The 72,089-nt window shown below is 37.2% G+C and overlaps 2 protein-coding genes across 4 annotated transcripts in view; both read left to right on the top strand.

Moving 5' to 3' along the window:
- MLIP (muscular LMNA interacting protein) overlaps positions 1–17,922 on the top strand; it is a 117,492-nt gene extending 99,570 nt beyond the window's left edge. For all 3 annotated transcript variants that reach the window (XM_085324862.1, XM_085324861.1, XM_085324860.1), the window contains 3 exons: positions 7,628–7,681; positions 15,398–15,432; positions 17,580–17,922. In XM_085324862.1, the coding sequence (XP_085180988.1) occupies positions 7,628–7,681; positions 15,398–15,424 (81 nt within the window). In that variant the 3' untranslated portion in view covers positions 15,425–15,432; positions 17,580–17,922. The remainder of the gene's footprint in view (positions 1–7,627; positions 7,682–15,397; positions 15,433–17,579) is intronic.
- Positions 17,923–24,874: 6,952 nt separating this feature from the next.
- Positions 24,875–63,999, top strand: TINAG (tubulointerstitial nephritis antigen). The gene is made up of 11 exons (XM_085324863.1): positions 24,875–25,244; positions 29,040–29,103; positions 29,827–29,916; positions 31,519–31,633; positions 38,876–38,999; positions 41,199–41,349; positions 47,520–47,700; positions 48,176–48,221; positions 51,971–52,076; positions 62,761–62,806; positions 63,889–63,999. Exons 1-11 carry the CDS (start codon positions 24,875–24,877, stop codon positions 63,997–63,999), a joined length of 1,404 nt encoding a protein of 467 aa, XP_085180989.1.
- Positions 64,000–72,089: the final 8,090 nt, after the last annotated feature.

Genomic DNA, 72,089 nt, shown 5'->3' with positions numbered 1-72,089 from the left:
TGCAGGCTCATATGYATGAAGAATATTTAAAAGTAGTCTTTATTTTTTAAATGGAATCAGTGATTTTTACCTCATAATCGAATCTCCCACTCACTAGAGTTTATATTCTGATTAATAGTAGCATAGTGGGAATTAACATTCTGTGAATGCAGCAGCCTTTCAAAGTTGCCATGGAAAAGCAGTTTCCCCCCAGACATCATCCCAGCTGCTTTTATTTCTAGAAGAGTTTCTTTCTCTCTTTTGAACTTTGATATTTAAATACTGAATTTCCACATCTGTACTTGTGGACATATATTGTGATTGATCAGTCCTATATTACCYGTGATCCAGAACAATTGCTTTAGTGTTGAAAAAGCAATTGGAGGCAAACAAGGCAGTTTATTAGCTCTCTGCTACAAACTGGACCTCCTAGTTGGCAAAATATTAATTCTTCATGTCATGTCATGTCTSCTTTGTATATTAGTTTATGGCACTACTTGGCTTTAGTGAGTTATTTTGATCATATCGTGCTTACGTAACATTTCTATGACTTTGGATGTGATTTGGCAGAGCCTGCAGAAAACGTCTCTAGAGTTCTTGCTTAGCATATCTTTAAAAAAAGGTGGTTCTCCCAAAGCACTTCAGAAGGATCATAACTTGGTAATCAATGGTTTTCTTCAAGGCCACCAAATTCAGAACAGAACAACAGCATGTACCTTAATGCGGCCAGGTCTTGCACTGTTGCTCTGCTATGTGCAGAGACAGCTCTTCCAAAGGAAGAAAGGAATTGATTACTCTATTGCTTCTTTTGGCCTAGGTAGTTTGGCAATTTTGAGAGCCTCGGTGTCTTATTTTGATTAGGAGAAGCTGTTGATCATAGGAGCCAGGTATTTCTCTGGGTGTAATTCTGTTCATTTATAAAACATTCAGACAACATGTTGTTTCCTTGAACATAGTAGGAGCAAACCACAGCARGTACTTTCCAAACTTAGAAAGCTAAATATGCTTTCCAGTGAACACTGTGCCCAGAAGTCTCTAGATTTCCTCTTGGAACAATGCTTACAGCCGATTTGCTTTCTACCTACTCATTTATATGGGCTATCTCTGCTGGGACAGCTTAAACCAGTCTCAACCATCAAAAATGCCTTAAAATGTTTTTTGTCCATGCTAAAAAGTCTCCAACTAGTTTAAAACTTGGGTTCAGTGCTTGTGTCTAGTCTTGTAGGAAGACCACACATGGTAGATTTCTGGTAGGTATATTTTTAATACATAAAACAATATGAAATATAACAGAAGATCAAACCCAGTTCATGATTTATCTCTGAACTATCTTTATCTTAGCCTTCTATATCTTCATATTAATATGTAAACATACATCTTAGAAGAACAACCAAAGGAAACACAGCAGCCTGAGTAATACACCACTCCYAACACCAGCTTCCAGTGTCACTGACTGTCACTATACAGAGAGGATTGTGTGACGTGCCTGCCGCTGGTGGGAGCAGACCTGGCATAGCTTGGAAGTTGCTCCTAATGCYAGGATCCTAATCCTCAGAGATACAACTCTACTTCCATGGGAATCAGAAAGCACAGAAAATAGAAATGTTGAAATTAATCACTAATAAAAATGGATTGGCAAATGAGACCTGCAGCCTGGGGAAAGAACTGTTGTCTCTCGTAACATAGTAACAAAAATAAAAGACAAAATAGTTGAAGAAACCATTCAGATTAAAGGTTATTATTAACAGTAAAAGCAGAAATATATTAATGAGTGAAAAATGTCAGACAGGATTTGATGGAGAGAGGACCTGTGGCAGGAGAGGGGGGAGGATTTGTATGCTTTTCTATTGAAGATCTGAGAATGAAAAAAAGATGTAGATTCAAACCACAAACTACAGAGGAAAAGTTCATAATGTTAGACCTCAGTGAACACAATGTTTCCAGAAAATTTCCCACTGCTCTTTTATATTGTAAATAACTCTTCAGAGGTATCGAGGAAAAGGAAACATTGAAATGCTGTATTTCAAAGGACAAATTGGTGCAATTAGAATTCACTTAACTTTTATTGCAAGTATTGATACAATGTGTATGCTGAAATATGGCCTTAACTAACTCTACTTCCAGCTATGTTAAAAAAAAATGTATAAAATACAATTAGTTTTGGTTGAATTCCAAATATATACTTATAGCTTGATTTAAAGAAAACAGTCTTTACCTATATTACACAGATGTTCAACGCACTGAGGTGTTTTTTKGGGTGGGATGGGGTAAAATGTTTTGGACTTTGAAGAGGTCATATGTTATAAGCTATAAATTATAATACCAGCTTTCTCTTTTTGCTGTTAAAATACTGGTCCTTATTTTAGTAGTTAGGCAGAAGGYAATCTTAATACAAATGTTAAGTTATAGTAGGTAACAGCTACATATGAATATTCATGAAGAATGAGAATCATTAGAACCTTACTCAGGAAACAGGGCTCATTCCATTTTGCAGCTAAAGGAAGAAAATGTGTGGAGGAGAGTTCAGCTCTGAAAACTAAATTCATTTCACACTCCTAATTGGAATTTGAGAGTAATTAGTTTTAAAGTTCTTGGATAGTTATGAGTCAATGAGCAGGCTAGCACCTTGGGGCAGGGTGGCTTAGGTCTGTTCTGAGCACTAACTCCGTCCCTGTGAGTACATTGGTAAGTCATGCATGGTCAATACACTGAAAAAAAAAAAAAAAAAAAATTGAAATTTTTGCATCATTGCAAAACATTTATTTTCTTTCCAGTATGGATGAAAACTTGAAAACAGTTTAAAAACTCCTGAAATCAAAATGCATCATTTCAGTTATATGAAGTAACCCAAAACAGATACTTCAAATCTTTCTGATTAGAAGACACTTGCTCCTCTCCTGCCTTCCCCCATTTGTGGACGGCGTAGGATTCTCATGCCTGGAGTCTTTCTTATGGACCTGGTACCCAGGCTGGCCACCATCCCCCACAATCACCTTTGGTGGCTTAAGTGCTACAAGGGTCTGCAGAGCTCGATGAGCCCATAACAGAAAATAGGGGCTCTTACGAGGATTTCTACAAAACAGAAAACTGCTAGTGAAATTTTAATATTTTACTGGAGTCATCCAAGGTGAAACATTTTGGAGGTTAGAAAACACAATATTCTAGTTATGGGCAGAATTTCCTACAGTTAAACTTTTAATTTTAATTTTCTAAGTAACTAATTGTGGAATGTAAGAGTAGACATCAAAATATTTTGCAGATTTTTTTTTTCTTTTACCAGTAGTTTTCATTGGAAAATCATTTTGGCAGAATATCCCCAGTCAGTTCCCTCTTGGCATAGCCTTACATGAGKAGCAAAACCCAGCCCAGGGAAGGGTAGCCCAAGGAAAAATGATGTACTGCCAGGTCTGTATATCTCAGCCARCTCCCCACCAATCCCATTTACCTGTGAGATAAGGAATCCTTATCACAAACCCTTGTAACTCCTACAAACCCTAGTACGCAGAGAGAAATATTTAGTCACATCTCTTTCTGGTGGGCATTGTCTTATGAGAAAATGAGAAGGAATAATGTCTGTGTGTGGGTTATCCCTCTTGTACAGGTAATTATCAATGTCTAGAGAGAGTTTTGAAATCTTCAGGCTAAAACTACCCAGAAATAGTACTGTATAATAAGGATCTGTGAGTCAGGCAGTATATTCTATTGCTGAAGGCATAATATAAATTTCTGCTGTGAGTACCTTTTATACATTATATTTCATTTTATTGCAAGATGAAAGGTGCAAAAGACTGGTGCTTAACTGACTGAATCTTTGAAGTTGATTTTATAYTGTGTTATTTCAGAGAGACTACATATGTCATAATTATAAACTATTTCCATTTTATATTTTTTCTGTCTACTTGTAGGTAGTTCTTGTTATGCTGCTGTAGGTGTTTTACCATTTATACTCTAGCTTTCATGCACTTACATTTGGAAAAAGCAGTTATCTATAAAATGGTTTTATACAAAAAGTTTGCTTGTTATGTCTGTGTAAATGAATACTTTTTGACTAATGAAAAATTAGTATTTTTTCCTGTTATAAGAGGAATGACTCTATGTTTCACAGAAGTCTAGAGTACCTCATTTTTTCTCAAAGTGGATTAGAGACCTAATGAAGTTTGTGAAAAGAGGTATATAGGTGAATGTTCTTTTCCTACTATAGTTGAAACATTGTTATTTTTTCTGTACATTCTCTCTCACSGACTGCAAAGAGTTTTAAACCTGCGTCTTAATTAGCAAAGGTTGCAGACCCTCTAGAGAGTAACTTAGACTGGTGAAAAAGTCTTACATTGAGAACACTTCAGAAAGCTTTATATTAGTTCAGAGGCAGCTGTGTTTCACAGCACAATAAAGATAAACTGACCTTTTAAAGGCAAATATGTCTTGCTGATTACTCTACAGAGCTAAATGAASAAAGGTCTAAATAAAATGTTATATAATTGTCTCTTTTCTGAGCCTTGATTGAGCCTGTAGAGATATTTAGGCCAAGTAGATAATTACCCTTTGAACTTACATGCTGTGAATACTTATATAATGTCAGCATATTCTGCCACCCCCAGTACAAWTTTTCACAGCCACAAATATGGATTTACCTAGTTGGCTCTTTCACTGCCCTTAGAAATAGTGAAGAAAATGTTCTATTACCAGAAAACTAAGCAAGATTTGGAAAACTAAGAGCAATTAATTAACACTGCAAGAGTAATGCCAAATTTTCATAACTGGCAAAGAAACAGGAATACAAAATTACAAAAAAAATCCTTATCTTCAAAAATAAGCAGACATAGTCCTTTTAAACTTGTAGAAAAGATGTAGGGCTTCTTGCCAGCTGCTCCAGCTTAAGGGTGGAAGAGTGCCAGTGACAGTGCTTGATGAGGTCTCACTAAGAGAACACATTAGCACACAGTAGCTAGTCTAATAACTTGCATTCGCGCTTCAGGTCTTGCAGACATGAGCACATTCCTGTGCATCTCTGAGGGATGATAACCAGTCATGCAGTGTCTACTAAGGAACTGTTAATCCCACTTCATTCTTCCTATTTTACATTTCTGGTATTTTTAAGCAGATTACTCTGCAGTTGATTGCAAATCTTTGCAGAGAGACAACTTTCATACTCTGGGAATCTTTTCCCTCTATTTAGGACCGTGCATTCTGTGATTCAGGTATGAGGCTGAGTTTAATGGTTTAGGCTAAAAGCTCTGTTAACTGTCCCCTGAACACCCTGAGCTGAGCATGGTGCACAGAGGACTGCATGCAGAAGATGATGCCCTCCTTTAGTACTTGCGCAGGCAATGAGAGACCTGAATTTAATGCCCTTCCTGCATTTATTGCCTGCAGTTATTCAAACTTCTCTCCTTTTTCTAAAAACGTTGGTGTCTTACCCGCTGAACTGCAGAAGGCAAGTGCACTGAGATAGTGTTTTCCTGCTTGTAGGACTGGAGCAGTGTGCACTCAAGAACACAAAAATCATGTTTATAAGGAAAAATTAGGTAGGAAGGAATAAGATCCTATAGCTCCTATTGGTTAAGCTGTGGAAGGACAGGCATGGGGCCTCTTCCACAGCAAGAATTACTCATGTCAGAGTACTTTGTTGCTTGATTAAAATAACCCATGGAAAAGACCTTCATGTTCTCAACTGGATGCCCAGGCCGAGTCACTCAGCTCCTGCAGAGCTGCTCTGAGGCAGAGCGCTGAATTTCCAGGAAAAAAAGACAGCCTCCACTTCAGGACCTGYAGGATTAAGCATTATTTCAGCAGAAGGGATGTGGTACTGGGCTTATGTACTCTATATTCACAAAAGTACTACTTAAAGTCTTTTGTAAATCTACCAGAAATGACTTTGTTAAGCATGTCACTGAAAAATCAGGTCTCCAACTAGTAGACTGTACAGTCTTCTATGACAGTTCTTAGGGCTTTTACATGAAAAAATCCWTGTGAAAGCAGACTACAAAAGACTATATTGTTCAGTTTTTCCTCCTATCTTAAGCCTGTATTGACTTTTTCCAGTCATTAATCAGTTAAGTCCTTATTTGCCTCTCACTTGTCTTCTTTCAGTTAAGCCTCACAGAGTAATCAGTATTAAGAGTATTTGTCCAAAAAATATAGATAATTTTCCCTATCTATGAAGACTGTTATACATGATGGTATTTGTGTCTTTTTAGTATGAAAATAAGCTACTACCAAAATAAAGGAAACAAAGCAATTTTGTGGACAGAAAAAATCATGATTTTTGTCAGGTCTRGGGAAGGTCTGAGGTCTTGAGACATCATACTCAAGAAACGAGGTAAGGCAGAATCAAGACTTGGAGAGATATTTCAGGTGGATGTAGTAGACAATGAGTACCAGGAAGAAAGATCGGGACAAAATAACACAATAAAATTGCATTTTGCCTTGACTGGTTCTGTATGCAATGTGAGACAAACAGTTGTGTTCTCTGGTCTCTACCCGACCGTGAACTATTCCTTCTTACAAGCAGTGGACAATTCTTCTCAGAGAGCTTAGAAAGAAAAGAGAAAATGACTAATATATTCTCTCTTTTTGTGATTAACCTTTATTGCTCTTCCTGGAAAATGAATGTGCCATACTCTGGTGAGACAAAAAGCAATTCATTTCGAGAGTTCATTTCCATGAAATAACCCTGCCAAGATGTCCCTGGGTGTTGCTAGAATTTTGTGATTCATCGAGAATCGCCCAGCCTCAGCAGCTGCAGGCTGCTGGTTTGGGGTATGAGGCGTTTACCTCCCACAGAGGCTGTGAAACACCTCCTGTATTTGTTGTGACAGGCTGGGCTGAGGCAGCAAGGTGACGCAGGGTCCGTGGGCTCTGCTGGTGGCTGTGCTGGCTCCTTCCAGCCTTTTGTTTCCACAGCTCTAAAATACCAAAACTCCAATATTTTCAGAGACATTTACTCTAAAAGATGATGTTTCTATTTCATTTTGAATATTAAAAACTTACAACCTATAATCTTACCATTGCCTACTTAAGCTCTGGCTTGTCTATTTGCTCATGTTCTGATTAAAACCTTGTTGAAATTGGTGTTGCTCTTCRCTTGAATCACATCCATCAAACTTCATTACTCAGATGCAAATCAGATAATACTAAAAACACTGGAAAATTAACAAGATGTAAAATTCCTTTCTACACATACTAATTACTGTTATATAGCATTTTTTAGTTAAGTGGTTGTATGATTTATGTCTCTGAAATTTAAGATTTAGGAGAGCTCTTTTGGGGAGATTTAAGAAGACAGAAATTCAAAGTAGTGGAAATATGACTACAGTTTTAAATAGCTTAAATATCTTGACTTGAGCTGTTTCCTTCAAATTAGTAAATGATTTCTTCTTCCTCTACTCTTTTTATTTTCGGTATATGGTAAAGCAGAAAACAGGCCATACTGTGAAATAGATTTTCGTACAGATAAGGACTAGTAAGGATGCAAATCCCGTTGAAAACAGATAGGAAGTCACTGCCTCACTACCTTTTGCACAGCTGGGGGTATTGGTTTTTGGTATTAAACCTTGTGATATTTTATACTGCAATTGAACTGACAACTGATGTTTTTCTTGTTTTTAACCTCATGCTCTCTCCAACCTGTGACATCTTGGCTCGGCAGCCCAGTCATCCCATAGCGCCTATTCCAGAAAACGAAACGCTCAGCTCTGAGGAGGTAATCAGCTGACATTGAAAGGGCATAAGCATTTCATGCCGGCTAACTTTGTCTTTTATTTGCATAGCATCTGTAGTGTTGATGAACAGAAAGGTACTGAGCTCCCAGATCTCCTTTTGGTCTAGTGTGTGGACTAGATAAACCTTAATTATTCTTGAAGACTAATGACAATTTGAAGCCACTGGTATAGCTTCTATTTGAACTACCAGGCACAGCAATTACTAGAAGGACATAAACTAGTAAATTAGTAAGAATTTCATGAAGAACTATCAAAAAACATCAAACAACACTAATGGAGATACAATATTTGCCCAACCTCAACATTCAGTATCAGTTTTATTTGACTTTGAAGGTAGATTGAATCTTCCTGAAGTCTAGATTCAGTGGCCAGCTTTCTAAATCTTTTACATCTCTAACTTCTGGGACCAAAATAGTTACCAGCCTAGATAATTCACTTAGCAAGACCTAAAGCTATCTGCTAGATGTTGCTAATTTTCTCTTGAGACAGAGCATATAAAAATTAAAAAGGTTCTGCTAGCACAGACAAGTCTTCTTTACTATAGGATCACGAGTATGAATTTGAATTATTGTCTCAATGTTGAAATAAGCATATGTAATTCAATTAACTATTACATTCTTTATGTTAGGCTTTGAAATGTAATAGAAAATCTTTAATTAAAGTACATTTTTCAGCATTATTTTAGAAATTCACATAAAAAGGCATAACTTACTACCAATAACAGCAGTATATGTTCCGTTACAAGAGAAGAACTAATTTTTATTACTGAAACCTCCATATGCTATCAGGCACATTCTCATAATTATTTCACAAGCTTTTAGATGGGTTTAAAAATATAAACAAGAGCTTTCATGAATAATAATTGCATTTCCATGAATACAGGTTATCTTTCATTTATAATTTTAAAATGAGATTCTAGTCTAGCTAAAAGCAGTAAGATGAGTGTTTAAATAAATAAGTGCTTGCCAATAATTAATACCAAATGGATGACTTGTTGTTTTGAAAAATACTGAGTGTTTTGGGAAAAACACTTTTGCATGTTGAAGGCAGTTTGCCTGACTTGAGTTTATTGGCAGACCATATCAGTATATTCTTAAAGTTTCTCTTGGTTTCTGCTGAAAAAAGCTACCAAAAAAAAAAAAAAAAAAAAAAAAAAAAAAAAAAGAGGTAGTCATCCTTTTTCCAGTGGATTAGTGGACTTCTATTCTGCATTAGAAGCATAGGAGATAAGAACATGGCCTTTTATTTTCATGCACATCCCCAGCCTTTATGGGCAAGGAGTCAATGACTCAGAGCTACTTAACCTCTCTTTCTGTATAAATTTTCACCCCAGCCTTCTGGCCCCCTCCCTTCTCTCCTGCCTTTGACTTTTCACCTTGTTTGCAGCGGGCACAAACTGAAACACAGAAAACTCCACTTTACCACAAGAAAACACTTCTTCACTGTGAGAGTGGCTGAACACTGGAACAGGTTGTGCAGAGAGGTTGTGGTATCTCCATCCTTGGAGATATTCAAAACCCAGCAGGAGGAATCCTGAGCAACTTGCTCTAGGTGACCTTGCCTGAGTAGGGGGGTTGGACCAGATGATCTCAAGAGGCCCCTTCCAACCCCAGCTATTCTGTGGTCCTGTGATTTTGTTTCTACACTACCCTCCTTCCTCCTTCTCCTGAGAGCCACTCCTTGAAAAAATTGTTATGAAAATAAGCACCAAGGTGCCTTCACAAAATAAATTAGATAATTAACAACTTGACCTTGCTGGGCTTCTCAGATAAGCAGTTTGTTTTACCCACCTCTTCCACAAATTTCTGAAATATTATTACAATAATGATATTTCATTAGAGGGGATGAGAGAAAAAATACAAATAAAGAGTTCTGAGGATAAATTTGTTACTGAGGTGAAACAAATTTGCTCTWCATCAGGCATTCTAAAACATATATATATTTTAGCATGCTGAGATATTTAGGTGAATATCTGCAGTTTCTTCTAAATAMCTCTACACTCATGTTCCAGCTTAAAGACAAACTTTTAAAACATGCTGTGCTATAAACACACTTGTATGTCTTTCAGAAACAAAGCACAGATATAGGTAGTCTACATTATATATAGCCAAGCTTTTCTGATATATGTTTGTTGCAGCCTGAGTAGCTGCAGTCTCTGTTGCTGCAGATGTTTTTCCTATTTTTAATAACCAGAGAGAGAAAAGTAAATTCCCAYCTCTCCTTCTTCTTTACAAATAACACATTGTGAGAGAGATTTGCAGGCTCAGTGGAGAGAAAGATTTTTTTTTTCTTTAAGAGAACTCTTTTAAGCAATAAAATACATAATTTGACTGAGGAATTGTAAGATCAGTTCTCAAACTGAAGTGTCTCGTAGTGTAATAGTGAAGTCAGACTACCAGGATTGAGATGTTACTGAAAATGTGAGTTTTTGTCATGTACCAGACTGATGATCATGACAGTTAAAAGGTGAAATTCTTTTGGTCAGAGGTCAATGTCCAAGGCAGGTCAAATGTGTAGGGCTGTCTTTTAAAAGTTTCTAAGCATTTTAAACAAGCTCTTTGAACAAAATTTTTATGAATTACTTCTTTAAAAGGTTAAATATACTCTGATGGTTGTAACATTTCTACTGTCAACTCAGAAATTCTATTTCTTGCAGATAATTCTCTAGTCTGCAGAGCAAATGTCTCTGATTAAACTACAGTTAAATTTTTAAAAAGTAAAGACAATCAAGTGGAAAGAAGAGTTGGGCTGTTACCAGTTCTGTTCGTATTTCCCTAGATTAACATCTTATTGGGTGATGGCTATTCACAATTTACAATAATTCAATAATTTTAGCKAAATAGTAAACTTAAAAAAGAAAGAAATGGTCGATAGCATTTGACACAGCTAAGCAAGCTGAGTATCTGTGCTGGAATTTGTGGGCTCTGTTATTAGTACATATTCTATATCTGARTACGGCTATATATATTCATACCTGAATATGGATATTCTATATTCCAATCCATGTGTGGACACAGCAGGAAGAATTGTGTCAGGCTCAGCATAAGCTGGTCAGGAAATAGTTTAATTTCAAGAGGTGACATATATTCTGTTTCCTTYATAACAAGTCAAAGGGAGTCTTCTCCACTGAATTTCTCAAAGTATTTGAACAAGATGTGTTATCTATTTTTCCTGCAGTTTTTAATCTAATTTTTAGCAGAATGACAAGGCAGAGGGGCACCATACTGGCCATGCTGAGGCTGTAAATAACCTTCCCTGTCTAGGGGGTGGCAGAGAAGGGACAAGTACATCTTGACACCAATCCCTTTGTTCATTTTCAGTCAAAAAGGGAAAAGGTGTGGTCAAAGGCATACACTTCCTCTGAGATCTGTTGCTAGAGTCAGAAGTATATATCACAGATACCAGGAAGGAGAAATTAGTCRATTTGGATATGATGAATGGAGGCTCATTCAACCTTTATTCTGTCTTAGAGAAAAACAGGAGAACAGCATGGAGCCAGGAGCAACTCAAAACATTTKGGGCGTGCTTCTTTGCTGTCCTGATAGTGGTGGCCTCTTTGAGATGTTCTGTTRTTGAGCTGTATCTGAAGAACCGCTACATTTCCCCATTTTCCTTTTTATCTGTGTAGTTCTCCAAAATCGTGAGTTCTGCTGTTTTCCCTGTTCAGTGAAGAACACTATACCTTCAAAAAGAACCTTGACACCTTTCAGGGACCTGTGTTGTTACTTCTTAGGAACCTATCCTGACTGTAGCAATTAATTATGCTGAATTTACACTTTATGGGTATACATAACCTACAAAGCTCCACCTAGGTCAGACTAGCTTTTATTATTAAAGAAATCCTATTAGGATGCTGAACTCATTAGTAAAAATTCTGTCAAGTGGTAAGGCAAATATTGTTCTTAGTGCTGTAATGAGAACCATAGGTTTCCTTAATCTACAATCTGTGCCCTCATCAACAGGTTCTTCTTTATCTAAAATGACTTGTAAGCTTATACTTAACTCATCCTCCTCCAGTGCTCCTCTCTCAGAGCTAGACAGTGAGAGAAATTTAGTATGATTCATGATTCATGTAGTTCCAAAAAAAAAAAAAAAAAAGAATTAATTAATAGGCAGATGCTCTGTGAAAAGTATGCATCTCCTTGACCTTTTGGAAGGAGGAAGACAGGAGAAAGACGGAAAGATGTCGCTAGTTTCTATATACTAATTTGTATAGTTTTCCTCAGAGAAACATCCACTGAAAAAAGAAAAGAATTACCTCTCTATTCAGAGTAACAATTCTGTTCTTCATGCAACTTGAGCTTCATTCCATAATAGCACAAAATAAATTAGATTTGCCACTTTCCTGTGAAATCAGGGAAACAAACATACAAATTTTTCCTCCCTGTGAAATCCCCCTTTACAATGAGTGYTTTTTACTTAGCGAAGATCTAGAGGATACTCTTGTAAAAGCTAACCAAGAGATATATCAGTAATTTCTGATGCTTATTGTCTTCCTTTAAAGTAAACCTCGTGTTTGCCAAGGTTGTGGTTTGTGAATGAAATTATAATTGCTTTCAAAACTGTACTGAGTCAGGATATTTAGAGAGAACATAGGGCATGTGTCTCTGTAGAGTCATAGATAGCTTTTGTATGCAGGTACTAAGTGTATGTACTCATTACCTTTATTCATATATAACTTGCAAAGTCCCAAGTCTATTATACAATTACTTTAGGTTCACATAATCTTTTTCTGCAGCTGTTTGTTATTCCTAAAAGATMTGCAATAATTATTTGAGACCTAGCATCTTTTCATGCAAGGTAAACATTCATAAAAGACCCCATGAGAAAATGCTGATTCGTTGACTTCAGGGGAGATAGGATTTCACTGAGAATCTTTTATATAAATTTCTGAGACTTTTTTATTACAAGAAGCTCTATCTTTTTTTCATGAAGAGAAATAATTAATGTATCTTGCACTACTGTAATCATCTTTAATAGCAAAAGTTCTTCAAAGTATAAATTCTATGAAAATGTCAGTCAAGTCTAAAGTTCTGTTATACATTGCTCTTAATCTTTATTTACTTAAGGAGTGTTCCTGGTCAGAGATCAACATTATTAATCATTAATAGAGTCTACATATAGAGATAAAATGTGCCTGTAATATGAAAGAGTCCTTGTCCTAAAGAATTTATGTTAGGTGTTTTATGTTAGACCAAAGCTTCCAACCAAATGACAATTTCAGAAGCAGAGTGATGTTCTTACCAGTAAAAATAATGAGCATATGATGTACCCAGAACGRAGGTCTGCTCAACATCCTTTCCTAGTTGGGAAGGTACAAGGGCATGACACAGACTACCTTCTCCTCTCGGTTATCCTTATGGCCTTTGAAAGGCTGCTCATTACTTTCAGATATTCTGTAATAATCTAATACTCAGGTACCTCTCAATACCTTTTTAACATGTAAAGAAGATCCCTCTCAAAGAACATGGGCATGGTAGATACCTGATGAATCTAGAAGGAACTCTCTCTGCAGTAAGCTYTGACTGCAGTGTTGGCTCCTGTGTCCAGGCACCTTCTCCTTCCCTTTGACARGCCTTCCTCTACCTGTGGACATACTGGGGCTAAAGACTGAGTTGCTCCTYGTGCTTTCCTTGCAGTCACAGTTGTGAGCTCTCCATCTGTCACATCCTGCCCATACTATGTACACTTTTCTTCTTGCTTAAAACTACAGCCTTATCCTTCCATCAGTAGAGAGCTGGTATAAAATAATAAGGCAGAATATCAGTGCCAGCTCTGTAGCTAGCCAGGCTTCAGAGTGCGCGAATGTGTTACGGGATAGTCTGCTGTGATGAAGCCAGTCTCTCTTCATTTCCCGTACTCAGGACTCATGATTAAAGTGGTCTTTGCAGTACTGCTGATCTGTAGAGTTTATGAATTATCTAAGGAAGTAGCAGACGTTAGGTTATTCATAAAGAACATTGCATTGACTGAGATTTGGGTGGCATAGGGTAGCAAATAATGAGGCAAAAAGCTACCGTAATGCATAGACACAAAGCTCTGAATTATTGCAAATTGGAAAATCCTTCGATGTCACTTACCTCCAAAAGAAGAACTGTGCAGACCTGACTTCTAATTCTGCAAAGCATTTTGGAACAAAATGAACAGTCTCTCTCTAAAGCAATACTTTCAGTGCCCTTAGTTTATTTTGACCCAGACATAGACTGCAGCACTAGGCTCTCTCCATATCACCAGAACAGTTCATTTAACTGAAAATTTAATGAGCCCACAAATGAGTACTACAAGTAAGAACATCTACTGCTAAAAGAATTAAGAGTAAGAAGTGTTAGCTGTGGCGAATTCTTTAACCTCATAAATGAATAAGCCACCAAAAGGGAACAGTAACCTAAAGTCTTCAGATAAATAAATAGAAAGGTAGGTCCAAACTGTGCACACTTGTAAATTCTCAAATGAATTCTTTAAGAATCAGTGGAAATACTTTATATTTTTTCTTCATACTTTAATAATATTTTATACTTTATGCTACCTTATATTCTCTACATGATATATATTTTTTACAGCRGGTATTTGGACAATACTTTTTGCCAGCTTCAGTAGTAACTATYTATTTTAAGTTAAAAGGTTCAGTTACAGCCCACTGACACAAAAAGACTKTATTAGAACATCATGCATTAACAAGGAAAAAGCATTTTATACATTCACAGGATTTTATTTCTGATATGATTTCTATAAAAAATGTACTGTGAATCTATTCCTTATCCTTCAGAGTAAGTTTACATTAAAAAGTCTAACACGRTAATAATGCATATGCCATGCAAATGTGATGCGGTGAAAGTGTGAAGTATCAGAATGTTATTTAAATTGTCATTTTAATTTAATTCTATTTGGCTTTAAGAAACAGCTTTTGCATTTGGTTCCATTTCAATAATAGCAAAAGTAATGTATAACATAACTAGAGGGAAAGAACTTGCTCTGAGCAGGTAGTTAGAAAAAAAWTGTAGCTGGATGAAGGCCTTTCATTAGGCAAATAAACTTTGCTGGCCTAATCTTCTAGCTTGGCAAAATCTCTCTGAGCCCTACCCTCAGTACATCAACCACTCTCCCCCCTCCAAATTAGTGACCTCCACAAACTTGCTCAGCGTGCATGCTCTTCCATCACCCCAGTCACACCCAGTGTTACACTACCTGGAACTGGATGCCCATTAGACTTGGATCATCGAGTACTACCTCACCAGCCCCATGGTCCAGCCAGTTATGTATCCACTCTGCAGTCCACTAAACTGCTGTAGGAGATTGTGTCAAAAGCCTTGCCAAGGTAGGGGAAAACAAAATCCATACCATGTGAATGCTGGGTTGGGCACCTGCTCCTTCTTCCCAGGCTGTGGTACAAAAAAGAACTGGAAGCCCAACATGAGATGTCACTCCAATGTGTATTTAGCCATTTAAAATTCAAGGTAACTCTTTATCTGTTGAAATTTGTCATATGCAATATGCTTCCTCAAACATGTCAGCACATGAARAGTTATCGAGTTCAGTAAAGCAAAATTGTAAATTTTGATTCTCTTTTAAAAAAGAGAAGATGCTATATGATTTTGTCCAYTAGTAAAATGTTTGTAAAACTGTGCCTACATATCATGATGCAGTTTTCATTTTCTTCTCCRCTTTGTTTTCACCCTTTATTTCTCTTTTTTCTACAGGCTGCTAATGAAAGAGGTTCTGTTTAGCTGTAATGGTGAGTGTTATTACTTTTATGACTTGATTACAGACACATTTTGAATACGTAACTACAGCTCTAATGTCCCATAAAAATTTTTTGCATGTATTTTTGTCTAAAAAATATGATAGGATGCTTCAGCTATACAACTGAGGCTTTGAATAATCAGCTGGMTATGTCTAGTGAATGACTTTCTGCTAAAAACTACAAATATATAATAATTCTACTTTTCAGCATCATAGAATAAACTAAAAATTGAATTCATTCTAAGTGGGATGCAATCAAAGAGTAGAAGAAATTGAGGCATGATCTGAGATTAAATTRTACAGTAATGTTATTGAAATAAGATGAGTATTATTTTATATTTGAGTACATAACTGCATAGTGCCATTAAATTAATGATTTGCTGGAGTTAAACAATACTGTATAGCAAATGATGCACTATACTTGAGTGTAGATGCAAAGTGGCACTTAGCAAGGGAATTCAGCAAATAATAGGTGATATGTAAAAGGCTGAAATATTCAGCACCTTTTTTTATTCCAGTCTCCACAAAAAAGGTTAAATATGACCAAAAGTTTAATTCAGTTARTATTAAAAATTTGAGAATAGGAGCCTGGAGGAATTAAGAAAAGAAAACACCTTAAGGAATACTGAGATAAATTAGATGTATTTGGTGTGGCACAGCCTAATGAAATTTACCCTTTGATGTCTTAACCAAAGCAATTTCCCAAACAGTAGTGATTAGCAGGATGAGTAAGTTTTCAGCGAACTGGAGAAAGGCAAACGTATAATATCTAACAAAGAAAGAAAGGCAGATAACGAATTACAAAAAGTCAGCCATAACATCAATTCCAAGAAAGATACTGGAACGAAGTATTAAACAATCCATTTGTAGGCATCTAGAGAACAGGGAGGAGATAAGAGAACTCGCACAGGGACGCGCGAGAAACAAATCCTATCAGGTCAGTCTCATTTCCTTTTTTGACAGCAGAACAGATATAGGGGATGTGATTGATACAACTTATCTTCTGACACTGTCCCACATGACATTCATAAGCAAATAGAGCAGATATGGGCTAAATAAAATTCCCATCAGACAGATGTGCAGCTGACTGGGGAGCTGGGYTCTGAGAACACATATTTGCTGTCAAGATGGGAGAACGTTTCTCATAGAGCCCCGCAATGTAGGCATCTGGTATTTAGCACTATAAAACATTGTTATCAGTTATTTACTCAATGGGATAGATAGTAAATTTATCAGATTTGCAGATAATGCCTGACTGGGAGCCTTTGCCAGTAGTTTGGAAGACAGCATTGGAATTAAAAAAAAAAGTTAAATTAGAAAAATGGCTTGTAAACAATATGATAAAGTTCATGCACACAAGCAGGAGGAAAAATGTAAAGCAYGGGCAGAAACTGAATGACAGTAATACTACAGGGGAGAATCTGAGGATTACAAGGGATAACAAATTGCATCTGAGTTGAAGAGGCAATGCTCTTGCAAAAAAGAAAAGTGCYGTGCAGGGAAAAGTTGGAGGAAGTGCTTATGGTCCAAAGGAGGTAATTACTCATCTCTATTCTGTGCTGGTGAGGAATCGGCTGCAGTATTGTGTTCATTTGGACATTTTTAGAAAGAGAGACTGTGGAAAACAAATGAAAGATTTCAGAAAGATTTAACGGTTTCAACTTCTTTAGAAAGACAAACAGAAATAAAAACAGAGACACAGCAGTTTCTACCTCTTTATACTGAGCTATTATAAGGAGATGTTAGTCAGCTCTCCATCTTCCCCAAGAGCAAAAAAAAAAAAAAAAAGGAAATGAGCCTAAATTTCAGGAAGGGAAATTTAGTTTAAAGATTAGGATAGTTGTAGCTATGTAGGAATTTAAGTGCTCAAACAGGTTATCTCAGGCTGCTGCAAGGAGAGGCAAGCATCTCACAGTAGGCTTGGTTTCCTAGCTGTCATCTTGCCTCACAGCTGTAGAACAGGGGGCTCAAAATTTCTTCAGGCCTGTTTTTTCTCTGAAACTGCAAGTTATATTTATCAGACAGATCATCAGGTTGCATAAATTATGAAAACTAACTCACCCGGGTGCATGTTATTTATACAGTTTACTAATCTGTTTTTTGACTATTCACATTCATGCGAAAACTCTTCTTTTGCAGCCTTGAATTAGGATTCAGAGCTAAAACTGTAAAGGATCTTGAGGCCTGCTCCTATTCTGAGATGGAACCCACAATAAAAACATTATTTAAAACACATTTTTTTAAAAAAATTGCTTCTAATATACTAATTGCAAAACAGTAATACCTGTCAAATATTCCTTCAAGAGATAATCATATGTACTAGAGTAATTAGTGCCAGAGATACACACATGAATACAGCATATTTATATATCCTTTATTGAAGTGCTTACTGGTTTAGGAGATGCCCAGAGTAACACAGCGTATTTTCTTTAGAAATAATATAAATGTTGAAATTAAATAAAGCTGTATTTTTGTTGCAAAATGTTTGTTATTGTTGTGTGTGTGTTTTTTTTTTTTTTTTTACCTTATGTAAATCTGGCTCCACGTATTTCAAATTGTTGAGAATGAATGTCTGTGGAAACAGTATGTTCCCACACTGTTAATCTTGGTAAAGTGTTGCCATCATACAGACACTTATATTTTGTGAAGCACTCAAAGCATTATTCGCGCTGATGTCACCACCTGCAGCAACCAGTACGCCCTGTGCTTCTCCCCCACCTTGCAACAGTCACGGCTCTTTCGACCAGGCAGTGTCGATTCTAACCCAYGAGTGCAGGCAGAATTGCTAGGTGCTGCTGCTGCCGATGGGGAGGAATCACCACTTTCCTCTTCGTTTGAGGCTGTTAGCTTTTTGACCCTGTGCTGCTCCACAGACTGTCTTGCCTGAGCCCGGTTTTTAAACAGTTTGCTTTCAAAACACATGGTAAAAATGCGAGGAAGCAAATTGCCTGTGCTAGCATGAGTCAACCCTGATCCTYTGAATTTGTGAGTCACCCCACGGATCTGTGCCTGTTTGGGATCTATGTGTCACAGTCCCGTCCTGGTGTGCGGCAGCACTTGACCTCCTGACACACTGCTATRTAATAGGGGTGCAGGTTATGACTACTGTATTAATGAGAAGTGCTGCTGCCTTCATTAAAATTAATGTGATGAACTACTTTACAGAACATTATCATCAATTAAAACATTAAAATTAAAATCGGTTTAAATGTAGTACTCTTAAGAGTACTCAGCCTCTTGTACTGTTAGACCTCATGTAATGCAATCCMCTGCAGCCTGCATTTAAACTATCTAACGGTGGAACAATAAGAAAGGAATAGTTCAACTGTTAGTGAGTCTCCGTAAATAGACGATAAATATATATTCTTCTCTTTGTACAGAAGCCTGGACATCCTTTCCAGAGTCACAAACAGGCTGATAGACATGTAACAGTTGCATTTTTGAATTAATGTCTTCTTTCAAGAGAAAAATAACAGAAGTGTGCAAATATTGCAGACAGCATACCAACGAACTAGATGGCAAAAAACTCAGTGAGTTCAAGAGAGAGTTCCTGAAAGCTTGAAAAATATAAACACATCTTACAAATATATTACAGATATGTTATTAATATTGTACAAAATGCAACAGGTCAACCCACCCAAGATATATTAAAGACGTTTTTATGTGTATTACTCTTAATTATTAGTAAAGCTGAAAGGTTGCAACAAGGAAAAAGAGTTTTAAAACAAATCAATTTCCCAAGAGTATTACCGCACATTATCTTCCCGCACATAAATGGCGTTTCTTATATTCAGTTAAGCATTGAAATTGGCACGATTCTTATTTCTAGAGGCAGTGTGGTCTGTGTGATTCTCAGAAGTCTGAATCAACTTTCCTGCCATTTTCTTAAAGTACTTGCTTTGTTCTGAATTTCTTCCAAACTCAAGTTTTTTTCCCTCCCATGAATCTCGTCTTTGTAAAGCCTCAGTTCCATTTGGCATGTCTCACTGAAGGAATTACTTGAAGAGTATATTTTARCCTTAAATAAGTCCAGGTGATAAAGTCCATAGGCTGAAGGAACACAAGCAAGATAAAGAGATACCAGGATTATAGGAAAGTCAGTGGAGGAGTTGCTTTGTTGGCCTCTGCTTTGATGAGTTCTTCACTTGTATATATTTTAAACAACAGTTTCCCTATCTGTTGAAACAGCTTCTGTCCATAAAGTGAGAGTATATTAGCAATTATAATCTAGGAAATCTGTCCTTAGGAAACCRATGGAAAATGTATTAAGAGAAGAAATCCTTTAAGAAGAGATTATGAAAAGGAAATCTTGTCATAAAAATTGATTGCTTTCAGTAATACTGTAACAATAATAGACACTGCTTACTCACTGGGGTAATATATTTAGTCTAAGTTCTGATGCCCTTACCCTAATTTTATTCAYTGTTTTTCTGGTACCTACAGGTTCCTGCCAGTATCCCCATGACTGTTTATATTCAGCAAGGGTTTGTGGACACCTTTTTCTCTCATAGTCTCTCACAAGCCAACACGCAGTCTGATACACAGTAATCACTGTACCCTGTGTGTGCTTCTGGTGTTTCTGTTGTTGTTGTACTCRACAACTCTAGCTAGCAAAGAAATGAAAGATGTTGTTTTTTTGAGTCCTTCCCTTCTCCTTCATCTCCAATCTCAGGAACCAGTCTGGGACAGGCAAGTTCACAGAAAACAGGACTTCTCTGAAGCTATGTGCAACCATTCCCCAACTTATCTCTCCACAGGAGTCTGCACTGACAGCACAACCTCAGTGGTATGTGGGCCCTGGTGTGATGGGATCACTTCCAAGGTTTTCATCCCCACTGTGTCTACGCACACATCAACCACAATAACCACTCTTCTTCCATACTTCAACCACTAGAGAAGGATCATTGAGGAGGGCACCGGCAGCTACATGACTACACACATGATGTGCTGATTCATGCCCAAGACCTCTTTCTTCCCATGCACTAACTCGATTGAGCCCAGGGTTGGCTGACCATGGTTTCAGGGAGATGCTGGAATTTGGCTGGTGGTAAGAAGAATGACATGACAACTGCTACCTCAAGGTTGACCAGGAGATACAGTTGAGGTGGGAAGGAAGCATAATGAATTGCTGTGGCAGGAAGAGTGCTAAGGCTAGGAGACCATGTGAGGAACCATATAATACTTATAAACCTCATCTTCTGCAATGTGTGTTTGATTCATGCTCCCACRCTTGTGTATGTCTGTGTCTGTATGTGTGAGGAATGGGGTTTCTCTGGCAAGAGCAATTGAGGTCATTTTCTCATCCTCTAGCTCTACTTTTGACGTTGAAGTTGTTCACCTGGGTATCTGAGGAACTTACCCCACTGGTCTTGTAACTGAGTTGTGTCTGGCCCTCAGTCTCAGAGGCTGCGTATAATAAATTGCACTGAGGCAGGACTGTACTTGGATATCTGATGAAATTTGTCATGTAAGTCACCACTATTCTGAGTTGCATATAACTTGGACTGGCATCATAAGAATTGAGATAAGCAGCCTTGAAATGTTTGAATTCAAAGTGGCATCACTCTAATGCTGTAACAACAACCAGCAACAGTGAGCTGCAGGCTGACACAGAGAAGGATGAAAAGTCCACTTAGGCAATGGTGAAGGCACCTTCGTTTCTGGGCCTGCTCCAAACACATGGAAACTAAAGTGCTAGTGAGAAAGACCACTTTAATGCCTAGGTCTTCTTTGAGTAAACATGTTCACGATCTGGTCACTCATTATGCAGGAGCATGAATCCTCTTCTGTAATCAGCACATGGCAGAGGGAAGATAATGTGYGRTAATACTCTTGGGAAATTGATTTGTTTTAAAACTCTTTTTCCTTGTTGCAACCTTTCAGCTTTACTAATAATTAAGAGTAATACACATAAAAAATTGCAGTCATTGCAAATCAATGGTGTATTTTGGGCAATGAGTCACCAGCTAAGTTTCCATCTGAACTTAAAGAAAGGGTRGCTCATATCATGCAGAATTTAAATTGAGGGTAAGCAACTACAAAGACTCTCTGAGGCTCTGTGGYGTGTTTACTCACCGAAATGACTGGAATTGGGGTCTGGTGTCCTGTTTTTTCCTGCTGTGGATGCTAAACTGTCTGTGAGTCTCTTCATTTTCCTGGCGCAAGGTAATAATTTGCCCTTGGGCTGGGTGTAAGGCCCATCCCCAGYGCTGCTCAAAGCACTTGCATACAGGAAAGACCACTATGGTCCTGACATGCTGGGCTCTTCTGTGAGTTCATGAGATGAACTTTGAGCTTCTGGAGTCTTGGAGCTCATTGCTATATTCATCTCTACTATGAATGTGATTAGAAATGAGATTTTAGGATGTCCAATAGGGCTTGTTCAAATAATTCATAGAGAGAATTTTGAAAGAATGGCCGTGGAATAATCCTGCTTGAGCTTTAAAGAGATTCTTGGTCACTTCTACTGCTTCTGGTTTTGTTACTTCATATAGTGTTCAATGACATTAATAATACTTGAATTTCTGCCAAATTTGTGGTCTATTTTTTAAACTCAGGCATACACATCAGGAAGTGCTAAAACAAGTACAAGTCAGATATGTTTGTACTTAACTATGAAGACTAGAACCAAGAGTAGGACCATAGTTCAAAAACCTAACAACAGAACTGTTGTGCTTGGTACAGATTAATCTTCAATAGGGATAAAAGATCATATTTAACTACTCCTGAATATTTACGGATAGGTTAACATGTGCTTTCACATAGTGCAGTAGTCAGAGCTACTTCTGCTCACAAAACTACTGAAGTCAAAATATTTGATGAACCACAAAAAATAGATTCATGTTTTTGTTAAAGTTGAAACATAAGGCAACAACAACAACTGGGAAAATTAGATTTTATCAAATTTCAGCACAATTTCTTTTGTCACGAAATAGAGCTGTTTAGAAACACTAGTTCCATTTTTTCACGCCTTTAAAAGACAGTTAATTCCTGTGCAAATTAGCTCACTTCACTTCCAAGCAAATCCTTTGCCTCTGCTTTAGTTGTTAGCAAATCTTAAAAGCTGAAGATTAAAAATCAAACAAACCAATTGGGACTTAAAACATGAATACAGCTGTCCATTTAACCTGACTGGCTGATAACATTTATCGCATATGGTAGCTTGTTTTCTTCATTTCACTTAACCAGAGCAAGGACATAACTTTGTAAAGTTATTAACAAAGATCTACAATAAGAAACTGCATTCACGTTTTGCTAAGGTCAATGTAAACAATCRAAAATGATGGAGCCACACAGGCATAAGGAAAAGAAGAACTAGGTTATCATCTCTAGTGAGCAGTTCACTTAAGACATGAACATATCTTTTCACTTTTCTCACATTATATTTGATGCATTGTASCAGTCAGCAACAGACTTACATTGTCCACATTTTTGTCTTAAAAACAAAACCAAATAAAAAAACACAGGAAAAATTTGAAGCCTCTGATTTATATCTTATTCTGTGATGTACAGTGATTGTATATTGCTGACCTTACCTTTTCTATTCACTTCCATAAGGAAGATTGCCTGCAAAAGAGCAAAATAAAAAGTGTGATCTGATGGAATTTTCCTTCATCCTCAGGCCTTTAGCTGCGGTGAGGTGTTTGTGGGAAGAGGTCTGGTAGAAGCGCTGGTGGCAAGAAATTGTATTAAAGAATTGGAAGTTTGGATTGGTGGCCCTTCTGTATAAACACATACACACACGCACACATGCACGTTTCCCCTTAATGTGTCTGAATTTACAGTAGTGCACCCAAACCAGCTGTGCTGCCAGCTGTACTTTCAATAGTAACTGGCCTTTGATTCGATGACCTTCGGAAGCACCAGTAAACAACAGTCCAGTGAAAATCACAAAGGGAGAGTCTGCTCATTCCTTTGAAAACTGTCTGCCATTAATTTTTTCAGGTTCCTTTCATTTACTGCAAAATGGGGAAAGAGGAATGATCATTTTTTACCTCTGTTTTTTTCCACTGTGAAGACTTAAAATTGTTTTCTAATGATTCATATTTCAAACTATAGGGTTTTTCCTGCAATTTAGCCTTACATGCTATCTCTACTACTAATTTTAAAATTCTTTGTTGCTTTTTTCTGAATCTTTTAAAGCTTTGGCAACTCAACCGTATATGCTTCTTTAAGTCTACTGTCCGAAAACTGGAGGCCACGAATCAAATAGTAAAGGCTATTAGATATGTCTTTTGGTAGCTGCTATGTTTTTCTTTATGGTTTTATTAATATAGCTAACTTCGCTATTTGCTTTTTAAATAAGGATGAGCACTGCTCAGTGGCACATATTACCCTATTGACAGAGATTTCTAAGTTTTTATTGACTGAAGCTTTAAGGATATCTTTGAGTAATTTTTTATAYTGAATCTCATTTGATTTTTTTTTGATTCGCCCATAGTGAAAGACTGCAAAATTAAATATATATAGCTAAGTTAGATCACTCCTGCTGTAAAACTGGGAGAATATCTGTTTTAGGCAACAAAGCTTTCGGAGGTTCTGCTTTGAACTCTTTGATAGCTGCAAGTTGTAAGGCACCAGTTTGCTAGGGATATGATTTGATTAAATAATACTTTTCTCAAAAAGTTATGATAATCTTGTCTGTTCATAAATAACTTCTGTAAAGTAAATTGCTGACAAATCCCATCTAAACCATGGTAGAAACATGCTACATTTTTAACTCTGTATAAGCAGCAATATTATTGGGCAGTGCAAACAAGATTGAAAGCAGGGATGCAGAATATATTTGCAGAATCATAGAATAGTTGGGTTTGGAAGGGACCTCTGGAGATCATCATGTCCAATCCTGCTGCCCRAGCAAGGTCACCTAGACCAGGACACCCAGGACTATTTACTGTAGTGAAACACAATGGTCTATAGCCCTAAGTATTGAAAAGGAAAATGTGAAGCAAATGCAACCTAAATATGATGTAGTTTCAAATCATATGGAGAATATATGTAGATTACAGGTAACTTAAATCAGGTGGAAAGAGAGCTTTCTTTGATAGTACATGCTCATCTCTCATGTTATTTTGATTTTAGAAGTTAAAAATACAAACCTAAAATATTGGATTATGTATCCAATGCATAAGAAATTCAGCTTTACTACAGCCTCTCTCACTTGGAAAAGAATATACCCAACATTTCAGAATGATGGATGCATGGCAGTGGCTCCATTTCCAGTATCTTTTTATCTTGGGCAAATAAAACAGTTTACAACATGTCTGACTAATGATTAACACATGCAGATTCTTCACTTCATAGAAAACTGTAGTCTGCAAGTTTCTGTCCAGGTTGCTTTCTGAACAGTAACTGAAGGCATTACACATGCAGTAAACGGTCATTTACCTGTAAAGTGAAGCATAGGAGGCCTTTAAAACGCTACTAAGACAAGAATGTGGCTCAAAAGCCAGATTCTGCTCTTATATTGYATTGCAAGTGAAGTTTGGATGGCAAAGCAACTTGACTCTAGAAGAAATTTCTCACAAGGACTTTACTCAGCTGAAGACCACCATTYTGCCAAGTGGAGCAGACTGAAAAGGAGCTTGTATGAGGGCAAGTACTGCAAGACACGAGGCTGCTGTGCAGGAAGAGATGATGGCTGCAGCTTTAACATCGCTTCCAGAGCAGCTATCTGCTACTGCGATCAGTTCTGTACCACAGGTCCTCCTGGCCCTGTAGACTGCTGTGCTGATTACTGGGAAGTCTGTGACAACTCTGTTGAGCCCATCAAATCAGATGAACCTTGGCCACCTCCAACATCAGGTACACAGAGACAGTGTGATCAATTGGCATTAGCACATCACAATAAAAATGCACTTGAAACAAAGCTACCGATTAATTTTTACTGTATTCATTTTTAGTGTATTTAGTTAAAATGTGACTAAAGGTACAGTGGACAAACACCAACTTTGTTATGAAACGGGGTAAGAAKTTTGCTTGCTATTATTTCTTTGTCTCTAGGGACATTTTTTTAGGGTTAGCTAGATCATATCTCTTTTGGAAAGAGCCCATAGTTTACCTAAGGAAGATAACCTCAATGGGTCATTAGTGTAATCATCAATTTCCACAGAGCATCACAGATCAACATGACATTAACATCAAGCTCCAAATGTTAGTATTCGTTAGTAAAAACAGGCTATCACAGAAATTGAGACTCATCCTAAATGACAACAGTCTGAGGTATCCTGCAGTAGTTTGGACCCAGCATAGATCCTGTGGGACATCATTTTTCTTGCAGCATCTCAGGTGCAGGAGTAGCTGAAAGAATGAGATTAGAAGAGTCTAATACCGTCTTTTTTGTAAGTTTCTCACTAGTCAGCTTGAAGTGGAACTTCCACAAGGACTGCTCTAATCTCAGTCTATTTTTTTAGAGCTAGAGACTGCAAAAAATGACCTGCAAGCAGCTGGTTCTCACTTGCTTCCTCCATAGCCAAATTTCTACTGGTAATAAAGATTAGAACGGGAGACCTTTAACACTATGTAGTTTCTTACTATTAGGAGTCCAAATCTTGATGAAAATGAAGAGACTGTGCCAAACTTTTTAAAAGCTTAAAATCAACACAAATATCACCATGACTTTTTAAAATTAACTGTTTCTTTGCAATAACTTTGAYGCTTATATTTCAGCACTCAGACTGCAAGCTCTTCAGAAGGCTGTGTTCTTAAGCTAGGCATAGAGCCAAAGCTTAATAAGTGATCATAACAGGGAATGACAAAAATGCTAAATACTGTAAAGTAAATTTGGTTTTCCAAAGTGTTTTTGATCATCTAAAAGAATGTGCTATGATTTATGTAAATAAAGACATTTATTTTGTATTTATTTAGATTGCACAGCTGCTTATTAACTTCCAACAGATCATAGGGTTGTTATAGTAAGCTCTGCATAAACATATAGCAGCATTTCTGACTGTCTGAGCTGACAGTCTAAGGTTTTAGTTTTGCAAACTGTTTCAATGAAGGAAATCACTACAAAACGTTCAGCAGTTTGCCATGTGGATCCTGTGGCAGGTCTACCTCCAAAAGATAAAAATGTAACAGATAGTTTAGACAAAAGATCAGCTGAAGGGGAATATTTTTACTGTTTTCCTTAATCCAAAACTTGCATATGTGTTCACTGTTCTGTAGCTCCTGGGTTGTACATACCTGGCATAGATGGCTTTTACTATCTAATCGTGCCTTTATTTGTCCTTTAAGTTATCTTATATCCTATTTTTTATATCTTGCTTCAAAACAAGTATCCCTTTACTTTTCTGGTTGTTAAAGTGCTTCATTGATGGAAAGTCAGCTGCTTTTTTTATTTGCTTATTGGATATTTTTTATACAACTAATTTATAGGATAGAGAGAGAATAATAAAACAGTCAAAATGCATAATGAAAAAATGCAACTAAAGGCACTTTCTAGAATTGAGGAACTGGGAACAGAAAATGAAAGGAAAAATGGAGGAAAAAAAGACTGGGTACCTGGAGATTAAGTAAATTACAAGGCATTTTTAGAAATGATGTAAGTAGATTAGCTAACTTTTAGTAGGAGAGATTACACTTCTGTCTTCGGCTAAGAATTATTTAAACACTAGAAAATCTAGTCAAATTATTATTTGACATATTTGAAGATATGAAGATATAAACCTTTCACTTGRAAGATTTTGATCTTCCAAGTCTTTGGTCGCCTGTGTTTTCGCTCTCAATGTTTCTTGAATTATATTTCTTTAAATAAACCAATAAACTGACATGCTTTACATAGCTGGAATACACAGCCATAAAGCAGTGCTTTATTTCTGGATCATAGTTTATTCACTGGTATGATGCATGGCAGTAATAAGCAATGCTGTGATTTCTCTTAGATGTGCACTGTTTTGAGGCCACTCCTGAGTTAGCTATGTGCAACTGTTTTGATATTGCCTTTATAAAGCCAGTATACAGCATGTTTCAATGTCTTTTCTGTGTAGTTTCAAAAGAATGGTGCACATTCCTGTTTCAACTTTCTTAGATACTCAATAAGCATTCTGCACTTTTTTTTTGATTATTAAAGAATCCTTAATTATTTATAGCCCTTAATATTTATTGACTATATTTATTATTTATCTTTTTATTTCAATTACTTTGGCAGTACAAAAAGGATTGTGAATCCTGTCAGAGTCAAAACACTGGATCTTACCCTGGTGGTGGTACAAAGGTGAACATGAATACAGAGCTGAGACGGAAGTCCTGGTTTATCAGATCCACTCCCTTTCTATCACAGCCTCTCTGTGATACAATCCCATTCACAAAGTCAATAGGCTCTATCTTGAAATGAATTAATTTCCGGTTTACCTCATGACTGTCTAGGAGGATTTTCAGAGTCCTGCTGCCCTGATAGTTTGGAGCCTCTTTGTGATTTCCAACTTATTCCTATTGATTTCCTTCTATTCTTATGCTACCAGTCTCTGTTAGCCCAGATATGTCTACTCTCTTTCTGACACTGATATTTTAGGTACATTTATAGGTTGTACTTTTAGCCCTTTGAAGTCTTAATTTTGCTAGGCTAGTAAAGCTCTTCTACTCTTCAGTTACCTAAGTGTGCACGATTAGAAAGCTTTTCCTGTACTTGTTCAAGTTTGTACTTTTTCTTGGCAATGGGGGGTGACAGCTGCCAGCAGCGCTATTGATGAGGCCTCATCATGAGCGACAGCTCATACCATGCATTAATACTTCCTTCGCTTCCTATGTTTGAAACATCTTGCTTGACACCTCCTTCCTATGAAGTAGTAGGCCCTTGTAATTAATTCATGAATTCTACTCTACTTTGGCATGAAATTAATTATGGCCTAGAAGCACAAAAGGGAAGCACTCTTGTTGATGCAGATCTAGTCAGCTGAGACATAAATGTCTGCATCTGGTCAGAGGGACTCCACTCCTCACCATGAGAGAGGGATGGCCTTCCTCACAGCTGCATCAGAGAAAAGGCGTGATGATACAATGGTAATATTGTATGGTAATGACACTATCGTCATATGAAACATGGTYAAAGCTGCCTGAAAATGGAGCAGGAGAAAAACTTGGGGGTTCCTTGCCCCAAACCCTTTCAAGGCRTGTAGAAATATGAGCTCTGCCTGTAGGCTTGCCAAAATCTGAAGGAAAAATAATCTATTACAAAAGGTTTTGAATAGGTACTAGTTTTTAAAATTCAATAACTGAAAAAAAGACTTGTTAAAAACTCTATTTTAACTATGTATTATATAATAATTTTATTATTAAAATGTATTATTTCGAAATTACTAGAAAATAATTTTATTTGAAGAATTGTTTGCTATTTACCTATAAGATAATCATTTTTCYGTGTGTGCTTTGATTCTGTTGCTGATTTTATTTACTGTGAATAATAATATACCTAGGAAAAAATTAAAATTCATCAGACTCTCTTCGTTACTTGGGAGAAACTGGAAATAGATATTGCCATCTTTCATCAAAATAATTTATGCATATTGCATTCAACCAATTAATTCAATAATAGTAAGAGTTTTGAGTTAGTTCACTTCAAAATGATTATGCTTTTCACGTATCCATATGTTATGTTGGCAGGTTGTTATAAAGATGGCCTATACTACAGAGAAGGAACAACAGCTAAAGACAACTGCAATTCCTGGTAATACTTCAGAGAACAGAAAAATGAATTTCATTTAGCATAACTCATGAAACAAGAATTAAATGAATGTCCTTAAATTCATAYTAACCATGCAATCAACTCAGAATGATTGGAAGAGTTGTCCTGTATTAACGCATTGTAGACTAGAGCCCCCTTAAAACAATGGCAAGAGATCATTAATTAGCCCTCCTCGGCAGGAGCCCAGTGCCTGAAGGCCACAGGGCCCCGGCATGCCGGAGTCCCAGCACCAGGCTGGCAGCCGGTGAGGATGGCTTTCCCCGGCTCTCCCGGGCCTCCAGCTGCTGACTCTGGAGCCACCTCACATTGCTCCAGCTGCAGCCAGACGGAGCTGGAACGAAAAACCACCTGCATCTTGGCCCGAGGTCTGTGGGGTAAGGTGTCTATGGGCATGTAGTCCCTTTCTGGTTACCCAAAATGAAACTTTCTCAAAGCATCTAATTTAYAGTAAATTCATTTTTCTCCCTAGTTTGGTCTAACCAAGATGGAAACAAAATTTTGCAATACCACATTTCCTTCAAGAASTAAACCTTCCCACCTTCTTCCAATTAGGATTCATTAAATAGTGAAGTAACACTAAGACAGACTGTGTTTTCATTAATACTAGGTGATATTGTTTACGCTTTCYTCCCCACTCTCCTACTGTTGTTAAAGAGCATGATTTTCCTTCGACARTTTTGCTCAGAGATATTCTTGCCCTTTCAGCAAATGCCTCCAAAGTCTGTGGAAGTGTTCAAATGATGTATGTCTTGTTCGCCCAGACTTAATTCACCACATCAATACTGGAGATTATGGGTGAGAATCTTTTTATTTTAAGATTTTGTTGTGAACTACCGTATTGCTTAAAACATGCATATGCAAAATAAAAGTTATCATGTACTCCCATCCCCAGTTACATCCCATCCAAAGAAAAGAAAAAGAGATATTCATATCTGATAGCCAACCTACTTCTATGAAAAYCTTTTTAAAATTTCTGGCAGACTATAGAGATTTAAATGGAAAGATAGTAAAAGTGTCATACTGGTAACAGCTGACATTGACCTCTGTCTACTTTTTTCCCCATATTTAGTATATTTTTTTGCTCTTAAAATGCTATCTAGGTAATCTTTCCCCATTTTTTTTTATTATTCAGTACAGATATTTAAAGTCATTTTTTTCTATACCCAGCTGCGTTATTCTACATACCAGGACTCTAGGTAGCATTGGAGGAGAAGATGGGCCAAATAGGGACCAGGATATCAGAATTTTGTGAGATTTAGTGTTTTTTTTTTTTGCTACAAGTTCTTGTTCCCCTCAAATAGTGCAGAGGTATTAGGAAAACACTCGGTAGTGGAGCAGTAAATTGGGAGTCTGCTGGCTGTTTACACAGATTCRGAGATTTTTGTCCCTAGCAGCTGAGGCACTAAATTCACCAATGGCAYCTGTGTAGGTGCCTARATTTCATATTATGGCTCAATATTGRAACACTTCATAGGAGTGGTTCAGACCGGCTGAGTTAGGACAGACAATTAAGTCAGTCACCTGGACATCTTCACCTCTCTTTCTTTCCAGTGGTAAGATGCCACAGGGTGTTTTAGTCCAGCTGAAATATGGTTCAGCTTCTGCAGGTACTTACACTCTCCACAGGCAGACCACATGTGAGGAGGCTTTGCATTTGGGCAGCATGAATCCTACCTCCTTTTCCATCATATGCAGACAAGAAAGGAATGAATAAAGACAATGTTCTCCCTTGTGGATCATCTGTTTTCTAGTATAAATCCAATTTCAGTACGTTCCAAATGTGTATAATTGCAAGCTTTTTTCTGTTGTATTTACGATTTACAGGGTTAACACTCAATTATAAGTCTGGTCTACTCTCCTCAGGGAAAGTAGTGACAAAATAACTGAAGATAGCCAGGGGCCACTTCTCTCAGTCATAAACCCAGGCAGAACATTGCCAGAGGAGCTTTCTGCAGTGCTCAACAGTATTTCACCTGAGCCTTAAGGCCATGTAACCTACTGATGAAGCTATTATTTCTCTGTTGGCATCTGGTCTGAAGCATAATGTAAACATAACTCCAAGACAACAGTAATTATTATCACTAAGCATCTTATTTTTCCAGTACTTCTCTAAAGCATTGTATGCTCATCTGCTGTTAACACAGTGCTGACCTCAAATCACCACTTCTACACTGCTGAGTTGCTCCRTGTTAGGGCCATCTGCAGTGGAAAAACTTGTACTAAATATTTTCTCATGCAGATATAATACAATGTTTCAACACCTAAGCAAATTTGAATCGAGAGGTTTATTTCTGGATGTTATTCTTAGTGGTGCTCTTCTAAAGAAGGAGCAAGGTTTTAATGTGAGTAGTATCTCTAAAACAGATTTTGTTTCTTTGTTTTGTGTCTATGAGGAAGATGGAAAGCTGACAACTACAGCCAGTTCTGGGGAATGACACTGGAAGAAGGTTTTAAAAACCGCCTGGGTACACTCCCTCCGTCTCATTCTTTGCTGAATATGAAAGAAACTCCAGTGAGTGTCACGCACAGTTATTCAATTTTGTTAATAACTTTATGATGGGGAAAAAAATGATGTGAAAAATTATAAGCACACTGTTCAGGGATTTAATATTAACCACTTCCATGTTGCAGATGATAGTTGTCCTAGACATAGACAGTATGGTCGTTCTGATAGAAATCATACTAGGAGGAGCAAATGGAAATGTTATCCACTGGTAAAGTACTCATCAATATTTGCTTAACCAGAGCTGCCTTGTAGACTGCTGATGTGTAGAAATCTTTGCTTCTTCTCCATGTGCTAATCTATTCCGATTGCACGTATGACTGCAAAAAAGTTCTGCACATATTTCTTTAAGGATAATGGCTGAGACAAAGGATTCCTGGAAATAAGTCCAAGATAAAGCAATGTAAAGACACAGATCAAGGTTGGAGTTTTGGACAAATGGAAGGAAAAGTAATGGGAAGCAGGGGAAAATGAGATGATTCTCTACCATCAGCTGTCTAAACCTCTTGGTCACAGCCACTTTCTTGGTAGTTAAATTAAATTTCAAATCACATATTTGTGCTCAAATTAGTTCTGCAGCAAAGCAAACATACTTTAAATTAGATAGGTTATGAAATTAAGAAATGCATAGTTACTTAATCTGAAATAGATTCTCCAGTGTTCTGAATAGGTTAGCTTCTTCCTTGGAAGGCCTACAATTATGGAAATCATAATGTGAAAAAAACAACTAACCCAGCAATGAGAATGAAATTAGAAAAACTGCAAGGATAAGTAGATAGATCCAAGGGTTGTCGATAACATTGAATGTGCTCCTTTTGATCTTTGGCTTATTCTTAGCTCGGGATAGTGAATTTATTTGAAGTCAGTTGCTGGTGTTCATTTTATCTGCATATGCATATAGACATAAGAATATGACAAAAGGACCTCCATATCATAGAAGGCCTTGTGGGTACTGCAGAGCAGAGTTATCACTTCGAAGAGAATTTGGGAGAGAGGAGAGGAGCAACAATTTTAAGTGTCCTTTTGCTTGATGTAGACTGATTCTCTGCTCCACACACAGTCTGCTTGCCCCAGTGTGGCAGGCCACTGAGTTGTGGGCCAGGAAGATTGCCTGGTATGCTCAAAATTAGACTATGAACGGTTATCAGAGCTATAAATAACAGAAATTGAACTCTGGAGTCAATGACTTGCATCATGTTCTCTGCTAGACTGCTTTTCACAACAAAAGAGGAACCCATTTGAACTGAAGATGGCAAGTCAAAATATGAAAATGATGTAAAAGATTTTTTAGTGCGATATTGAGTTGTATCTGCCACAAATTGCCAGTGAACTACAACAAAGATAGTGTAAGAGAGGTCAATATTTTTTTTTTTTTTTTTTTTTTTTTTTTTTTTTTCAGGGATGGGAAGCGTTTTTCAGTTACTTGTTTGTTTGTTTTGGTGGGGGAAGGATTGAGAAATATAATGTGATGTTCATGTAGCAGAAGAAGTGAGTATAAGGTAATTCGCTCACTCAGACATTGACTTCATTACTAGATAACTAGTTAGTTGAGACAATTCCCTCTCAGAATAACAAGAAGAGGAAGAAATTCTCTGTAACATTTTCTCTCTTCCATTACCCTTTGGGGAGCTGGTCTCCCTGTSGTCCTGTGTTATTGAATCTTTGCTGTTAAGATTCCTGTGGCTTCCTTGACTGCTGCACTGTTTACACCCTTTGTTCCCCTGATGCATTTCACAGACACAGGTTTTCTATCTGTTACCTTTTTACAAAATCTTTGAGCCACARCTCAACTACCTTTGGCTCTACCAGACTCCCCAGGAACGTCAATGCATTCTTCTCCAGAAGTCCAGCTTTGTACATTTACCCTTTTAACCCTCAGGAAGTCCATAGGCATTGATGGAAGCATAAGCTTTGCATAGGATTCTAAGAAATCTTCTTCTCTACTTACAAAACCTAAGAATACACAGTAATAACCTCTGTATGACTTTCTCTGCTTCTGAAGAATGCTTTGAGCTTACAGAAAATTGCTCTGAATTTTACAGGAGCCCGTCTCCTTCCTACGGTTTCTCTTTAGAAATATTAACTCTTTCTTGCTCTTGGATAGTCCCAATCTTTTTTAAAAAAATGCTTTAAATCTTCCCATAATGCTCTGAGAATCTCTCCAAACCCCTTCTGTAGTTTTCCAAGGAACATCAGCTCCTTAGTTTCCTTGTTCTGCCTTATTAAATTCCCTACTTGCCAAATTTCAATATTTTGCAGAAATATAACAGAAGAGGATTTTCTTCACTTCAGCCAATTCAAGTTAGTAAGTGACTCCACCAGAATCAGCAGTTGTCAAGACCTGATGACCAGTGGAGTGAAGATGTGCTAAAGTATCGCTTCTTAGCTAGCTCCATATCTAATGTCCCTGTGTGATTCAGCAAGTTTGCAGCAGGAGTTAGGGTCCATGAGGGGCACCTGGATAGTTGCTTTCATGCCACCAGAGAGGTATCTGGGATTCTTTCGGATTTTGGAGTTAGTTGTACTGAACTCAAAGAGAGACCATTTGTTAAGTAYGAGAATTTATTAGAGCTAAGAGGTTATAACAAAGCTTACAGCATAGCAGAACTAGAAGTATAACAGTACTTAAAATATGCATACATATCAGAGCTTTACAGTTCAGTCATGAGTAAATGATACAGTGACCGCTCTCACCCTTTCCTTGAGGGCCACCTCTCCGGTATAGTTTTCCCCAGATTCCCAAGCAAGGGTGCACTATACAGTGACTGCTCTTGCCCCTTATGGGCTACCCCTTCAGCTTAATTTTCTCTGGTTTCTTCTCACCACGCTGCTGACATCAGGGGTGTCCCCACTGACAGGTGTGTCCTCAGGTCTGCAGGCCAGCTGACTGTGGGTCCAAGTCCACATCGAGTGCATGTGACTTACTGCTTTTTATACCCAGTCGGAACAACCCCAGCTCACAGCCACATAGCACACCCCAGCAAGGCCACATAGCTCCAGTCAACACCAGTGGGAACATTAGGTCTCCTCTTGCTCAGGGGGTAGCAATGCACCCATTAGCAGGTTGCTCTGAGGAGAAGGGCTCCACGGAGATGTCCATGGTGTGGGTCCGCAGTGTCACTTCTCCTTTCCTGGACTTGTCAGTCATGAGGTCTTTAGAGGGTGTGCCTCCAGGCTGCAGCAACCCCCCAGCTAGACCCTTGGGTGGGTCTAGCCTTGGGGCACCCAGGATTTGTTAACCCTTGGGGAGCACCCTGGAACAAACTCCTCTTCTGTGGGCTCCTCTTCTATGGGCTGCACCATCCAGTGTACCATGTTTGCCTGTGGGCACCCGTCAAACAGTAATTATGGAGTTAACTTCCAGGCATTTTGAGGACAGCTTTTCAGAGAAACCTGCCTCTGCTTCCCCTTACATGAATAATTTTCTGCCACTATTATTTTGTAAGGCACATCAACACATTTACAAAGATCTAGTGATAAAACCATGCTAATTTTCATGAAAGTGTTTCCATCAAGATTCACCTGTATCCAGGAGACAGGTCAGAAAAGGATATGAATGACAAGAAATTCAGAAATAATGACCTAAGATTTTGAAAGGCACTCTCAAAATCTGAATGGCTTGACCCTAAAGGGACTTTTTTGAGTACTAATTTATCTGCAGGCCAAGGTACTACTTGTCATGGATAAAATTGGTACTAATTAAATCTTCATGGGTTCTCTGGGATTACTACTGTCTTTCCCGTTTTTGCAGGTGAGGGAACTGCAAGGCATTTGCCAAAARTCATCTATTTAGCTGATAAAAATGCTATGATTAGTGTTAGGAGGTTTCAACTCTATTTTATGCTTATCTGATCAAAACCTGCTAGTTTTGCTAATGAAGGATGAAAACCATAGCTACTCATTATTAAATACAACTTTTTCCCCTGATTTTAAATAAAAATCATGTCTTTAGTAGATCCCTGATCTACTATCTCATGGATAAATGGAAACTACTTATGTCTATGGGGCTACTGTTTTAATAATTTTTCCTGGATTTTCAGAATACTTGAGAAAARCAATTACATGCAAAAAATTTTCAAGAATCTAATGCCCTTCTATGTTGGTCATTTTATAACTATAGCATACTCTTAGTTCTTAGTAGTTTTGAAATGTTTAGTAGTAAAGTAGAGGGGKTTTTTTTGTTTCTTTGATGGATAATCCAATTACAAATTTGGCTTCATAACATTACTTCTAATTAAACTGTGTGACAGAGCTACATTTTGGTTTAAGGAAAATACAAGCTTCCCGAAGTTGCTAACACAGAGTTTTTTAAGCTCTGCTATTAATAACAGATTATGCATGTTCAGAAATATGTTTTATCACCTTAATTTATTAATTCCACATGATGGAATACTAGAATATCTAAAGGAAAATTTTGTGGTGCGACAACTAAATCTGAGTTGAGGATCCTCTTTGGCAAAGTATGGATAGATCTGAATATAGACTGACAGCTAAATGCACCACTAAAATCTTTATGATTCCTGAGAAAGTTGAAGCTCCCAAGCGTATCTCTGCAGCACACGGGTGTTACCTGAGAAAGCTCTCATATCCAAGTTGTATCACACAACAATTTGAAAATATAATTAAGTCAATAAAGTACAATTTTGAAATGCATTAAATATCAAATACCCCATAAAGGCAGTGTAAAAATACATAAAGCATATAGTTGTTGCCTTAGAATACAAAATATTTTATATTGCTTCCTGTGATATACACCTCAGTTAAAAAAGTTCAGCAGCTATATATGTCTTCCCTTTTGCAAACTAGAGAGCATGTATGCCCATTTTGTCTTTTCAAAGCATGTGATGTAAAGAATTGGTTTTTTAACATTTAAAAGTATTTTAAACTTTAAATTTTTTACAGCTTTTCCTCAGAAAAAAATATTTCCACATTTATCATAATCAGTAATTCTCAGCTTTTTTCTCTGATCGGCCATCATAGCTTCAGTTGGAGTATTCTATTACAGCCCTTTGCCTTCCCTTTTGACCAGGTTGCTTGCTTAATGGCACAGAACATATACGCAGGATTAAAAAGTTTGCCAATCGTTGTGCTGATCGCATTGTGCTGTCTGATGGTAGCATGTGGAGCACATACTGAGAAACAACCATCTAGATCTACTTTTCGACAGGGAACAGTAATGTTTCTGAATACCAAAGCAGCAATTTCTCAGAGCAAAAGATTCTGTTTCTGGCTACAGATCAGTCCTGTGTTTTTTAAATGACAAGCCTGAGGGTTAATGGCTGATTTTCTCTGGGATTTACAACTTGAGGCTATTAAATGACTATGCAAACTAGCATATTGGAGCAGACCAAAATTTTTTTTAGATACTCCGTTTGGAGTATTGTATATAGTCATCATCCAAGTTAAGTGTGCTATAAAACCTTTTCCTAAATTCTGCTTGTTTATCAGCTGATAGTGATCAGTTTTATCAAGCAGCTGAAATGCTATTTGTTTGGTATTGTGTCAATAATCTTCAAAGAAAATCTTGTGCTTGCTCATTAATGAAGAATCTAATGATATTTTAGCAAGACAGTCTTTAACGTAGCAGTGGCTTTGTGTGCATCCTTTGTAGTTGTCAGTCACATGTTTCTAACAAGTTTTTGAAGAAAGTAGACATTTGGAAGTGATTAAGTCAAAATGTTGAGACTGATACCTTTGGAAGATTAAGTAAATTATGGGTATGTCATATATTATGACTTGTTATGGGTAGAGGTAAAACTTGCAAAAGCACCTAAGCGACCCAAGAGATTACAATACACTTTGAAAATGTCTAGTGGCATTTAGCCTAGGTCTGAACTGCAGAACCTAGAAGTACTTCGGAGTTACTTGGTCTGAGTGTGTGCACAAACTGTATCTCCATCTAATATCAGACAAAGACCTGAGGTACACAGCCTCTCCTCTCCCTCCTTCACTTCTTCTCCAGCTTTGTTTTCTATGGGAAGAAAATCCAGGCATACAAGCTGGATGAAGGTGCTGGCATTTCCCAAGACATACCATGAAGCAATGGTGACACAGCCACATTGCTAAAGCTCAGTTCCTCAGAGAGTCCTGAAATAGCTTGAAAGAAAGGGCTAAAATGTTTAAATCACCTGAGGAAAAGGTTCTGCAGGTCTCAGAAAAAAGATGCAACAAGGATACCCAGAACTAGAAGACTGAAGATAAATATATAGAAATAAAATAAGAGATTGTAAACAGGATAGAAGCCATTATACTTCAGGGTGTAAGCCTACTTATAATAAGGAAGAATTAGATAATGTTTTTCTTGGGAGTAGGTTATCCCATAAATGCAAGTTTCATTGTATTTTCTCTCAAACAAATGCTTCTAATGATTGAGAGACACTGCTAGACTGGATGGACTGCTGTTGCCATTCAGTATGGCAATTCCCAGCTCCCTGTGCAGCATAAGCAATCTGTCCACAATGTTCAACAATGGAAAAAAAAAGGATCGGTGGTTTTGGTATGTCAAACAGAGCAGACTTTGAGTAGTTACACCAGATGGTGCTTGCATTTGTGGATATTTAAGCAAAGAGTGGAGGATGTAAATTAAGGCTGAGAGATGAAGATGACAAAAAGGGATGGCCAAATGGATGCACTGAGTTTTCATCAGTTCATGATCAGACCATGAGGCAGAAGAGAATATACTGTTTTTCCTTCTGGAACGAGGATAAGTGCTAGAGATTGAAAAATCTCTCTGTAAAAGATGAATCAATGATACRTTACCGATTGCTCCCCTGTGGTAATTAGCATCTTCAATCACATGGAAAGACATTCATTTCATATGTAAATCGTGTTGAAGTAAAGAGTGTAACAGGTATATAACCTTGCTGCTATTCATAAAAGAAGGCTCTTCCTTCCAAAAACGCCATCTGGGTGATAACTGATRTGTTTCATAGGGAAATGTTAAATGGGATAAAAATGAGAGGGGAAGCAGATCAGTTCCTCACCAGACRCTGCCTTGTTGGCAGATGTGGAGCTGAGCTTCCCAGCTGAATGGTGGAGTGCCAGAAGTCTGATGCCCTCACTTGGAGGCTTCCAAACACCCAGAGTGCCCAGCCTCCAAACGGATGCTCTGGAAGCCACAGACGCCAAAGCTTTCTATTTCCTCAATTTAAAAATTAAGGATTTTTAAGGCAAAGTTAGGATCAAATTTACTCGAATACATTCCTCAGTACAGAAATAAAATATACCTGGGTCTTGTACACTTTGTTTTAGAGAAACTCACTACCAGAAGAAAAATTTCCTGCGTTTTTTGCAGCCACTTATGCATGGCCTGAGTGGATTCACGATCCTTTGGATCAACGAAACTGTGGAGCATCCTGGGCTTTTTCAACTGCAAGTAATATTAGTTTCATTGTCCTTTTTTAAAAAATCATTTTATGTTACAAGTGATAGAAACTTGTAGAGCTTAGTAATGAAGTGACTTCAGCTTACTGTTCACTTTTTACCCGCAGATAGCAACATTTACTATTACTACACATTTCCATGTAAGACATCTCAATGACTTAAGAAATTAAGTTGCAGAGTGTTTTTCTTTGCTTTTCATAAAATTGCACATCAGAGGGAGACTTGCTGGTAGAAGAAAGTAGACAATGAATTGGCTGGTATGCTTTACCTAACTAGTACAGTAACTTTTTAAAAATCAACATGGTCTGTTTAAACAACTGTTGGGAAAGCCTAATGGAAAGCCTAAAGATGCAGGCTTTTTTTTCATATATTTTTATATTTGTGCACTTGCCATTATCTAGCCTCATTATTCAAATAAATTAAATATATCATTTTCAGTAAATTTCTGGAGAGAAACACTGATACTGCTCAGATATTTGTGTAAGAAATTATTTTCATTTTCTGTAAACAAAGAAATGTCAGAACATAAGGTTGAGTTGTACTGCATCAGCCTCTGATTTTATCAAAAATGGACACACCAGAGTTTGTATCCCCTTCAGCGAAAATATAGAGATCAGTTCTGTTCAGTTTTTTTGAAGTAGCAAGAAATCTCAGTACATACTGGGACATGTAAAGCTAGAGAAAAAATTTATATAGTCTTTATGACTTGATCTTGCCAGTGGATCCTCACGGGTGTAGGGTTCTGCAACTGCTGCTTTAAATCACAGTGTTAAGAGAAGGAAAAGAACATTTAGGTTAGGTAATCCTAACTTTCTACCAAAGCCAGACTGAACATATTCTATCACCAAAGCACTTTGTCCATTTCAGTTTTAAATGAGAAAATCAAGAGCGCTTCTAACAGCTCTCCTGACAGATTACTGCAGAGATGAATAGAGCTCGCTGAGCCAAACTTTCCAGATACTCAGCCTAATTTTCCCTTTAATAAATGAATCCTCTGATTTTAATTCACATCAATTTCCAGTGCTAAATATTATCAGCTCTCTTCCCATGATGTTTGGGTTATTCTAATGTTTTCATTATGAGTTTTCAACCTTTTTAAAATTAATTCTCATTCAAAGGATATGCAATCTCTGCTGTATCCATATCTTTTATTGTAATTTCTGTAAGAATTCCAAAACTTTTTTTTTTTAAAAAAAAGAACAAGCTTTTAAATCCATGAAAATAGTTTCATTATCATGTGATATCTCATGACTGTGATACAGAGTCACTGTTACTGTCGGCCTACTCCATTCAGCCTTCCACATTCTTTTGAAGCCTGGCCTAAAGTTCACTGAAGTCAGTGTTGATTTTGGCTGGGCTTTAGATTTCAAGGGAGATTTTTATTTTCAGGTTCAAAAATGAAGTGCTAATGATAAAAGAAGATACAATTTAAGTACAGGTAATGATTAGGATTGTGAATAAATAATTGTTTCACTGTTGTCCATTAAAGAATGAAACAGAAAAGTTTTAATTTCACCTATAATGTAGTTACCTGAGTCTGCCTTTAAATCAATGTATAAATATATTAGTACTTAGATCCATGACTTCCTGATCCAGTGCAGACATCTAAGAGGATCATCTCAGAAGCAGAGTTTTCTATGATAAGGGAAGATGGTCCAATGAATCCCACACTTATGCAACAATATGAGAATTCCATAATATTCTATCCAGTAAAGCCACTACATACTTTCAGTCTTGAGTTTTATTATTGACAGGACTATTTTTTCTTTTTTATTTTCTAATTTTGCCCAAATAAAGAAAAGTAATGCAGAAAGGAAAGAAAAGGGATTCTTGAATACTAGGAATTTGGAGAGTCATCTGTGGAGAGGTGGTGAATATTTGCATCTTCTGCTGGAGTCAACCAGAGATGGATGTACATTAACAAACATGGTAGAGAATATCAGACTAGATTATCTAAATGCCTCATCTGATCTTTCGACATAGGGGATGTTATGATAACCAGTAAATCTATGATCTATAATATTACAACAAAGTTGCTCATTTATCTTTGCAGTTTCTCAATTATCTCCCTCAAAATTCTGTACAGAGTATATCCAAATTGTTTTGTAAGATATCTACATTGATCAAAAATATTCATGTTGTGTTTTATTTATTATTCATTTTTAATAACAGAACATTTCTTTCAAAATAGGTGTCGCAGCAGATAGAATAGCAATTCGTTCGGAAGGTCTGATCACAGACAACCTTTCCATTCAGAATTTGATCTCTTGTGATACCAAGAATCAAAATGGATGTAACGGTGGAAGTATTGATGGTGCTTGGAGATATCTGAAAACACATGGGTAAATATTTAATTATTTGTATAGATTTTTTTAATTTGAATCATTTGATTAAGGTATATGTGTTACAATGGTTATTTTTGACCTTTCAAAATAGAAAAATTTAGCTCTGTCTTAGGTCAGATTAACTGTATTACTTCATCAGGATTATCACTATCTCTCATTTACATTTTCTTTAAATCACCTTCCTTGAAGCGCAGGAACTGTGAAGCATTCCCCTGCAAAAATAGGTGAAGACTGTTTTGGATGAAATGAGAATTCTTGCTGAGATCACTCTGCAAATAGCTATCTCCTATTTACTCCTCATTATACCAAGATGTCGTCAGCAGCTGTAACACCACCGAACTTCATGAGGTTTCTGCCAGCTCATTTCCRCAGCCTGTCAGCATCCCTCTGAACGGTAGCCCATCCCTCCAGCACACTGACCATTCCCCCACCAATTTGGGGTCCTMCACAAATTAGCTGAGGGTTCCTTGTGTCCCACTGTCCAGATTGTTAATATAGATGCTAAGTAGTATTGTCCCTTTGTTAACCCCTGAGGAATGTCACTACTGAATGGTCACTCCAAATTGCTGACCTTCGAGAGTGGCAGTCCGGTTCAGTTTCTGCTGTCCTTGTAATCTACCTGTCTAGCTCATATCTTTCCAATTTGTCTGGAAGAATACCTCAGGAGATTGTGTTGAAAATGTTGCTAAAGTCGAAGTAAATGATACCCACTATTCTTCTTTTGTCCTTGGAGCCACTCATCCATTTATGAGAAATCAGGTTGGTTAGGCACCCTCTTCCCTGGTAAACCTATGCTTTCTGTTTCCAATCTACTTCTTGACTCTCATGTGCCTGGAAGTGGCTTCCAGGAAAATTTGCAATAATGACATTTATATATTCCATAATCAAATTAATCTGTTTCTCATATTATAAGAATTAATTGTACTTCCTGTTCAAAATCTACCTGTCTTCTCATTTTTACAGTCCCACATTCCTTACTCTGATATACCTGATGTTTGCAGGAAGGGAGATCTCAGGTCTGCTGTCTGCCAATTTTTAATGTTAATTAAAAAAAAAAAAAAACCCAAACCATGAATAGATGGCCAATCATGCTGGTTATCTTCAAGTGTATTGAGTGCATTTCTGCTCTGGTAAGGATTTTGTATTTTTATAAGGAGGTTTTACAACAAATGTTTCTCTGTTTTCCTATTTAAAGGTTTAAATATTATAAGGACACTAATTATGATCTAGGTTTTGAGTAGCAGACCCTTTATATATGTAATCACATTGGAGTAGTAATGAATTCCACCCTAGAAAAAGTCTCTTAGGATCTCATCCATGTACAGCTGAAGGCCTTCGTGATGTAATGAACATTATAGTTTAGTATTTTAAGCAATGCTTTTCTGTAACTTGAAGAGCAGGCTTCTTTTAACCAATGGCTCAAGCTCGTAAGAAAGTAAATAAGACCATAATGCCTAATAATATGACTCCTTTACACTAGAAAGCAACGTGGTTAGTGTGGTGCAGTAAAAGTATGCAGAAATTAGTTCATTTCTAGAAGGAAAGCTATGTGGGCTGAAGCTGTATAAGACGGTTCTTTATCTACTTAATTTCATCCACACTGGAGCTTGTGCTAATACAAATGCCGTAGTGAGAAGAATACTTCATGACTGACCATATCATACTAGTATGAAATTGTGTGTAGAGCAGGGCTTACGACTGGCGTAAGTTTGAAAGCACTGAGGGAGGGCACCCTAGGTACCCAGAAYCCTTAGAATCAGATCTTTGGGCCTCTCAGTTCCCAAATCCGTGCATTATTGCTGTCATCTTCACCAGACTCTTGCAGTGGACTATCTGAATAAATAATCTGCAAGATAATAACGAGAACTAGCATAACTTTTTGAAGACTGTCCATGAGATCTCTGTAATGTAAGACCTTGTTGGCCAATCATCCAATTCTATTGTTCCCACAGAGCCAGTTCCAACATACACAATGTCACTGCACTCTTACAGACCTTTGCCTGTCATCCATATTTATCCCTGATTATTGAATCACCATTGAAGTATCATACATGAAAATATTTCTATTTACCCTGTTTAATAAACAAGACTTCAAAATACTCATTTTCTTTCCCAAATCCAAATGATATTTTACGTTATCCTGCAACAATCCTAACCACAGATAAACACCTTAAGAAAAAGATCCAAAGGTAAAGGGCATAAAATCATAAGAATGGCCAGGGCAAAGGTCCATCTAGCCCAATCTTTTGTCTCTAACAGAGGCCAAGAGCAAATGACATCGTGTTTACCTAAAAAAGTAACTTCCATTATTCACTGGCATTGATAATTGAATCATTTTAATTGCTGAAACACTGTAATCTATAATCCTTTACTTTTGACTACGGAAAAATGGAAATTTATGGGATAAAAGTCTGAAGTGTCTCTTGAATGAACCTTGTTAAATGCCACTTGCTCCCTCACGCTGTCAGGAAAATTTTATTTTATGAGCCAGTATACTGCAATCATTTTTTTCATTATCTCCATAGCCAGCAATAAGGAGAAAGCACATTGATTTTCTGTGGGCCTGTAAATTTTCACAGCAGGTTTTCAATGCTGTTTTAAAGCTTCTGGCTTCCTACTTTCTCAAGTGTGCTTATCTCAGATTTTTGAAAGATTTTCAGGAAAACCAAGTGCTGTTCTAAACTGTCCCCGATGAAGTCAATAGAAAACTTCCATAGAGCTGAGTGAGGAAAGTCAGGCCAGTGCTGAGACCTGACCTTTCAAAAATGCTGAGTGCTCAGCTAACAGTGAAATCTGCTATAAGTGGAACTGAATCACTGCCTGACACTCGCTTTCCCTCTCTCTCTTTCTTTCTCCATTAATTAAAGAATGAATCTAGCTGATTATTATTAATTTTAGGCCTTAGTTAAATTGAGAGGGATCAGTGTAGTTCAAAAGTATTTATTTTATCTRGTAATGGAAATTAAAAGCTTACAGTCTTTACAAATGAAGAAGAAACATTTCTGTTCCAGATAATAAAAGGTTAACACACTTGAGTGGAAATCTCTAGATCAGGGCCTCACCTGTTTCATAGTCAGGCCTCTCAGTGGTCGCAGGATATGATAAGGATAGTATTGTTATAAATCTTGGCAAACTTGCTAATAATATAAGCTAATATTTTAAATTATGTCCTTATCTCTCAATTAAGACGCATAAATACAATAAAAATGAAAGACTGTATAGGATTGAACACACAAAAGCATAAATGGCTTCATATGAATACTACCAAGGTTTTATAAATGCAGCATATCCTTTGATGTTTATCACTGGATATTACTTGCTCCTAGTGCAATCACATGTGTACATGCATCTGTGCATGTACACATAAACACGTTCACATTTGTTTCAGTTATGTTTCTGCAACTCTTCCATCAAGGCCTTCTCTGTGGCTATCTCTGAAGTATGAAATATGCTTCAGAATGTGCAAACTAATGCAAAGAACTGGTACCTATCTTTATGTTAAATTATATATAGATACACACACACATATATATATACACATATAAAGTATCAAAAAAGTTTTATTTCAATCCAGCAATAGAAACAAAGCACAATAAATTTTAAAAGTTTATTATATTTATTAAAAAAAAATGAAAAAAGCAATAGCACTCTATGTGTATTTGGCTTCAATAATTGTCATTCCCCAGTGGAAGTCTGGGAATACAGAACATCTTCAGACATTAGAAAGGGATTTAACGAGGTTGCCAGTCAGGAGACTGAAAACCTAAGCAATAACTGCTAATAACACTGAGATGCACAATCCTTTTTTGTCTAGGCAGAATTATGTTTTTTTCCAGCTCCTGGCTGTTTTGGTCTAGTTGGGATAGAAACAATTTGCTAAGAGGCTTTGAAATATTCTCATCAAGGTCAATTGCTCTACTACCAAATACTTGATAGGAAAAGGCCACATTTTATCTAGAGTAATTGAAGTAAATATGTGTTCATCTCGTAAAAGTTCTGGCRACTAAGGAAACACAGGCAAACATAATTATTCCCTAAATTGCATGGAAATACAGTTTGTAGTTCTTCGGATTCATAAAATTCAGTATAATTGCTGATCTACTAAAATAGATGTTCTTTTTTTATAGGAATAGCTATTTTAAAMTATTCTGCTTCAAAGAACTATATTGAACTATTTAGTTCTATTTTTAAAAGAACCCCTCTGATATGCCTCCATGACAGCACAACAGAAATTTGTAAAATTGCTTTGGAAACATCTAGTRCTATAATGTAAAAAGCTAGGAGGTCCTAATATCTAATACCTAGGTTAAAGTAATAGCTGGAAGACTCAAAATGCCTATATATATATATATATATTTCAGATAGTCAGTAAGTGCATTTTAAATATATACACTTTGTTTGATTCACTTTATTGAACTAAAAGGGATGTTCATGTAGTCAAAGACAGAATGACTGAACAATTCAGGATAAGCTTCTTGAAAGAAACAAACTTATTGTGTGAAGAAGCAGTTGATGTATTGACAAGACAAAGAATTGAAACCTCTCCTTACTTTTCCTTGAAACACCTCTTATTTTCATTGCCCCCTCCATTCTTACATGCATGGCAGTCTCTTAACATGGGCTTCAAAGATCCTTTGATTCAGCACTTTGGACGTTTTCAAATCTAAAATTGCAAAGTTTAAGTCTCAGGTGAGTAATTACAGCTGCTGTCAAGTCTTTGCAGCCTGCCACTGTAGAAGGGTTTTCCCGATGAAGCTTTGTTATTCAAAGCTTTGTCTTTGTATGTAGAACTCTTTTAAAACAATAAATATAATTCACATATTTCCAAACATACATTTCCCCCAGGATTCTTGTCATAAGTTGATTTTTGTGATTTTGAAATCTTTATTAGTATAACAAGCTTCCAGTGRTTACTGGACTGAATATTTTAAACATATCATTTAATTTCATTAAACAGTGCTAGCAATGAGTCATATTTCCTAAAAATAAACTCTATAGAACTTGAATCTGAACCATTAATAGAGCTTTATAGTGAATATTAGGAAAAATGTAATTGTTGTATGTGTGAGCAAAACATCTCTCAGTATTTGGAAAATGTTTAGAGGTAGACACTTTTTAAAAAAATAGCTAAGATGCTTTCAGCAGTTGTAGAGACCGGATGCCCAAGATCATGGCCCAAGCTGTCAGTTTAGTCTCCTTGAGAGACTCATTGCTGTCAATAACCAGGAACTGGCTGAGGGAACCCTGTGGCCAGTCCTCGCCCCTGGCCTTTTCTTTTATTCCAATGGATCAGGATGGGGAAACTCAGACACCAACGCTTGTGTGAATGCTTTCTGTGGTACCTCTCTACAATCAGATTGTTAACTTACCAAAAACTCAGTGCTTAACATCTTCCAAGGCACGTTCTCACTTGTGCTTATCTCCAATGTATTTCAGTTCTCTTTCATRGAGGTGCCTTCCACTCAGAAGCAAATGCTGTTGGTATTAACCACTCAGGGTTGTACCTTTCTTAGRAAGAACCAGTCAATTTACTCACATACCAATAGAAGAGCAAATATTTTCACCCAAACTTTAACAAATGCATGTAGGAGTTTTGTGTCAACAAGTGTTCTTAAAGAGAGGAAGAACAAATGYTCCCCTTTTTTTTTCAGAATGAAAAAAAAGGAAGGTCAAAGACTTTTCAGCTAAAAGAAATTAAAAGGTCTGCTGGTTTTCATCAGCAGTCCTGTAGAAAATATATACAAAACAGAAAAATGACTAATTTCGCTTAAAACTTTCTGCTGCAAATATCTATATTCCACAAGCAGTTTTTACTAAATGGATCCCATTGGCAACATTGGCAATTTATTTATCTTATTCAGTGTGAACTGTCATGGTCATTAGGAGATGAATATGCTAAGCAACAAGGTGCTAAAACAGATTTTCTTCCATACCTTTTTTTGAAGGAGGGAAGGGAGYGCATTATTGCAGCTGAAACTTAACGACAAGCGTCATGCATATGAACTGAACCAAACACCATCCTGTCAAAGACAGCAGATATATTCATACTTTTACAGAATGTAAACTTACTTACTATGTAGGCAGTGTTTAACTAATTAAAAGTTTGAAATAAAACTGCAAAAATATTTAAACAAGCTTCTTATCAACATTTTTTTTTAACTGAACAGGGTTGTGTCTTATTCTTGTTACCCATCATTTTGGAATCAGCACCTGGATCCACCAGGTGAAAATCACTGTTACGTGTCAAGTGAGCTTGGGAAAAACTATACAACAGGGCCGTGTCCCAATGCTTTAGAGCAATCCAATCGGTTATACCGGTGCGCCTCCCACTACAGGGTCTCCTCACAAGTAAGTTCATGCTGCATATTCATCCTCTTGTACTTGTTTTTTTTCCTTTGGGCATGAAAGTTATCTGTCAAATGGAAAAGTATTCACTTTACTTGAGAACCATGGCTGCTATAAGGTCTATTGCCCTATTTTCAGAATGTTTTACATTCTATGTTGATTCTCAGTCCTACATTATCTCCTTAAAGGTGTTGCTTGTGGTCCTGTAGAAATYAGACGTAGAAAAGAAAGTATGTCATCATAACTGTGCATAACTGCTTCTTAGATATGTTTCTGAAGGTTTTGCTCAATTGATAAGCCTAACACTCTGTAGCAGAAGTACAAGTACAGCAGTATGTTCATACCACATGTGCATATACACAGTGGTAAATTAGTATATACATATATTTGTATATATAGTATATGTATAGTGTATTTTATTTAATAGAATATAYTTTATTTCCTTGCCCTCTCCACTCCTGCTGTTTCCTCCCCCCAGGAAACGGATATAATGAAAGAAATCATGGACAAAGGACCAGTGCAAGGTATGGTAAGTTTGAAAGATGATGATATTACTACTGAAATAATTAAAGTGTGCAGTGACCTTGTATCAAAATATTAAAAATCATAGATTGCATTCCACAGTGAATAAAACATACATATGGGCTGTAGTTCATCAAGGGACTCCAGCATTTATGTAACTTGTGGTGTGCAAGTAGTTCTCCWAGAGACAGCTGTACTGGATCAGGGTCCATAATGAGCAAAAAGACCTCGAGCCGTATTTGTTGCAAACCTGTGCAAAATCTATGTGCTGGAAATGTAACTTTTTCCCATGACAGCTTTTCATTCATTGATGAAATAGCRTTTTGGGGCTGTGCAGGTGAAGTTTAAGGTTAGCAGGGCTCTGCCACCTGGGGCTGGGGCTGATCCTGCCACTAGCCAGGGCCAGCCCTTCATGCTTGCTGTCCTCCAAAGTCAGCACCGAAGCACTTGAACCTCTAGAAAGTCATTCAGTGCTGAACTACCCTCAGCAAATCAGGGGAATCCCTTCCATAGCCTGTATGCTTTCGTTTGCCATAAAAGGCTCACAAGATTTGGGCTTCTTGTCTGAAACCTGCAGAGTGGAATCTAGCTCTCTTAGGGATATAAGAGACTTCGGTAGGAAGTGAGGGGAGAAGAGGTGCTTTGCCCAGCCCATATCCAGCTGCAGCTGCAGATGGTGCTGATGGTGCTTGCACCCGCAGCTTCTCGCCCTCCGTTCTCCTGAGATGCCAGAGTTTAGAGATCGAGTCTTGGGTGATAAGGAAAGCGTGTTCRGTGGGAGGTCCATCTTTCATAGATGGAAATATAGGCAGACCTATAGAAAAACTATGAATTTGGTTTTAGGGGATCTTTAAGGAAACACAATTTTATATATTATTTTTCAAGTCCTCATTTCTTCTGCCTTCAATTTTGTAATGAATTATCCTTGCTTCCAACTTGGTATTGAAATAGTCCAGATTATGAAATTGAATTCATTTCAGTACATCATGGTGTTGACATTTTTTCTTGACTACTCTGTGTGGGCAGTTGCAATTAATTTGAAGCTTGGCCTTAACAAGATTAATAGTAGCAGTCTTTTGTGATCTGCCCAGGTTTGTTTTCTCAAGGAAAATATTCTTCCCTATGTTTCTTTTAATCTAGGAGTGAACACAATATGTTCCATTGGTTTTAAGAAAAAGAAAGAATTAGGATCATGAAGTTTTATGGTACATAAACAGAGAAATTAGCAGTTTCAGGTGTAAATGATTGAACACTATATCTTTTTTTAAAAAGATTCCATTTCAAATAAACATAGTGAACTTTTATTAGTACCTTGAAAATATTCAAGCAGACAATTAAATAGTCCTCTCTCAACTTTTTATTAATGAACTTTAGAAAATACTCAGATAGCTAAAGYGTTCACAGTAAAAATATGCCTCTCTATCACGTTATTCAGTGTCAACAAAAGAATTGCTAATTAGCAAAACATGAAAATTTGCTCCTGCAAARCATATAATTTTAGCTGTCATGATCTTGGAAAACAATGGTATTTAATTTGCTGGCACAATAAAAGAATCTGGAGAAAGCACTATGGTATATTATTGCTTTTTTATTTTTGTATCTTAGAATGTTTTAGAGGCTTAGATTTTAATTTAAGATTTTTTTTCAGAAAAATCCATACTAGAATGGATGAAATAGTCTGCTACATTTATGTATGTACATCTGACAGTTCGGCATGACTGAGGGAATTCATGCATAAGCTGTAGTCAGCCTTACGAAAACTGTTGTCTTGCAAATCTTTCGATTCATGAAAAATTAATCCATTCATTTTGGAAAATATACAGCCTCTTCTACGTAAGAGGGAGTACCACCAGCTGGTAGAGTGTGATCTTGGTCTTGTCCATGTTATTGAATAAATAAAAATATCTCAATAATTTTTGGACTTAACTTTGGAACATCATCCTTCTGTGCACATTACACTTCATGTAGCCAGGCCACTTAACTCCCAATACCATACCATTATTTAGCTTCTGATTAATATGCGGGATATATATATGCATAATATACATACGTATAATATGTAATCTTGGCTGATTTTACACTACTGAGCCTGAGGAAACGAAGAGAAAAAAGAAACAATGTCCAGAGAGCTCTGATGGACTCCTGAGCTCGTGGACAGAAAGCAAAACCAAAGTTTGGGTTATTTTCCACTTGGTCTATTGCTCGCAATATCTGAGAGCTCTGATTCTGCAGACCAGACCCCTGGCAAAAACTGAAGCATTATTCCTTAAATAAACTTGATTTTTTTCTTATTTATCTGATATAGCTCTCTCACAGATTTTTCTCTCAGGTAGCATCACGGTTGCTTATTTCTCATGTGTTGCTACCTGTATACTTTTTGGGTGTGAGTGACCCCTTAACAAATAATATTTTTAGATAGGTTTCCTAGGCAAACGGACTCATTTGATCATGTCTTGAGCTGTTCTTTTCCTCTCCTGCCTCTGTTAAATTTATGAACATTTCCTATTTTTGATCAAATTTAACAAAGGTCGAGAGGTTGTAAAGACAAATGATTTCCTTCAACATTATGAAAATAAGCAGGGGAAAGAAATTTGGAAATGCACCAGTCGAAGAAAAGACTGCAGCATGAGTTTGCCGTACTGGGTGCCCTAGGTTTATACCAGGCACATATGCTATAAATACTCCAACCACATAAAAAATTGTCTGTGAAACTTGTACTTTATTAGACCTACAATGCACAAGCCCCTAGGAAACGGAGCTTCATTAATTCTCATGTTCCATGTTGTGAGGATGTCTAAATCATAAAAATCATAAGCTAAATGTAAGCTGGAGTTGAGCTTGTATTTATACTTCTCATTCGTTAGAATTTAAAGGTAACTGGAGAATTTTTTCATTTTTGTGGTATTGATGGCCTGCCATATAATAAAGCAAATAGTACTAAGATGACAGATGAAATGTAGGAAAAAATATATTTTCTTTAAAAGTAGAGATACTGCTATCCTACTACATCCTGTGAAGAGATACCTAAATTTAAATTGTAATTTTCCTTCTCTTTCACAAAATTTCCATTTCATCACTTCTTTGGACCTACATTATTATTGACATAAAGCATATTTTTTCCCCTTCTGTACAATACTTTCAGCTGAAAGTCAGGTTGAATATATATATATATATGTGGAAAATCTAGCCTTCCATAAGGAAATTCCAGTGTAATTACTAAAGTCTGTATAAGGTTCAGCCAAAGATATGCAAAGCACCAGAGGTTTGTCATTGTGCAATATTTTAAAGATTATTATATAAATGGATATACATTGACTATTAAATACTACTCCTAAATATAGGCCTGTCAGATGCTTGTCAGAACTGAAGATTTTTTGAATAAACTTTGAGGAAATTTCTCTCATTGAATTAGGCTTTGCTAGAACTGAAAAAAAGTTATGTATGCCTACAGAAGGCAGTATTTCCTCTTACTTGGAAGACTTACTTGTATCAGAAGTAGTCCCTGATAGGGAGCTTCCATGATAGGGACGCCCAATTAATCTGACAAGAGACATCAGAGAGAAATCTGTTGGAATATTTCTTTTAGTTTATTCACAACAGGGAACTTCTGTGCAATTAGAGAATTTATTATAATTACAAAGTACACTTATGCAGTCTAGCATACAACAAAGACCTCACTGGTAAAATGCAAGGAGCAAACTAGAATCAAAATAATATTTGCTGACTGTGCTGATTTTTTTTTTTTTTTTAGCTATAATGAAAGTGTATGAAGATTTCTTCCTTTACAAGGAGGGAATCTATAAACACTCTTACAACGCAGGATCTCAATGGAAAATTCATTCAGTCAAACTCCTTGGGTGAGTAAAGCACATTTTTTTAATCCTTTTCCTTTGCTGGTTATACACTTAATAAAATATTAATGTACAGTTTGGAACACAACAGCTTTTATTGTCAGAGGTGGAGCACTGTAAGMTCCCAGCATAGGATTATTTTTAATTTTTATGTATCTGAGAACTTTAGAGGACACTGGAAAGAGCTATAAACCCATGGTTTTTCAATCCACTCTCATATTTACTCTAAAGCTTCAGATACGCTGGTTTGTAGAATAAAATATTTTGCTGACCARTTACAAAGTATTCTGTGTGTACACCAGTTTATGGACAAGTTCCATGAAAATATGCCGTCAGGCAGAACGCAAACTGAAATATAAACATCGCTGGTGGCCTCCTAACTAACTAACAGGGTTCACCGACCAGCAGCCTGGGCTCTTCGCGCTCCAGACAGAAATCTCCTGCTGCCCGGATGCTGCTGATTTTGTTTGGGGTGTACAAGGAGTACTCACCCCGTGAATGAAACTACTGCAGAAGAATATGTACAAAACCAAAGTACATTTCCCCTCGACTATTTAGCAAGTTTTTTTGCTCGTGATTTTAGCGAAGATTATCTGTGTAAAGTGTCATGGAGAGTCCTACGGTTGTGAAATCTGTAGGCTGTGCATTAGGGAAACGTGCATGGTGGTGGCAAGCAGCAGAGAGAAGCAGCAGGCTCACGCAGGATCGGTCTCGAGCCTATACAGTTGCAAGAAGTACGGACTCAGCCTAGCAGAGGGAACGTTCCCGTAGTGGACGCTGTGATGCAAAGAAATGAATCGGAACGTAGCGCAGGAAAGGACAGCTGTGAAGGACAGCCTGCACGTGACAGTTCACGTGTGTATGTATCGGCATACTCGAAGGACAGCGGGAAACAAATAAAACTGGACAGTAAAATCCGCCGCGCGGTTTGACTGCCTGAGCTCAGGGGAGAGCTGCCGTGGGGTGGGGAGCGCGGATGTTAAGTGTAAGTAAGTGTAGGGTGAGGACAGGTATTGCCTCAGGCTGAAGAAAGGACAGAGGTGGGTGGCACGGGGGAGCGGAGCGACGGCTGAGCGGGGGGCGAGGAGGACGGCTATTTCATACAGCCTAACAGGCTGAAGTGGATGCCGCTCTAAATGGGAACTGATGGGCTGTGCAGAGAAAAGATAGCAGCCTTTAGGCAAACAGCCCTGTACTGAGAAGCAAAACCTGAGAGCACCGACTCAGACGGGCAGCTCCCTGGAGATGCTCAYGTTGGCCAGTCACACAAGATACTGCGTAGGAGGAAAGCCAAGTGGTCTGATATGCTGAATAAGACAAGAGCAAGAAAGCAAAGGAAGAAGGAAGAAAACTGAGGGTGTAGATATACAAGAAATCTCAGTATGCTTACTATTTTAATATATRGGAAATACATTTACCCACTAATTTTCACTGAACGTTGCTGAAGTACCCAAATGGATCCAGCAAAATAAAGAATTACTCATCCTTTCGTTGTATAATACTCTGAGATTATGCCATTTGGAATATTTGTGGTGAGGGGCTTAACAGTGAAAATTGAATTGAAAATTTGAAAAGCTGGAGGCTGTTTGAGTCTAGGGCTGACTGAGTTTCTAGTAAAGGTAAATCCATGACAAAATGTGATTCTGCACCATGAAGTATAAAACACAATTTATTATAGATTTTAATGTATCTAGGATCAAGCTGCCACTTTGTTAGATCATTCTATAGTTTGAAATAATTTGAACATAAAATATATGCCCAAGTATAAGCCCTTCACCACACACACATGGCTTGTCTTTTTGATCAAAGGATAATATGAACTGCTTGACTTAAATAAAAAATATCATGAGAATCTCATAAAAGTTGGACTTGTAATAAAAATATTGATGATTATGTGCATTACACTTAGTGTAGTAGTATTTGGAGAGAAAAATGGAGCAAAGACGTGCTGACATGTAGGGTAAAGAAACCCAGCTTTGTGCAGCCCAATTCTTATTGTAACCTGATTTTTTATTTCTAGCCATTGTTGTCAATATTTGTAGATGAAAGCCATAATAATGAATTGCCATACTGAATCCATATTTGTAATCTCTCAGAAATATTTTTGAAAATGCTTCAAACAGATCATGCATTGTACTGTGTACGAGGTGGCAGAGTCTTACAAAATGTGGATAATTGTTAGAGGAACTTTCCAAAGCTGTTTGTACTGAAAGACAAATATGTGTATGAACTTTCCAACTGATCACAGAGTCATAAGGATTGTAAATCCGATGACTGAATTCCACTGTTCTGCAAGTTGAAGTTGCTAGGTATTTTCCAGCACCTGAAGGCTTTTTGTTTATAAAACCACCTCTGATTAGACTATAAATCTGTCTCCACGGAAGTGCTGTGTGGCATCAGGCTCAAGGAGAGAACGGGAAAAGACAGAGAACTGCCTAGAAGTATAAGAGGAAAATGGATTAACCAGGTCGATGGGGGTCGCTGACCATTGGGATGTGATTGCAGTCTCTGTGAAAATAGTACTTTCTACAAGCTGAAGGCAGGGAGGATTGACCTCAATGACGTTTAGAAAGAACAGGGTCTCTTAAGCCCTTCCTGTGTCTTGGAGGGAAGCACTCATAAAAAATGAGTTACGGAGATGCAGGGATTCCTAACAGCTAAGCCTTACTGCCTAAGCACTAGACGTATATATCTTTTCTTGGCAGCCATGCTTCCCTTTATAATCCATGGATATTCATCTGCTCTATCCTAGATATCTATTTTAATGTGTATTAATTTGCTTTATCAGCCCCTATTTCTCTCTCTCTCTTGACTGTAAAAGAATCCATGGATAACATCAAATTGCCGTGGCTAATATGAGGTAAAAAATCCAGCACTACTTTTTGCTGCCTGCTTGGACAGATTTTGTCTCACCCATATTCCTCCATTCTGCTCAGCATTGGTGCCAAGGTACAATATCTGTCTGATCCATAACTTCACTCAAAGAGCTGTATCAGCTGTATGCTTGACACTGAAAATTTCAGAAAGCCCTCAAAAGCTCAAATCTTGGTCTACAACCAAACCTATAGACTATAGCCTTAAGGAGCAGAGGGCACAAACATAATTTTATTAAAAGCCTTAGATATTAAAAGCCTTTCACAAAAAAGACTGTTTTTCAGAGATTTAGAAGGTGCTCAGAATAATAAAGGACTTTCATAAGAGGAGGTTGAGAAATATACATTAATCAGAAGCACATTTCCCTTCTATTTTTATGAATGATTCACTGGAAGCCCTAAATTCAATAATGCTGCAGATTAAATGGCATTGAAATAACTATGCCCTGAAAAAAAGAATAGGTTGAATTCATTGCTTCTTAACACAAAAAGCCACACTAAATAAAGATAAAATAGATATCAAATTGGTATGTGAAGCAAAAACCTGTGTTTTGTTGTTGAGGAGAAGGCCAGATAGAGCAGCAGCAATTTAAGATTTAATACACAATTAAATGACTCACCTGGGCAAACTCCAAAGGCTTAAAGAAAGTTCATATTGGTAACTACTATTAACAATGTTCTAGTTTTTGCCTATGAATACACTGTCCTCCTCACTTGTCCTTCCTCCATCTTAGACTCAGAATAACAACAAATAAATAGCATCTTAGACAGCAGAAGTGATTTTCTTCCTGGCTAAGGAAACCTTGAAATGAATTCCCTTTTTCTTTGATAAGGGAAGAAAGCCTACATTATCAGACAATCAATGTCAAATAATGTACATATTTATTACAAAAATATTACAAAATTAAACAGCACCACTCAAAAACTATTTTACAGAGCAGAGAAATACATTGCAAGATCATGGGGAAAAGATCCCCCAATGTAAAGTGTTTGGTGATTCATGCAGTTAAATCCATGAAACTCTCTCCCATGTAACCTAGCATAGTAAAACTGTGGGAATGATGTAACTGCTGATTTATAAATAATTTCATTCATCTTTTGTGTGCTAAAAAATCCAAGTGAAATCACAGTATCAAATTCCTGTAACCATTTTCTAAGAAGATTTGCCTGGTGGAGAACACTAGTCAGTGACTCTTCCTTTTATAAATAAAAGATTAAGAACCAAACTTTTGTCTAATTTAGTAGATGAAAATCCTGGTCTTTAGGAAAGTACTATGTATTTGCACCATCGTACTAAGAATATAATTTAAATTGCAGTARTTATGCCTTTTTTGTCTGGTAGCATTATAGTAGTTATATGGGTAAGTCCAAGGAGAAAGGGAGATGAAAAGTCTTAAACTATGTGTGTTACTGGCTTCATCCCCTTTTATCTGTGAGCCTCTCACAAAAGCAAACTTTGGATATCAAAATAATCCAGGTCAAGATGAGAGGGCATCATGAATGTTTTCATTCTATTTCTGTGTATATATAGTCTATAAGAAGACCGTTGTCTTACCCAAAAGATTTTGTTGTTTATTTGGTCAGAGTGGTGACAATAAAATAACAAAGCCTACATATAAAACATAGTATTAGAAAAATAAACCTAGTTTGTTAGCACCAGTAGAGGTCAGCACCGTCTTCAGAGGGTATCCMTCTCTCTTGATGGTAGAGAGTTGACTGAAGATCAGGAAGGTTTCTTTTTAGAAGCCTAAGTAGTACATTTATCACAGAATATTTTGATGGACAGAAGAAAAATACATTTTTATAGTAATCTTCTGTAACTGATGGAAAGATCTTCTCCTTAATGGTTCCTTAAAATCTCAAAATCTCTTATTTTCTTCTTAATACAAATAGAAATTTTAGAGGGGGTAAGATTGAAAGTTTTTCCTAAGAACACTGAAGGTGGGAATATTGGTGGTCCAGAGCTGTGTAAAAATATCTGTAACAGGTTCCCTATCTCTGTGAATAATGAGGTCTAGCATCTGTTTGCTTTTGAAATGTAGTTCCTTGGAAGTAAATATCAGGCAGGAATAATTACAAAAGCAAGAAACAAGAAAATGCTATTAGACTATTTTGATCGTCTTCTGGAAAATGAAATATTATTCTCCAGCGGATGTTGTCCAAAAATCTGTAAACTCATTTTTAAAAGTCTCTGTCATTTCCACTAGGGGTCTATTCCACTGGGATTTAAATTGCTCTACTCTTGGGATATTCTTTCCATATATTTTCTTTCATTGACTTCTTCCCATTATTCTACATATAGACACTTAATATATGACACTTAATTTTCTCTTTCTTCTTGGTGTTTAAGCCCTGCACACGTCTAGGTAGTTAGTTAGCATCTATATTTTTAGATTTAGTCTTTTATCATTTCTTCWCAGAAATATATACTCATGTTGCTCTGTTTATTCCTGGCAATAACTTCACAGATTTAGTGTAGCACTCCAGTCACACACTGTACAGTCCAAATGTCCATGATCTTGCCTACTTATAATCCTGATTTTTTAGTTTTTCTTTCTAATGMTGTTAACACACTCAAAGCAGATACATCTAATTTCCTGCTATTACATCTGTTAAGGGTTTCCCTCCAGCTTCTTGGCTTCCCTGGAAATACTGGAAATGTCTGATTAACTTCAAAAAGTGAGGATGTCATTAGTTAGGAATATGTAGTTTGGATAGATTTACTTTAGGAAAAATTGGTGAAGATGCTACAAATTGGAAGAAAATGCTACAAAAAGAAAAAGAATGGAGGAGGAGATACAGTATGGACTATATTAGAGAAATTATTTCAGCTAACAACTGTGAAAGTGTTGTCATTTTTTWATAAAGCATTGTCACTCATTTATTAATTTCCATTGATTTTAACCTAAAGTCTAAGTGTGAATACCTCTCAGATTTGTTAATGGATTGCTAGTTCTTTTCTTGCTTGAAAGATTACTTTCTGAAAGTAGATAATGGCAACAGMATTTACTCTTGTGCTAAATCATTTCTCACACGCAATGTCCCAGGTTGCTCCCTCCTGTTGTCAGTCCCTCAATTACCTCTTGACCCACCTTGTGAGGCAATATGAAACACAACCCAAATTAGTTTAACAGCCTTTTTAGCACAAATTATTCTTGATTAAATTTTATTTAAACTACATTGTACTATGYATGAATTTGTACTATAATGTGAAAAAATTATATATATATCATTCCTGTGTTATTATGATCACTCTCTCCCTATTCCTCTCTTTAAATTCTTTGATCTTATCCCTGATRTTGTAAAATATACAGTATCCAACTTCAGTCTGCAGTTTCTTAATTCTCATCTTTGATGTTACAATTATATTACATATATAGAGAATGTATTACAGTAAATTATAGTTGTGTATTTTGGAAGTTGATACTTTCCATTTCTCCAAAGAGTGGATAAAGATCTCTTTTAAGAAGTAAATCAATTTTGATGATTTAATCAAACCTGACTGCAAGGTTAAAAAAAAATCTATTTGCACAGGTCTGAGATTGACTTCTGAGATTGACTTTTCAGTATATTTTTGCAGTTCCTTTAAAATACCACTCCATTTCTCCTGAATTTTCTGGTATATCATTTATAATTCCTTATAATTTCATACTTTATTTATCGTGTTTGCATGCAGTCATACAGTTTTCTGTACTTGCATTCCGACAGTCTTCCATAGGTAATATTTTTTCTTGCAGCTGTTGTTTTCCTTTCTCTTTTTCTTTTCTTCTGTACATTCATATGTAGATTCAAAATCGGTTATATTATTACAGCACATTAGTGACCATATCTTAATTTTCAACTAAATTCCTCAGTGTTTTACTGTCAGGGAAGAGGCAAATTTTAATTCCAGCTATGACATTAACATTTACATTAAGGCTAATAACACCAATGTTCAGAATCTCAGAAGAGATCAGCACAACTGACTATTAACTGTGTTTTAATAATATTATAAAGCAAGTTTTAAGTATTCTATTTTTTTCATGCATTGTTAAATGATACCGTTGTACTACTGTTGCCTTCCATTTTACTTTTCAGTGATAGAAAGGRGTAGTTTGAGTTTCATTTTTATACCAAGTTGCTTACCTAGCTCTTTGGTGATTATGCTTTTAGTTACTCAACTTTAAAAATTCTGCTTTTGGAGAGTTTGAAGAACCRCTCAGTACTTCCTTTGAGTTACAACTCTCAAGGGAAAATTATCTGGAATACTATATTTTTTCACTGTTAGTATTTATGATATAAACATTGCTTTTTACTCCTATTACATCTTCCCCAAGGACTCTTTTTTGATTTATTGATGAATAAACCTTTGCAATGAACATCTACTTTAAAATAACAAAGAAATAAGGCAAATCACAGAGAGGACCCTGATTCAGGAAAAGATACTTGCACAAACTGCCACCTATTTAGGAAAAAACATGGGACGTCAACTCCTTTGAAACAAGGCAGTGTTTCTGAGTTTTTTAAATAAAACACCATCTGATTTCCWTTCAGCCTATTGGAGGACTACAAATTCCAGAAGATTCACATTTCCCCTCAATTTGTTTTCAGACTACTGAATATTATCTGATTGTTCTAAGACAGTCTTCTCAGCAGGTTCTTGTTCATACTTCAAGGAGTACTTCATACTTTCAGCAGCAAGTGCAAGAGAAGTTGAAAAGTATACWTAATTTAATATTATTCATTTATAGTATATTCCTTTATAAATCAGAAAATTAATCTTCAGATGCCTGGCCTTAGCAGAATAAAGGGTATTTAGGGATTTGTGTACTCTGATGAATTTAAGCTTAAGTTAAACTTAAGTGCTGYGCTCGGATGCTGTAGCTTACGTTTGAGAAGTACAACTGAGGGATGAGGTGCAGAATGAATTTAGTTCATCAGTAAAGTTGAAATCAAGAAAACTGATGAAGTGTAACTACGTAGGCAAGGAAAGGGAGAAAGAAAAATTGCAAAGATAAATGCAATATGCATGCTGAGRAATCTATTTTAGAAAATAAGTACTCCTTTTCTAAAGATACTACTGCAGAAGTACTTTTCACTTAGGAGCTTTTGGAAAGAATTGCCTCCTCTTTAAAAGGTACGTTAGTATGAACCAAGAAGACTTCAGAAATGCCATTAGCTGGAGCTCACATTCATTCCCAAAGGCAAGATGTCAAATCAAACCGGTATGTGGCCACAAACACTGCATCATTGAACAACATATATCTAGCAATTCACAAAACAACAGCAGTTTCCATTACAGCTGAGTGTTTTTCCAGTTGAGAGAAGCAAGTTAGACTGAGAGAAATGAAAACTGGTGAATCTCAGCTTATCTTCAGAACAAGCCTGAACAAATAAGGCCAAGTTTTAGGAAGAATTAACAAGCCTGGGACCTCAGGCCGCATTTGTTGCCCATATTGGTCAGCATCTATGGAGATGTCAGTCTGTTCCACCTTTCCTGCTAAGTCTTGATCCTAATTCATTCACTAAGAGTGGTTTTGCTCAGTAAGCAGCAAATTAACCCTATTATCTGCTCCTTAGACTGCAGCCATTAAAAAAATGGCAAAATGGCTTCCCCAATCTCAAGCGTTTTTGTTTATTTACCTGACATGCAAAGTCCATACAATCAATACAAAATAATTTAATAATTCATAGAACCACAGACTAACTTAGGCTGGAAGCCRTCTGGTTCAGTCCTTCACRCTCCAAATGGGGACAATTTAAATGRAGTAGCTTTGATTATAAACTAGCTTAGGTTAGAAGGCTCTCTGAGATTCACTCCCACAACTCAGGACAGGGCTAGCTTCAAAGTTAGTTCAGGCTGCTTGGGRCCTTATCCAGCTGTTTTTTCAATATCTTCAAGGAAAGATATTCCACAGTCCAGTACTTTACTAGTGCCTAACAATACTYTTTGTAAGATACTTTTTTTCCTTAAGTTCAATTACACTGTTCAGATTGTTCACCTTAAGTTCMGTTTGACTGTGGTCTCCCGTCCGTTCGCTGTTCCCCTCTCAGGAAAGTCTGACTTTGTCTTCTTTGGGTCCGGAACCCAAAACTGGACCCAGTGCTCCAGCTACAGAATGAGAGGTGCTAAATAAAGGGGAACAATCACTTTTCTTGACCTGCTGGCTGCAGTCTCGTATACTTTAATTTGCTGTRTTTTCGTTTATAGTATTTGAATTAATGACTACGGGAATGGATTACTGACTAAGTAATTCTTTCTAAATCATAAGATAAAATGYATATGTTAAGTATTCCTGTTTGCATGTGATTAGGAACCCAGAAAATTAAATTCAGATGTGTTATGGATATTAAAGGATCCTTGTCCATTTTGCTCTCTGAGTTTTTTTTCTGATTAGAAGCATTTCTAAGTATCAATAAATTCCTATCAATATATGAAACAAAAAATTGAGCTTTTTAGAAAACAATAAGCATTAGGAAAATGTATAACGAAAAGAACATGTGCCTGCAAAAAATGGTCATTATCCTGCTCAAGTACATTGGAGAGATAACCTGTACTGCTAAAGGAAGGAATACATGAATTTATATTCATGGAAGTTTTTATATTTAAGGAAGTTTTCATATATCTTTGGACTTGCACACTGAAACTGTCTCAACTGATGAAATTTTTAGTAAAAANAAAAAAAAAAAAAAAAAAACCACCAGGAAAAAATAAATCTCGGCTTTATGTGAAGTTAAATAGCTTATGGATATTGTAATTTTTTATTTATGCCCTGAGGAACTGTATCTGAGATACATTTGGCAAAGAAATGGTGAAGCTGATTAATAATCACAGACCATTCATATGACGGAGCAAAGAGCTGTAGCTACAATTTGTCCTTGAAATTGTAATCCAAAATTCATGTCTTTAAAAAACATTTATTTTCAAAGAGGACATTTCCATCTAATTGTTCTGTATTTCTGCTCTTCTTGGCAGATAATATTGAGATCATGGCAGGCAGTATCCCAGAAAACTACTATGTATATCTATATACCAGTGCACAGTGCGGCTTTCTCTTGCTGAACGGCATGCAGATGATGGCCTCAGAGCTTTTCTGCTCTGCACATATCCACAGCAGGGCTGAGCAACCCAAAGCACAGAGCAATTCATCTGACGCTACACAATTCAGAAAGAGCTATTGCCTAGCAGATGGGGTGAATCTTTTGTGTGGTTTCATGGGTATTCCCACAACATTTAGTGTGTCCTCAAGGGTCTGACCCTATGTGTCAAAGATGTCAAAGAAACATCACGTAATTTTATGGGTCATTCCCCACACTGYGCAGTAAAACAGATTAGACTGTCAGCAATCAAATTTGAGCTGAGATCAGCCAGAGACATTTTTGGTCTCAGCTCTGCCAGCTATTCTGTAAAGGTGTTGGATGRGATCTTTAACAGAAATGTTCCTGGGGATCTTTAACTACATTGCAAAAGTGTGTTCAGATTTATTTAAATACTCCTATGCAGTTCAGCTCAGTTCAGCTGGCAGCTCTCCAGAGGAGGGATTCTGTTGAGGAAAACATTAGGTTATTGCAATGACAAACTAAAGCTAMACTTCTATTTGGAAATTTTTGTAGTCCCTGACAGCAATTTGGCTTGAGGCTAGCAGAATATACGTSTTCATTTTCATCTGCAGCAGGTTTTTGTTGACAGCTTTTAAAACGTGGARATATCTATTAGCCATGCTTTTTGCTCTTAGGACAAGTAGCAGTTGTAAGTGTTCCTTTCTGTTTGTGTGTTTCAAGCAACAAAATGCAAACATTTGCATCAGAGACCTCACCTATATCATCTCTTCTAACAGGTGGGGAGTGCTAGATGACAAAAATGGACAGAAACAAAAATTCTGGGTAAGTGTATCCTTACCATTGGGTTTTGAGGCAGAAGACAAATTCTCTAAATTACAGATTATCAGACAACTTCTTTCCTTTCATTCCCTTTTGCTGTATCTACATTTTTCCCCATCACCCTAAGGTCTCCTGCGTAGTTCTAGCCCTTTTCTGCTGACTTTTTATGACGCTGACTCTTGAACTGTAAATTCATCTGGCTCTATTTCAAAGTTTCCTTCTTCCATTTCCTTCCCTTTCCTTCTTGATCTTCCACTTGTATTTGTGCTTATCCCCACACCATCCTTTCTGTTTCAAAGAATACCCTCTCCTTATTCAAATTTCCCAAGAAGATCCCCTTTTGGTGCCTGCAAAGAAGACTCCGTAATATTAATCTTTATTATTGACTAAAGCATAAAAAGAAAGTTGCCTATTTAAAGTGTATTGATAAAGGCCAGACAGCTGTCAGAAAAAAATAAGCATTGTCTTTCATCCACTTAGAATAAATCAGAATCTATCACTTTGATTATGATTAACAGCTCATTCTATTATTCCTGTGTTCAGCAGAAGGTAATTTGGAGTTTACATAGCTGATGGCAGGGCTCATGTATAATAGCTTAGTTTTACTGACATTTAGGGCAAAACTCCTACTGACTTCATTTTAGAAACTAAATTGCTCAAAATGTCAATAGCTACCTGAATGAAATATAATTCACTAAAAGTCAGGTTTTTAATATCTTAGGTCTCTCTTTAACATATTAGTTGTAATTGGAATTTTGACCATTACTGTTTAAATGGTGACTTCCTCCAGCCAACAGTTGAATTATTTAATGATTTCTGCTAAAATATGTAAATTTCCTAGTAGAAATAGCATTTTATTTTTATTCATAGTGGTTTTGGAACTGAATTTTTGATCAAAATAGAAAGGAGTTAATCTTTAGAAATCATAAAAAACAAATACATTCTGATTCTCAGTGTACCAAATCTGAGAAAAAATTTCTTTGAAGACTAATACATAAGATTCATTTTACTTTTTTGCACCTTACATTTTAAAATACTACATAAAATGACAGATTAGTAATTTTTTCCTCTTTGTTTTTCTTTAGATTGCTGCAAATTCCTGGGGAAAATCTTGGGGAGAAAATGGTTATTTCAGGATTCTACGAGGACAAAATGAATGTGATATTGAGAAGCTGATTATAACCACTTTGGGATAGCTGTAGTCTTCTACGTTAATGTTATGCTGTATGTTGCTTTATACATCTGTTCTTTGTATATCTGTTCTTTCTATTCCATTTCCAGTCTTTTTAGGAGAAACAAAATATCAGCTGCCAATACGAATCATTGGTCCTAAAATTATCTAAAAGAGAAACATCCCTRGTATGTTACATAGGTGGAAAAAATAAAACTGTCATGACATTCCAGAGACTAAAGAATTTTTAGTGACATCTTCAGGGTCTTCATCAGCCTATTCCTTGTTCTTTCATTCTAGAAAATGAAGAACTTGACTTTTAATATAATCAGCAGAGGAGTAATAGCTTTTCCTTCAAAAGGTGTTCATGGTGATAGTATACAATAGATGTTCTCGCCACTAAACTTGGGTCACAAGTTATGTAGAGCACTTTTGAAAGAGCTGTTATTAAAATGCTAGTATCACACTGCTGCAGAAGAAGCTCTTCTGTGGCCTCTAGTGTCACGCAGTAAGCTGAATTTAGACACAAAAACCTTCATCACTTGAAATTTACTGCAAACTATAACACAAGTAATATGAGAAAACTAAGTGCTGTGACAGAAGAAGTAACTTTTCAGGTTTAGTGAGCTAATTCAGTATCTGTGAGGGAAATGTATTCTGCTATCTATACAGCTACCTCCTAACTTCTTGATGTGCATTGATTCCATAATCTTCAGGATTTCAAAAGAGGAAGATTTAGCTCTGGAGTGAATGATACTGTGAAAGCATATCCAGTCAGTTTTGGTGTTTTGTTTCAATTAACCCTTTACTTAAGGCTGCTTTGTGCTGTTATAGTTCTCACTTTCACCAGTGACTGTTGCTACCTCTGAYTCACTTGCCAAATCTGTCCAAAATCCTGGCATGGGCAGTCTTTCACTTTTTCTCAATCATACAATTGCTGTCTGTGCCGTGAGCGGGTTACTTCATATAAATAACTTTGGAGTAATTCATTTTTTATGGTAGACAATTCTGAAGGAGAATGCCAAAAGAACTTCACAGCAGGAACTTTGCTGTTGAGGAACTCAGTCTGTAAACTATATGGTGTCTTGCAGACTGTCTGATTGCCTTCTTGGCATCCTCTTCTGTCTCCTGTGCAGTGAACATAAAAATGTCATTTGTATACATTTTCCAAAATTTTAAGGCTTAGTGATCTGTTATCACTCCTTTTCCAGGATGAGGACRACTTTTGGCTAGCTGACTAAATGCTGGTGTGAGGATTTCTTGTGTGGCATTTTTGCTACGACGTCAGCTTGATGTATTTCCATCTCAGAAAAGCAGAACAGTTCATCTGCACTCGTTTCCATACTATTATGAGTGACTATAAAAGTGCTATAGAAATGAACACTGACGAATGGCTGGGTTCTAAGGCAGTRTGAGGAAAGAAAGAGCTAGCTAAAAGAGTGATCTAGAGGGATTTGTGAGGTTAAGCAAGTAGAGAAGCAGTAGCTGAGTTTAATGAGCCAAGTTTCTACTGTATGGTAGATGGGTGAAACCAGGCATCATGTTAATTCTAAGTGACTATGGAATGACATGGTACCCAGATTTAACAGGTAGGCAAAAGTAACTGTGACCAGAAGCCCCTTTGCTCTGCGAAAACTCGGCTGATGCTCAGGCATCTACTCTGTTGCCATCCGATGTAAGAGTGAAGGGTCTTCCACCAGTGCAGGTCTTCTCACTCTCTGGCTGATCAAGAGATGTTGGAGCCTGGGAGCTGCTGGCAGCTCTGCATCTTGCAGGTTGCCTGGAGACAGATTTTAAATGTCTGAAAGATTATGAGCTCTTCTACTCTGTTATTTGGTGAGCATTTGAAGAATCTTGTTCTTCATTAAGATGCCTCCTCTCTCATTTTTTGCCTCTCAGTCACTAATACTCAGCAGTGCTTACTAGTTTGGACTAAAAGTGTCATCTAGCCTGGAGTTTCTCCTGTGTGAACATAAAGGGACCACTATAGCTCAGGATAACTCAATATAGAGCGCATCAGCTTTAAATCAGGAGTGTTACTAATGGTGCATGGGAATAGCAGAAGGCTTGCTGCCGGAAAGGAAAGCCAATGCAGAAGTATCCTTCGTGTTTGTGACATGCCATAACTTCCTTTTTCCACTGAAAGCTGCTAGGTAATATTGTTTAGGCAAAAAAAAAATCCCTACTCAGATTACACATCATAATATTCCTTTTTAGCAATGTGTTACGTGAGGTTTTGATCAGCTGTTAGTCTAACTATGAAACTTTAACACTGGGGACAGAAGTATTTACAAGAACATATGCCTTAGGACCTGAGACCTGGCAGTATTCACAGTGGRTGCAAAGACTCCTGTCTAAATTCCCGCATATTTAGAAACAGTTTCAGATAGAAACAGGTAGAACTCTGAATATAAACACCTATAAATTTTGGGAGAGTTTGAATCTTCCCAACATTAACTGGACTGAACAGGATCTCTTTCAGTTTACATTGACTATCCTTCAGTTTTCCACCGTCAGGTAATAAAAATTACTGCTGATATCTTGCAGATGAACAAGGTTATTGCATTTTCTGAGAGCCTTAAATAGAAATTCTTCTAAAAATATAAACATCTAACAAGCCARTAAAGAAATCAAACTAACACTCTATTGCTACCCTTTTTCCATCCTATAGTGATACAAACACTGCCCATATGTTAAATGATAACAAATCTATGAAGGCTGGTTCCTGTTCTGTGGAAAGCAAGTGCTATCAGGCCTCCTTATATCCTGCGTGAGTTGTTTTACTTGCACAGGAAGCCCAACAAGCACTGAATTCCTGAGGGCAGCTACTCAGGAAAGGGATCTGAGTCACACAGAGATGCCTGGGTCGTGGGGACCTGAACTGGTGCTTGGCTCCAGCCAGAGATGTCAGTGGGGCTCAGAAGCGTACAAGACTCCTTTGGACAGCTGTCTCATTAGCAACCACTACGTATGACTTAACAAGGCCAGATTTGTTCAGCTCTGGATTGTTGCTCATCATCGTAAGGAAATCTGCAATTGATGACACCTGCCATAATAGTGATTTTCATTTCATGTTCTGTTGCAGAATCCTATATGTGAGCAGGATGGTTTTATAAAGCTGTATGTTATCATTAAAGCAGAGTAAGTAAGTACTCCTGCTAGAATTAGTGGAGAAAGGAGAAGCACTTGGTCATCTCACCTGATTAACATAATTGCTTGAGAACAAAAAGCTGAAGGCAACCAGGCTGCAAGAGCAGTTTGGAGCAATGGGGAGGGTTATGTCAGTGTGGCTGATGCTTTCCTTCCTCTTCGTATTATAGGAGAAGTAGAGACAGTGGGCAGCCTTCAAAGCACTTCTTCACAAACTGAGGGAAGCCTCTCTGCCATACTGCATACTTGTTCCCCTGCCTCCAGGTGTGGGATGTAGTATATGGCTTCGATTTTTACTAGACCTTTTTTGTTTGTCTGCTGCTTATGACATACTACTGCCTGTAATGTTCCCTCAGCAGGCTGTGATCGGGCAAAAAAAAAAAAATCCAGTTTTGTCATGAATGCAGGGGGCTGAACTCCCTCTAGAAGCATATTTAGGGAGGCTTGTAAGTGTCAGGCTGGTCCAAGGGGACCTGCAGATGGCACACGGACTCAAAGCTGTGAGTGCACAGCTCTATAGATAGGTAAGTGCAATAAATGCTGTGCTGTGGGAGAATATTAACATAAAGTATGCAGAGATAGAAAGCTACGGCACAAAAGGAGTTTGCAGCAGGAGCAGAAGATATCTCCCAAGAAAAATGTAAAGAAGGTGATGTCTGGATTTTCTTGTAGTTCCAGGTGTCAAGGAAAGTTGATGGAGTGAGAATAAAACTGGAGGAAAGAAGCTACACTTCAAGGACTTGGACACACAGGAGATATCCTTGTAAATCCTTCTAGTTTAAAGYTTTACCAGAGGTGTGAGAGGAGCCTGTGCCCGAGCAATTAATGTTGCACATATCATGTGGCAGGGTTTCCCTGTGTGAACAGCTAGCTCGCATCATTGCACCCCACTCGCAGCAAGCTCTGCAAGGATCGAGCCGTCAGCAGGACAGGGGCTGAGTCCTTGCCTGAATTATCAGCAAGCTGTTAGCAATGTTGCTTTATTCTGAAATATTCCTGTTTCCCTTTGGTTAAGATATACCAGTACCTGGTTACCTTGTTTATTTTCAGGCATCTTTAGTCTGGGGACTTTCAGCTGTTCCCTTTTTTTCCTCTGGAATTTTCTTGTTCTTTTGATCCTGATGCCATGTGTTATTCAGCAGTCACTAAGAGCCAAGAAGTCTGGCAGAGGTCATGCGTGAAGATTGCTTAGCATGAACATAGCTTGACATAGCAGCCACTTCCTGTTAGAGCATAGTAAAGGCAAAACGAATGCAATGAGAGGATTCAATTCTTGCTTTTCTTTATAACAACATAACTGCCAAATATGCATGTAGTATTAATGCCATCAGTGATTGTTATTACTTTCTCTGTAACACTTGTCTCGTGTGTCTAGAAATATTGGGCAGCACTGAGCAAAGCTGACCTTGGAGAACATAGCAGAGGGAAAGGTCTGAAGCAGGAGGTCAGACTGCTCTCCACTGAAATCTTCAGTGTTATAAAATTTTCTGGGGGCACTTGAAGCTATGGACTGCCTCAGGCTGCGTGTGAAATAATTTACGGTTATCTGGAGGTTTCACTCAACTGTGCCAACAGTGACAGCCATATAAACACAAAGATAGGAACTCATGAATTTGAACTACTTCCTTAATCTATGCATAATTGCATTTCTATTGCAAAATTCTGAAGATTATTGCATTTTTCTCTCTGTGACATAAACAGAATAAAACTACTGATTCTGTGCGTTAACATCTATCAAATCACGATACACAACACTATGTATGATCAAAGAAAATTTTCTTGAGAAATTATCTATAAAATACAAGTATTTGGTACAGTGTACTGGGACAGCCACAGAGTGAAGAACTTAGCTGATGGTCCAAATTCATTGGCAATATTARTATTGATTGTGATGGTATTACTATTTACAGTGAGGTGGCGTCAGTCAGGCAACAGGGCTCTCTCTGTTCACCAACAAGAAACTTGCAAGCAGGGAAATTGGGCAAACAAGGTCTTAGAACCTGCATGTKTCTGGGGTTTTTTATTTTATTTATTTGTTTCACCTACATAGGCAGTTTAAAAAAACTGCTCTGTGCTATCTTGATCCACAGCCTATAGAAAACTGAATTAAAGGTATGCAGCCTCAAGAGAAGCCAAATTGCTGAAATTTTCTGAAATTTGTGAAATTCTCAGCATTAGAAGTAAGGCAAAAAAGGCAAGAAAGAAAGGAAAGAGGAGGGGAGAARGAGTTTAACATAACACTCATTTGAGCCAGAACTGGAAGGGAAAACTAACTGTACTTTTTGTCTTGGAAGCAAAACTCAGTAAGTTTTGCTAGATTTCAGCTGATCACGAAACAAAAATTCAGACCACGTTTACAAACTTTTTATAAAGTTCAGGTCAAGCTTTGAGCATGTACAAAGCAAGTATGTGTCGACAGTGGAGACTGTATTAAACATCCTTTTTTAATGGTTTTCCAACCAGCCCTAGCTTGGAACTTGCCCCTCGTTCCACTTTGATTTCCTTGTTGACTCTAATCCAAAACCAAGATGAACTGTGACAGCAGATTAATGCAGCTGCACTGAAGGAGGGCAACAGTCTTTTTTTTTTTTTNAAAAAAAAAAAAAAAAAAAAAAAAGCTTGTTTGATGTCCAGTGAATAGATCCTGCCAAGCTTTGTATAACACTGCCAGAGACAAAAATAGCTGATCACCATGGGGGATGCTGCCCTTGTGGTATTTTCAAGGCAAATAATTGCATGGTGATTCATCCAATAAAAGAGATTCTATAGAGGGGAATAAAAAAATAAAACTAATCTCTTATTTTCTAAACCCTGAAGAATTAATATAATTCCATTGCATACCTAAACTCTCTGCATCTGGGTGAGGTTTGGATGAGCAGATGGCATTTCACTAACTGGCTAGTTTTAACACAGATTTTCATTCATTGTTCTGATGCTTCTTTGCCTCTTCATGCTGCGCTGCCTTTTAACATGTTTGCATTTGCATATTACCTTTGTCATTACTGATATACTTGCACTTTGGACAGCAAAGTTGATATTTAAATAAGGTTGCAGGCAAGCCATCTGTGTATATTTGGAATAGCAGGCTTCTATAAGTTTCCATGATGTTTCAGAGAGGCTGCTAGAATTTACTTCAGCAAAGCTGGAGAATAAGAAATTTAACACAATTCACAGATACCAGCATTTTCTCAATGGGCAGACCTCCTACGTGACAGCTGCAGACAGAGGAGAGCGGGGGAGACAGAAATGGTCAAAATAGCAGTTTATTAACTATCAGCTTTGATTCTGTTGCACTTTTCTTTCAGTCTAATGGAGTCGGTCAGCTCAGCTCCTTTGCAAGGCTGTGCATGCCAAGTCTTCGCCAGGGCGCTCTGCTTTCTCAATACAGCTCTAACAGCAGAGCCTTCTTCCTGCAAGAGCTTACACAAAAGGGAAAGGTTAAAGATTAGTTGTTGGAAAATAAAAACATGAGAAACTGAGGGCACACTTTGATGAATATGTTATGTAAAGCCTTTGGTTTAAGCCAGAACATTCTGACTTCTTATCTTGTTGGTATTGGGAAAATATGATGTTTGAGTAGTTTCTTAGAAAGCTAGGCTGCTAGCAGGACTTGTGTGATGCAGAGAACAAATAGGGATCACGCTCCACAAGGTGCAGATAGCTACAGTATGTGTGCACATGTGTGGATAGATGTATTGGCGTATTTGGGTATATCTATAAAGAGAACATTTTTGTCCAAAACACTGTCATTGGGCTAGATAAGTCCTAAAGGAGAGCTAAATCCAAATTAGCAGGTAATTCAGGTGGTTAAACAGTTCAGAGCTTGATAGGTCTCAGGATGGTAAAGGGAAGAAAAAAAAATGTTTTTATTCCGAAGGTAGGTTGCTCAATTAGATTAAAGACCATGAAGGTGTCAGCAGGTAACAGGTGGATTTGCTTTCCTGAGAATACTGACTAGACAAGATAGACTGTGTAATCATTTTCTTTCTCTGTAATAATTTCAAAAGAATGACATATTGTAGATGAATTAATCTGTAGCTAAAGGACAAGAACTTTACACTTCCTTACCATAGGGACAGCTCTGGAAAAATGTCATATCCTCTAGCACCAGCAGTGATGCAGACTCTCTTGTACTGAATAAGGAGGCCTGGCAGAAAAAGGGAAAGAAATCAAGTTTATCCTCTTTCTTAGATGTGTTCTTTAATAAACAGATTTGAACCTAGTGGTGTCATAATGAGAGATATTCACAGAAGTTTGATGCATTCATCAGCTTCCTTCCCTTCTGCTAGTGAGTGCAGAAGCCCAGAGGAGCAGTGCGGATGCGCCCAGGTTTCAGTGAGACTGACGGCCTGACTGTAGACCTAGTTGAATAGGGGAAAAAAGCTTTTTTTCTCTTTTGAAAGTCTCCCTCTTTCTTCAAACCTTTGAAATAAAGCAACTTGTTTGTGAAGCACTTGTGTTGTTTGGAAGGACTTTGGTCGTATTCCCCACGAAAGCATTCAGGATGCTATTGAGACATGGCCTTAGTGCAACACCCATCTCAACAGTAATAGTTGTCTTTATTCCCAGGGATCAAATTCTCTGTCAGAACCAGGCATAACAACACATATAGGCCTGACTATAGATTCCTCTGTGAAAGCTGTCTCCAGTTTCAGGGGAAAGCTGTAAAGATGTCTATAAGTGTTTATAGGATTGAGGCTGTTAATGACTTAGTTTACACCCTTTTGGGGAGAAAAGGATCATTTCTCTGCATTTGCATTTAATTTCCAATAGAGTAGAATATAGAAAATTTCAACCTGTATGTACCATTTTAGCTTATGATGCATCTCGTAAGAAAATGGAGATTTTTTGGCCAATTTCCTGTCCCGAACTCAGGCTCCAGGTCTGTTGTGTTAAAGCATCTTCCGTAGTTCGAGGGCAGGTGCAGTTGTCGGTGTAGACGGAGCTAGCAGATACGCAGGCATT

This window comes from Rhea americana, unplaced genomic scaffold, assembly GCF_003343005.1.
Source record: "Rhea americana isolate MKP2758 unplaced genomic scaffold, rheAme1 scaffold_94, whole genome shotgun sequence".
NCBI lineage: Eukaryota > Metazoa > Chordata > Aves > Rheiformes > Rheidae > Rhea > Rhea americana.
This window is presented reverse-complemented; position numbering and strand designations above follow the sequence as displayed.